Genomic DNA, 72,089 nt, shown 5'->3' on the forward strand with positions numbered 1-72,089 from the left:
AAATGCCGTGAGACTGGGTTGCTACCAAAGGTTGGCATGTTAAGCTGTACTTTGTGTGGCAGCTCGCTTAATACAAAGAGGGTGCATCATTGTAAACTTTTCTTACAAGTGTGTGTTAATCTATCTGAAATTGTAGGGACAGTTTTTTTCTACTCAATGATACAGACCATTGTTGAGGAGATGCAAAACATACTGTAAATAAGTTGGGTCCGACATATACTTTGAGTAATGTTACTTTGCTGCTAAAAAATTAAAAACATTATCAAATAAGGACATCACCAAAGTGTGTGAGTCTGTCAGGGGATTTGATCTGTTCTCTGCATGTCGTCTATGAACACACTGCTCTGGTATTAATCAGCGCCATAAAGAGAGAGAGTTACGACAGCGGAAGTCCAAAATGCTTGATCGTCACGTGGTTCATGGAGACTCCGATTATTCCCGGAAGTTCGTGGCGGGCCGTTTGAATGCATTAATAACAGGAGATAGAACTGCGATTTTTGGTAATTAGTAGTCAATAAAGGTTTTGATTTGCAATATTTATACAACATATTGATATGTGTATGGAGTTACATCAATATGTTTTTTTTAAAAAAAGTTAAAGCTCCCATGTCATGCTTTTCCGGTTATTACCCGTCCCCTTGTGTGTTATGAAGGTTTTTATGCATGTAAACGGTGTGCAGAGTCAAAACCCTCAAAGTACACCCTGTAGCGAGTAAAACTCTAACACAGAAAATACCTCCCCAAAACGCCTCGTTGGAGATACGTCACTGCCCATTTGAGTCTTCCATTTAGTTCCGGGTACCGCCTGATGTCATGCGGTACCCGGAACGAAATGGACCAATCCCGAAGAGCTATGGCCACACCAGCAGCGGCGTGTTCCTCCTCCAGAGGTTCGAAGAACCGGCATTTCACAGACGAAAGCTTCCAAAACATTGCCCAGTTTGAGGCCGGATATGCACAGCTTGTTTGGACCGTTTGGAGCAGGGGAAGATCTGGGTATACAACCTGTAAGTTTGCATTGTTATTTGTGTATTTATCAAACAAGACTGTTTAAATGTGTAAACTGTGTTGGACTGCTAAGCCATTGACACAGTGCTAACTGTGCTAACTAAGTTGCTAGAGTTTCCATATATCAACTCTAATATCAGCAGATGGCCTTGCATACATGTATCTCATAGCAGGAGAATGTCTGCATTCACACACAAAATACCTATTGACAGTATACTCCGGGTGATTTGCCGGTCAGTCGCGAAACGTAATTACATTATAGCTGGCGTAGCGATCTAACACACGGAGCTAGAGCTAGTTTTGGTCAGAAAAACATTTTTGTGATGCTACGTTGCTAGCGTTTAAATATATCAACTACAATGTCAGCAGATGGCCTTACATGTTTGTCATGGCAGGAGAATGTCTGCAGTCACACACACGGAATACTCATACAGTATACTGTACTGTGATTTACCGTACATTGTGACCGTACATATACTGCATGTAGCTAACGAGGCTAGCTGTATGCTAGCGCAAAACAATGTATTCATGCAAGTTACATTGTATGACCGAACGTAGCAGAATACCCGTATACGATTGCAATTATAAACACGTTATTGCTAGCCTAATATGAACCACTAGCTTTTGTTCATAGTAGTTTTATTACACTGCATTATAGTTGCCTTTCCTCCAAGCTAACGTTCATATCGTGTTAGCTACCAAGGTAAACAAAGCTAGGTTAGCATATTAGCAGGCAAGCTGTTCATTACACAACTACTACTAACGAGTCTAAAACAACTAAGTTTCTCTAATATTTTGTGATTTGCATTTGATTTCGTCCAGCCAGATCCTGGCGGACAATCCATGACGGGGAAGGGATTCTACTACTACTGAGGGTGCTAAAAGGCACCGCACCGACTGTGCGCAGGCAAGATGCGAGGAGGAGGAATGGATGATATACCGTGTATATATGTATATTTATGTTCATTTTGTACATTTCTAAAAATAAAGTTTAATGGAAATACTTAGTAGGCCTATCCTTTCTTCCCTGAATTCATATATAGCAAACCATGATTTGATTTCTCATCAAACAGTAGTAGTTTATAACGGGTAAAAATAACTTACTCTTTGTTATGAGAGTAGCTCGTAGGCCACAACGGAAAGACAAGGAGACATACACGAGTTTACAAAACCACGGCACATTTATTGTGGTAAATGCAGAGACAGGTGGTTGAGAGGATCGCAGAGTTAGTCTTCCTGCAGCCGCTTTGGAGAGAGACTGTGTCCGGAGGTGTCCGTGATCGTGCTGATTAGCCTCTTCAGCTCCACCCCATCGTAAGACAAAGGCCCTGGGGCCGTCACACTCTTCTATAACAACAGTTAAAATTATATATGTATATAAAATATACCGCTGTACCGACGCCATGATAAGACTGATGTTACGCTGAGAGCAGCCGGGAAAAGCACTGACATGGGCGCAGCCTCTCTGGTGGTTGACTAATCAGAACGAGTGGCCGAGCTGACCAATCGGAGCACACTAGGCTCACAGGGAGGGGGGGGCAAGAGCTCCAACGAGTCGTTTAGTGGAGAAAGTGAATACTGCTGAATACACATGCTTGACAGAGATGCTGTATGCGAAACCAATGTGAGTTTGGAAAATTGCACAGTATAAATCTATTTTAGTATACCTCAACAATGTAATTATGATCAGTGGAAATGGCCATGACATGGGCCCTTTAAATTCGCTAATATTTGAGGATTAAGATAACATAAGAAGTACTTTATTGATACCAATTTGAGGAATGTTTGCTTTGCAGCAGCAAAAGACAAGGCATTGTACATAAGACAGTTAAAAGACTAGAATTAAACAATCGAAAATGTAAACATCTTAAATAGAAATAAAATAGCAGAAAATATACATAGATAGTGTGAACAGCTATCACCTGCCTTGTTAACATATACATGTTAGGCTAGCGTTGCCTTGGTTAAAGAGCCTGTTGCTGTTGTTTATTGCTTTGAATTCTTTAAAACAAATATTATCTTCTTAAACTTGTATGGTAGTCAGAAGCATCACATCCTAATGTTTATTGATATATTTAGAGGGAGCGGATGGGAAGGAAGGTTTCAAATTTCTGATTAGATTAATTTCTACCATTTCTTTAATTCATGGTGGTTTCAGTAATCCCATGGTAATTGAGGACATACGTAATCTAAATGACTAATGTAATCTTTATGACTTTCAGAAAGGACAGGAGACCGACAGGTGACTATTAATGATTGTCAACTGACAACACAATGAGTCAAAGGACTAGCAGCAGCAGCATGATGATGATGTTAAATGTGTTGTTTTAGGAACATCCATGTAAATAAATGGAATTCAATAAACATTGAATAGTATGTCATGCAGTTTGTCTGTGCCTTTTCCTCCGTGTTGTCCTGGCATATAGTCTCCCCCATGGTTTGCTGTGCTGCCTGGGGATGCTCCAATCGCTCAGAGAAAGGAGTACAAATGTAAAGTTTCCCCACTGACACAGAGAGGAGGAAAGAATGTCTGGCTCAAGTCAGCAGGAGCAATTTAACTAAAAGACAACAACAGCAACAAAATATGTGAGGTAGGCCTAATCATATTTTTCACAAAACGAAGACCACACCATTGGGAAGCTTAATGTCTGTTTAATAAAAACAAGGAACAGGGAGAGGCTTGCAAAACTCTGGGAGTTGAGACTCAGGCTCAGGGTGAGGGTCTCATTGCAGGTCTTCAGGCTCCATTGAATCCCCCTGGGGTTCTTGTGCTGAAAGAGGGAGACAAAGACAGGAGAAAGGGTTAGATACATCTATATAGCAACCTATAGGGTGGGAAATTGCTGACCTATTTGAAACTTACCTTGTGTTTTCACTCTCACTTAAGTCCCTCTCCCTTTGCCATCAATCCAAAATCAGCTGAGCTGCAACATAATACAGAGAGGTAATAATCAACAGAATCACAAGGACTTTATATGGCTCTGCTAAAAACACTCACCCATAAGTAACATTTTTGTTTACTGTTTGGAAGTCTCAAATATGCACTCTAAATCCATATCAATAGCGATGTATCACAAACATAGCTCTCTTCCTTATTATTGTGTAACGTTAACTATATTATACTAGCTTGAACTCCAAAATGGATATCCTCATTTCACCACCTCCACCCACTACACGCCCCAATGTTATATTTAACTAATATTTAACTCCCTCCACCCCGGATAAAAGCACGTTAAGAAGCCCTTTTTCTCTAATTCCACAACGTTGGACGAAATAACATTAGGAGAACGGATTAATAGGCTGTTCATGGTTAACGTGTGTTGCTAACTTTATCCGGTATCCTAGCCTAATCTGTTATCTGTAAACGTTCCCTAAATCTACTGATTTAAGGGATAATCCACTAACATCCTTTAAAGGGCCCATGTCATGGCCATTTCCACTGATCATAATTACATTGTTGAGGTATACTAAAATAGATTTATACTGTGCAATTTTCCAAACTCACATTGGTTTCGCATACAGCATCTCTGTCAAGCATGTGTATTCAGCAGTATTCACTTTCTCCACTAAACGACTCGTTGGAGCTCTTGCCCCCCCCTCCCTGTGAGCCTAGTGTGCTCCGATTGGTCAGCTCGGCCACTCGTTCTGATTAGTCAACCACCAGAGAGGCTGCGCCCATGTCTAACAGTGCTTTTCCCGGCTGCTCTCAGCGTAACATCAGTCTTATCATGGCGTCGGTACAGCGGTATATTTTATATACATATATATTTTTAACTGTTGTTATAGAAGAGTGTGACGGCCCCAGGGCCTTTGTCTTACGATGGGGTGGAGCTGAAGAAGCTAATCAGCACGATCACGGACACCTCCGGACACTACGGCCCCAGTCTCTCTCCAAAGCGGCTGCAGGAAGACTAACTCTGCGATCCTCTCAACCACCTATCTTTGCATTTACCACAATAAATGTGCCGTGGTTTTGTAAACTCGTGTATGTCTCCTTGTCTTTCCGTTGTGGCCTACGAGCTACTCTCATAACAAAGAGTAAGTTATTTTTACCCGTTATAAACTACTACTGTTTGATGAGAAATCAAATCATGGTTTGCTATATATGAATTCAGGGAAGAAAGGATAGGCCTACTAAGTATTTCCATTAAACTTTATTTTTAGAAATGTACAAAATGAACATAAATATACATATATACACGGTATATCATCCATTCCTCCTCCTCTTGCCTGCGCACAGCCGGTGCGGTGCGGTGCCTTTTAGCACGAGGCCTCAGTAGTAGTAGAATCCCTTCCCCGTCATGGATTGTCCGCCAGGATCTGGCTGGACGAAATCAAATGCAAATCACAAAATATTAGAGAAACTTAGTTGTTTTAGATTCGTTAGTAGTAGTTGTGTAATGAACAGCTTGCCTGCTAATATGCTAACCTAGCTTTGTTTACCTTGGTAGCTAACACGATATGAACGTTAGCTTGGAGGAAAGGCAACTATAATGCAGTGTAATAAAACTACTATGAACAAAAGCTAGTGGTTCATATTAGGCTAGCAATAACGTGTTTATAATTGCAATCGTATACGGGTATTCTGCTACCATACAATGTAACTTGCATGAATACATTGTTTTGCGCTAGCATACAGCTAGCCTCGTTAGCTACATGCAGTATATGTACGGTAAACCGGAGTATACTGTATGAGTATTCCGTGTGTGTGACTGCAGACATTCTCCTGCCATGACAAACATGTAAGGCCATCTGCTGACATTGTAGTTGATATATTTAAACGCTAGCAACGTAGCATCACAAAAATGTTTTTCTGACCAAAACTAGCTCTAGCTCCGTGTGTTAGATCGCTACGCCAGCTATAATGTAATTACGTTTCGCGACTGACCGGCAAATCACCCGGAGTATACTGTCAATAGGTATTTTGTGTGTGAATGCAGACATTCTCCTGCTATGAGATACATGTATGCAAGGCCATCTGCTGATATTAGAGTTGATATATGGAAACTCTAGCAACTTAGTTAGCACAGTTAGCACTGTGTCAATGGCTTAGCAGTCCAACACAGTTTACACATTTAAACAGTCTTGTTTGATAAATACACAAATAACAATGCAAACTTACAGGTTGTATACCCAGATCTTCCCCTGCTCCAAACGGTCCAAACAAGCTGTGCATATCCGGCCTCAAACTGGGCAATGTTTTGGAAGCTTTCGTCTGTGAAATGCCGGTTCTTCGAACCTCTGGAGGAGGAACACGCCGCTGCTGGTGTGGCCATAGCTCTTCGGGATTGGTCCATTTCGTTCCGGGTACCGCATGACATCAGGCGGTACCCGGAACTAAATGGAAGACTCAAATGGGCAGTGACGTATCTCCAACGAGGCGTTTTGGGGAGGTATTTTCTGTGTTAGAGTTTTACTCGCTACAGGGTGTACTTTGAGGGTTTTGACTCTGCACACCGTTTACATGCATAAAAACCTTCATAACACACAAGGGGACGGGTAATAACCGGAAAAGCATGACATGGGAGCTTTAATACACGTATTAATTTGACTCAGATGTGCTGATAATATCCGCAATATAAATCTTTAAACGTCTTCTTACCTTTAAAAGTCCATCATGAACGGTCTATTATGCTGCAACTCTACTGCGCTGCTAGCTGCAAATTAGCGGCAAGCTAACTTCCGGGGAACTATTGAGAGGCTCCACGGTCCGCCATTGCTGTAAAAAAATGGTCCATTGGAATGAACGGAGATGTCGGAACTCTTCTATTATATGGCTCTGGTATTAATTAAAAATATAATTGTAAAATGTAAGTCTCCCGCTCTTGTCATCGTTCAGGCTTTGCATTTGAACTCCTATGACTGGTTGCGGACTTGAAGGGAACGACTTCCTGGCCTTCCTGACATCCAGGAAAAAGGTGAGATTCTAATCAATTTTAATGCCAAAAGCAAGATACTGTTTTTAATTTTTTTAATATGATTTTTTGGGAAATTTCCGATTTATTGGATAGTAGAGATCTACTGGAACCTAACACCAGAGCGAGGGAGGAGATGATATGCAGCAAAAGGCTCAGCCGGATGGTTGCTGCTCCGTGTGGAACGTGTTCTATCAGGTAAAGCACTTTGGTACCCAGTTATTTATGGTATTGAGTTTGAATTTAGCCTTTGCAATGTAATTTCCAACAGTGCATTGTAAAGACTGAAAGAGTTAAAGCTTGACATGATTTGGTATTTTACTTAAGAGGATGTTTGTCCTCCTGTGTTGTCTTATTTCCTTATCTTTCTTTCAGGTGTTACATCTACCAATGGTTGTACATGACAGAGACCTTCTCCACCTCTTCGCTGTCCTACTAGTCAACCCTTCTGATCAGAGCCTTTCCTAAATAGTGGTAAGTTGTTTTACAGTTCAGTGTACGTTAATTTAGCAACTTAATGCTTTACTGCTGTTGAATAAACCCTATATTGCTAGTGATTTTATTAAAACTATGATTTGCAATCTTTTTGATTCCAATTACAATAATCTTTTTGTTATAATTGTAAAACACATCTTAACATCCATCAGCAATCAATCAAACAAATCATCCAACACAAAATAGAAGAAATCTGGACCTATTTCTTTTTATACAACAGCATCTATTGGGACTGCTCATTGATGTCATCAAGAGCCATTGAGTCTACCTGTTGTAGTCGGCCTCTCAGTAGGTTTATTTTTTCTTTGTCTCTTAACATTCCTATAATAATTTGTTTTGTTGTTGTTGGTATTGTTTTGTTCTTTATTTTTGTTGTGAGAATCACTTTGCAATTGTGTAAGTGCTATATAAATAGTTATATTAATATTATTGTTGTTACCATCATTACTATTATTAAAAATGTTTTCTTTGTTTTCTTTATTTATCGCTGCAGAAAGGATCATGCCAGCCCACATTAAACACCTGATCAAAAATGTGTGAATCTTCAGGCAGAAAAGATTAAAACACCTGTTCAAAGTTCCAGTTTCCTGTACATCGAACCATGCCTGTATGGGACTCTGTTCCACATGTCTTCAGTCAGTTCTGGACACTATGACTCGGACACTAGTTCTACCAAGGCTTATTAGAGGTAAGAGTGGTAGGAGAGGAGTGGAGTTATCTTTGTAACAAAGGTGATCAAGTGCTGATGCTAATAACGATCCAATTAATTTGATATTGATTGTCTGCCAATACCGAATCCTGATCCGATTCTTCTATTTCCCAGATAATACAGCTGCACTGTGTACACTAGCTTTATTATTTTTGGCCATTGTAATTCACCATAAGAAATTGACTGAAACGTCTATGCCAACCGACTGTAATTTGTAATGTAGTTTACCATACTTTAACGGTCAAGTTCTGGCAACCACAGCAGCCCAAATGTTAACGTAAATGTCAAGTTTTCTTTTTACAGTGTACTTATATCTGTACATTTATTTTCAGTTTGCTTCAAGAAGTGGCTTCAACAGACAGAAATGCAGGCCAGATTGGGAAAGGCTGGACGCTACACAACGGGAAACATTATGGACATGAACATGAACAAGGACAAATTATAACTTTCTTTGTTGCCTTTTTCTTATCATACATAGTGTTACTGTTTTCTTCCCCATTTAAATATTGAATTATATTTATTACTTTTATTTTAAATCAAATGCACCTGTTTTAGATAATATATTTATTTTGATGTATAGGTTGATTTGCAGGTTGGTTGTTATTTGTATAATTATTGTATTGTTACTGTGTATTTCATTGTATTAACTAGCTATTTATTAAATTAAAATACTGTAATGAACACGATACAATGTCTTTATTTTGGTAGTTACCAGAATACATGACACAATGAATCTTTGTAATATATTTATGTTCTCTGGTTTAAATAATCATACCAGTATTTAAACAATGTATGCTGGTCACCTGGAATCCTGGTAAGCTTCCAGCATGGTATATTTAATACTATTATTAAACATAAGCTGGTGATAGATGGATAACCAGCTTATGTGTCCAAAACCCCTCTAAACCAGCCAACCATTCCAGCCTAATATCTACTGGCTGGTCAACCAGCCTGACCAGCTAAATTGACCTAAGCTGTTTTTTTCAGCAGGGTTATTATTATTTATTTACTATTTATTGAGAATCTCTATGAATTATAGTCAAATGTATATACCAGTCTGTGTTCTGTTGCCTGAGCCAAGTGTGCCTGCTACATTACGATTGATTATTATTTATTTACTATTTATTGAGAATCTCTATGAATTAAAGTCAAATGTATATACCAGTCTGTGTTCTGTTGCCGCACCGGATCTCCGCCAAATCCAGGATCATCATCCCCATGTTTGCTCCCGTCTGTATCTCTACCGCTACTTGAATACTGTGGCTCAAACTGGTATGGTTCCACCACGTTAGACTCGCCCGCATGATCTGATTAACCACACCGGCATCCTCTTCAATAAAATCCTCCTCTTCTTGAAAGTGCACCGAGTCTATTGATGACTCACTGTCACTCGATTCTGTCGAAATTTCCGAGCCAGAGTCCGACATCAGCCATATAGTTTGTGTATTATTCAACAAGTGTTCTACTCGTGACGTACCGTGACGTGCGTGACGTAACTAACCGGCGAAAGCTGTTTTGTCGTGTAACATCGGAAGCAAGCATGGAAATTTGAAAAAAATCACGATTTATAAATACAGCGGCCATATTGTCATTAATGACAAATGATTTCTCATTAATAATAGTATATATTATCGTAATAAGAACAGTATTGTCCTTCATTTCGTAAGCTCTTTAAGTACTTTGTCAGGCTTAATATTTATCTGTAGATACCCCCAAAGCTTTTTTCTTATTCAAAAGAAGACCTTAACTTAAAGTATTCTTTAATGTTTAAATAAAGCCTTATTAGTTTGTCTGTTTTTCACATCCTCCTATTAATATCTTTGGACGTCCTGCACTAGCTGTTTTATTGTAGAGATCACTTACAGTATCTTCTTGATATTTTCTATTCTATATTTCTATCATTGACCTTCTACTTTTCCCCTATTTTGTATGTAGGCTACTCTTAATATTTTAATTTTTTCATCAAATATAACATATTCAACAAAGAATTCAATAACGTGCTTTAACCACTAGGTGGTGCGGGTTAAAAAACTGTCAAGTTTACAGTGTTAACACAATAAATTATACTTTCCAGTATAATTTCCAGTTTAGTTTATGATGAACTTTTTTTGTTATCCACACATATATTGTTTTGATATTTGAAACACCAAACCGAGAGAAAAGATGGTGTTGACATGACCCAGTGGTCTAGTTAATAAAACATAATAATATCAAACATAATATTACTATTAACTTTATTGTGAAATGAAAACAGAACGGTAAAGAAAAATACAGTTTCAGTCTCTCGATTTGAAGCTTATGCATTGTGCCATGAACCTGTATACACCTGTAAAAGTCAACTGGTGAGGAGTTGGAAAGGTAGTTTCTGAAGATGTTACAAATAACACACAGCATATAATGCCATAATAACTTTGTATTGTTAGTGTAGGACACTTATGTATGCATAACATCTGAAGATGTGTCGTTTTATTCATGTTTTCACATAATTGTACAGGATATTGCTATATTATTTCACAGTTCTACACATTAATATCTGATTTGTAAAACATCATAGACAGAAAGGTATATCCGTCATTTAATGGTAAGCTATTGAAATTCTGATTCCATAGATGTGTCTCCCATCACCCAAAACCCCTGACTATTCTCTCAACTTAGTATTTACATTCTTTAATTCAAAGAAAATCAGTAATATCTTTAAAAACTACAAGTCCTTTTCTATAAGCTGTGCACCGTTATGGTGTAAATATAGCCTATCTACCAATTGGATCAAATATAAAAGTCAGTCGAATTACTATTGATACTGCAAGGAGACGTATTGTGTGAAGAGAAATTGAAGATGTTGTTTAATTGCTGATATATTTATGATCCACGTCACGTATTCAGTTTCGGCGGCAGTTCTTCCAGTTTGTCCAAAGGTCTTCTAATCAGGGCTCTATAAATAGAGAACTACGGCAGATGTGTAATATTTAATGCAGCCGAACCGTGTATTACAATGCCGTTATTTCAGTGGTTCTCAAACTTTTTCTGTCATTCCCCACTTTGAACAGGTGGGCCTTTTCAAGCCCCACCTGTCCCTCGTTGCTCCAATAAAATGGTAGGCCAAGCTTAAAACTGTCAAATGTATCGTTCTATAACAATATAACAATATATCTATAACATCAGTTCAAAAATAGAGAAAATCAATAACAAATAACAGTTCAGAAATAGAGAAAATAAAAGTGCAATGGTGTCAATCCTTGCCTCAAATGGGCTGAGTTCCAAAAAATATAGAAAAAGGGCCTACTATGCAATTGTGTTATATAGGCCAAGCTTAAAATTGTCAAATTTATTTAAATAACTTCAAGTTCTACATCTTATAACAAATAACATCAGTCAATAATAACAAATAAAATCAATAAGAAATAACATCAGTCAATAATAACAAATACAATCATATAAATAAAAGCATTAGTGTTTCGTGTGTGTGTGAGAGCATTTCATATATGTATATGAATGCATTTCATGTGTGTGTGTGAGTGTATTTCACATGTGTAGCCTATATGAGAGCGTTTCACAACTTTGGATTTCATATGTGTGTGTGAGTGCATTTCATATGTGTATATGAGAGATTTTTACATATGTTTGTAAATTATTTTGGTTTCAGTTGTGTGTGTGTGAGCCATGGATGTATAATAAGAACTGGATACAGCGCGGGAGGCGGGGCCTCATTCATTCCTATGAGAGTTGCTCATTCGCGCATGATGATAAAATGGCCCAACTTTTGAGAGAGCAATACGTCACAGATTACCCGGCATGCCTGAGAAGTACCCGTATGTGCGCTCATAGCGCATGCGCAACTTTAACCATGCCCCCCAAAATGCTCGTTCACATCAAGCACGTCAATTTACGTACACGTAACAGCACCGCACGTTCATGACAGCATCGTAATGGATTATTATTATGATAGATTTGATATTAACGAGGCAGCAGTTAGCAGCTAGCGGTTAGCTAGTAATTATGCTAATTTACACATCAATCGTTATGTACTTTTATATTACGCTGTAACAGGATCTAGTGATATCCAAGCAACAGAGCTTCATTTAGCATGAAATAATTATTGCACTGTATGTATATATATATATACATATATATACATATACATATATATACATATATATACATATATATACATATATATATATGTATATGTATATATATATATGTATATATATATATGTATATATATATATGTATATATATGTATATATATGTATATATGTATATATATACATATGTATATATATGTATATATATGTATATATATATATATATACAGTGCAATAAGCTTCTTAGTGCAATAAGAAGCTACAGGGACGTTAATCTACGTCGGTAATATTAACTTTATTTAATACAACATTTACGGTACAAAATTTAATCATACAGCCCATGTAGTATAATATTTTACAAATTATGAATTACAGCAAACATGTGCAATATATCCATTATTACAGCTCCGTGGGCTGGCAGTAAGGCGATATGGGTCCGTTCTTATTGTGCATCCATGGGTAAAGATAAACACATGTAGTGCTGAACACGTAACATGAACGTGCCGGGCAGCGCGGTCCCGTGGGTTAGATGCGCGTTCATAATGCAGAGGGAAATAACTCACAGAATAACGTTATTAGCACATTTGTACAACTTGAGGAACAAATGTTTTTAATAAGGGCTATACAAGTGTTCATACTGGGTAGTTTATTTAGTTTAAAAAAAATTATCCAACGATTTACAGACCACTCTTTCCCCATGTAAGTCAATGGGAAAAAGTGTTTCCGGGCCTGGCAACCAAAAGGAAGTGTAGTACCGCCGTTTGGCCACCACGAATATTTTCATCTGAGTCCGGCGCACTTCCTGGGGGCTTGGTGTGAGCAGGCTCGGATTGGCCATCGGGAGATTGGGGACTTTTCCCGGTGGGCCGCTGCCGTTGGTGGGCTGCTGCCTTCGGTGGGCCACTGGATCTGGCATAGGTGGGCCGTGGACTTTCACAGCACCGCTGCGCCGGTACCGCCGCCGCAAACACCCGCCGTTGTGAGGCTCCAGGCGCAGCGGCGCTGTGAAAGTCCACCGCCGTTGCGAGTCTCCGGCTGTAACAGTCCACTACCGCCCGCGAGGACCCAGGTTCGATTCCGGCCTGAGGTCCAAAAAATTTATAAAAAAATAATCTCCCGTTCATCGCGTCCATCCATTCGCGACCCACCTATCACATCTCTGCCCCACACTTGGAGAAACGCTGCGTTATGTGATGACTTTCAAAGAGAAAAGCAAGCAAACTCGGAATAAAGTATTCATTTCCTTTTTTTTTTATGTTTTCGGATTTCACATCGCATAAACACAATATCCCAACGTGCATCACGGCTAAAACATCCAATCACCGAGCTTCAACGATAGCTGAGGATTATGGGTAGTTCGATGTTTTAGCCTATCAAAACCTCTGAAAAAAGAAATGTGTCTCTCAGTATGGAAAGGGAAAAACATATGAGAAAAACACAAAAGCATTGTACACAATTTAAACCAATTAATGTAGTGTAATTAACAAGGATAAACTGATGTTTTTAGTGGATGAGTACGGCAGATATCACTGTAAAATCATTTGACAGTGAGGGGAATACGGTTTTATTATGAAAACTTCGAGACCAGAAATACTGTTTTCACCCTGTGAGGGTTGACGCTAACTTTACATGGACGCTGCCGTCAATAGAAATGAATAGGGGGAAATACGTATACACGTTCTCCTGACGAGACCTCAAATAATCTTCGTAATATCTATCAAACTATAGATCCTACACATCCACTGGACGTAGATTCTAAAAGTACAATATACACTTCTCGCTAGAAATCTAATCAAAAAGCATTTTAATGGCCAAACTATCCTACAATTTAGGATTTTCCAGAGAGGGTTATTTGTGAAAATACGACCCACCGGAGCGTTTGCAGTCAACGGGAACACTAGAGGTCGAAAACTTTAAAACGTGATTATAGGTCGTAATAAGCGCTTGAACAATCGACCTATTTGGTCGTATGAGTTGGAGGACTTGTTGTTACAGAAGGAAATGTGTTTATTAGGAACATTCTCTTGGTTGCAGAAAACAGTTTTATCTACTTTTTCACAGGTTGGTCAGAGATCATATTACAATCGGTGGTATGCACTTAGTCTCATGGCTGACGGCATTATATACCCAGGTGTCTGGTGGCCCACACAGAGCCTTGGGGCCGAGACAGCCTCTTAAACTACTCCACCTTCCTGCCTTCCTCCTACATGCTGCATCTCTTAAAAGCGTATTAATAAACAACTCATTGGATAATGTTATAATACTAATTATAATCTGAAGCATGTAATGGTCTAGATTGTTATCTGTTTGTAAGAGCCTGTTTAGCATATATGTTAAATTGTGTTGGATATGCTCTGATTTCATATTCACCCTTGAATAGAAAATTATAGCTGAACGATTTTAAAGAGTATTTTTTTCTGTGCTAGAATTGATACATTACATTATATTATATTTTCATATTATATTATAATTTAACTTGTGAAAAAAGAAAATGTTTGAATTTGCGTTTTGAAAAGGGCTCTCAAGATTGGCGATTTTTGTAATATTAGTGTATAAAATGTATATTTCGAATTTAATTACAATGTGTTTTGCAGACAAAATATTTACTGAGATAAAAAGTGGGGTGTAGGGTCATTTTCACATAGAACCTATCAAGTTTAGGGCATTAAAGCATTGGATTAACTCTTCAGACCCAAATTATGATACCTATATTAGCACCTCTAAAATAAAGTGTTTACAAACTGTATTGACAGACAACTTTTACGAGATCACTTCCCAGTATTCTGTTGCCTTAAAAGAAATGTAATGCATCCCTTGTAACTGCCCACATGACTGCATGCTTTCAACTCGAGCTTGTCTTGTTTACATTGCTCATTTGTACATAGTGCCTGCATCTAAGGCTGGAGCCACACGGAAACGAAAACTAACCGAATTCGATATCAAAAAAGTCTTCCATCCACACGCAATAGGCACCAGAAACGTGTCCTTCCACACGAGACCGCTCCACCCGCTGGAGACGCTGTAGTACATATGCCGGGCCTGTAAGTGGCGCTGTACTTCCACCACAAAATACATCAAAAGCAGCGAAGAAGACTTCCCTGAGCATGGTTGCCATGGTTGCCCTTCTGTTTATTCTCCGCGGTGGATTTAGCAGCAGAGGTAGGGAGAGGCAGGGCTCTGGCTGTTTCTCTTTTCCTCCCTCCCCGAGGCAAGCGTGTGCTCCTGCTGTAAATCTCCCTGGTAGTCCACCAGCAGATGAAAAACACCCACCTCTCCGCCTCTTCCAAGGGACGAGGGACCCGTGCGGCAGAGTTTCCGTTAGAATTTGTCCCTTAAAGTTTCAATCTTCCGGACAAAATTTGAAAAGTGCCAGTCAAAGGTCTTCTTTGTTATTTATTGAGCTTTAAAACAAATGAATAACGACTCTATATAATAATATAAGAATAATACACGGAGCCTCTATTTTCCTCCCCCTCTCCTGACAGCCCGTCAGTATTTTCGTTATCAGGAAATGATCTTATAGGGCGTAATCACAGAGCCGTTTGGCCCCCCAGAGCGTTGCGTCCGCAGATCTACCCACCTTGGGACCCGTTATCGTTATCGTTATCGTTATCATTATCGTTATTCGCATTTCCCTGTCGGCCTCGTGTGGCCGAACCGTCTATAAGATAGAGAACTGTAGCGGATACGACCCGTTTCGTCACTGTGTGGCTAGGGCCTAAGACTCTCTGACCACATCTATATCTGGCAGTTATGGGCATACAGCTTCTTAAGCCCAGGCTATACAAGTCTTGTCGTGTATCCAGACGCGTGTGTGTGGATAGGGTTGAGATGGATTTAGGCATGAAATTAAAATGTGTTGCCAGTATACAGACTGAAATCAGATTTCTCTTTCTTGTGAGGAAACAGACCATGTATGTGTGTTGGCTGTGTATTGACAGTAAACGCAGCACTGCTTGTGGCCCATCTGCAGGAATCCAGACAATCCATTATGACAGGTATGCTACTGCCCAAACTGCCTGCCAACTGTTTGAGTCGCATGCATTCTCAGATTGGATTTGCTCAGGAAAAAGATTATTCCATATGGATCTGACAAACATTACATTATCACTTTTTCATTAATGTGGTCCAATGCATCTCTCATGACATTTGGAGGACATTTTTTAATAAGGCCTCCTGTGCATGCAGTATGTGAGATTCATACAAATGTTTCTATTTAATCGCAACATGCACACACATAATTAAAGCGTGTTGATTGCATTTGCAAAGGTAGTCGCTATCAGCAAAATATATTTTTTTCCCCACGCCAATCAATTTTTTCTCTAATGATTTGAATTGTATGTCACATTTAAACTTGTATAATTTTAGGATATAATTAGCTCCAAAGATAATTTGAAATTCAGTGAATTAATGCTTAATAAGATGTCCCGCGATATATTAGAGTTGACCATGAACGGAGGCCTGAGTCTGAGTGAAGGCATAGATATGCACAGAGACATCCCTGCATGCTCTTGAGGCTCTGCCGCAGGATATTGCGACCACACTCTTTAAGAGAAGCAATAACAGCTTGCATGTCATCTGAGACTGTATTTTCTTAAAAGGCGTAGCGTCGAGATAACCAACCTTTCCTTCCTCCAGCAGTATCTGAAAGAGAAAGCGAAAGTAATGTACAGAACAACCTGAGGAAATAACGCTTTAGAAATAATTAAAACAAAGAAAAAATACTTTGGGAATGGAGAAACTCACAATGGGGATATATAACAGCTTAATTTGCCATGTCAGTTGGCATGTCTGTTTCAGAATGTGCGAATAGAGCGAATTGACCATGACTGAAAGCATAGAAATTAGAAATTATTCAAATGGGAAAGGGTTTCCAGGTTGCAATGCAAATGCTGGATCATTTGTATATGAACGTATTACCTTTCAGAAAAAAATATGGTGAATTTCATGTGTTTTCCCATTTGAGAAGGTTTTCAAACAAAAGAAAACAAAAATAAATGCAGTCTCTTTCTTTATTCGATTTCCCCTAGAATTAGAATTGGGAGGGATGAAACCCTCTTTAATGGTCACACATGCAGAGCACACAGCACACACAGGGTGTTTCTCAATCGCGAGTACACTTGCTTGGTAGCACATGTCTGCCGAGCATCTTGCTTCAGAAGCGAGTCAAGAATACTTCCTGGCATTCGGAAAACGAAGTGTGGAACACGCTAGCAAGTGTGCAGGTGTGCGTCATATGAGAGGCCCCGCCTTACATCTTCCGCCACAGATTTGGGGAAATTGGTCCGTGCGCAAAGCATTGTGGGGATTTTAAGACCGCGAAGTCTACTCATGTGCAGACTCGATATTTCTCCAAACGGAGTACGCCGGGCTCGGTAGATTTCCAAGTATACTGGAGATTGGAACAGTACTTCGGCGGCACTCGATGACGTAGTATGCTTGAAATAGTGGCTCTGAAGCAGCTTTACTCGCGATTGAGAAACACCCACAGTGAAATGTGTTCTCTGCTTTTAACCCATCCTAGTACTAGGAGCAGTGGGCAGCTATTGTACAGCGCCCGGGGAGCAATGGGAGTGAGGGGGGAAGGGGGATGTCCGGTGCCTTGCTCAAGGGCACCATGGCAGGGCAGGAGGTGAACTGGGTTCTCCAAGTAGAAGTCCACACTCCATATTTAGGTCTGGTCGGGGACTTGAACCGGCGACCCTACGGCTCACAGTCCAAGCCCCTACTGACTGAGCCACTGCCGGACAGCCACTGCCGGACGATCTCTGTATTTGACCCATCCTAGTGTTAGGAGCAGTGAGCAGCCATTAGGTCGGCGCTCGGGGAGCAGTGTAGGGACAGCACCTTGCTCAGGGGCACCTCGCCTCACCTAGCAGGCACATATTGCGAATAGCACCTCACTTCTTGCCAAAGCACAGACATGCTTTTATTGACTTTCACTTCAAGGCATGGCTGTTTGTATTTCATGAAATAAAAGGAGATCCCATTACAGAAGGTACAATCCTCTTTATAAAAACAAATTGCCAAGTCATCACATTTAAGAAAACATTGAAGAAGTTATAACGTATAAGTTTGTGTGCCTTGAGGTCTGAAAAAGTTAAGTCATTGTGGACGTTGCTTGAACTTACATACTTTCCAATAGATGGAATAAAGATTACAATATTTGCACAATGAAATCCGCTTGTATAGAAGTCTATTAAAAAATGATCCTTTTCCTCACTGAATTGATTCTCTAAACATTTTTCTTACATGTTTATAGTCTCAATTGCTAGTTTCAAGTCTTATTATCCCATTTTGGTTAAAATAGACAGTAACGTGTATGATTTAGAACATGGCTAGCTTGTGATTGAGAGGTCACTACGACACGCCATTCTTTGGTCATTCTTTGGTCGTTCTTTGGCCATTCTTTGGTCATTTTTTTTGTATCATTCTTTGATCGAATGAGTGATTCAGTTCATGAAAGACAATTGTCAATTTGTTTGCCACTTGAAAAGGTCTATGACTTTAATGTGTTGTAGTCCAAAAAGCAATGGTTGGCATCATGGTATTTACCTTCACTTCTGACATGCAGTCTATGGGGGAATGTTGCCTTTTGTCTACTGCACAGGAGGACATCCATGTACTGTGTTTGTACAGCAGACTTGGTTTCTCTGAGTAACAGCAGGAGAGGCAGACGTAGTGTTCCGAGATACTCCCCAAGCAGCAATTAATGATGACAATTTAGATTTTGATATGCTGGTCTTTGCAGAGGCAACTGGGCCAGACAAGTTGAGAAAGTCACCTATCTAATAGATGCCACCTGATATTAATGTACAGAGGCACGCTGCCTCTAACCTGGCAGCCTCAGGAAATCAATCATCACCCCGGCATTACTTTCTTTTGACAAATGCGCTCTCACTGGCCAGGTAGCAGAGCTAATAGCCTCCAAAGTATATCTGTCAAAGACACAGCTCCTATTAATTATTCAGTCACCTGTGCTCCTATGCTGTGGTGCTACCTTACAATATTTACAGTGCTGCACGGGGCTGCTCTCCCATCGGCTTACTTTCCCTGAAGTGAGCTGCTTTTGCATGAGCCATAATTCCATATGCTCCAATTCTTCTGAGAGAAGGAAAGAGACAAGCTGCTTTCATTGCTTATCGAGAAACACTGCGGTCTCTGGAGTTGCATTTGTGTAAACATGACTGAAGGCTGATGAAGGGTTCGCATTGTCTTTAAGTCCTTAATGAGACAGGTATAGTTTCATCATTATGCTGAAGACGAGGTAGAGAGTCAGTGCTGTCAAGGACCTGGAGTGTTTGTTTTTTGCAATCATTCTAGATATGAAAGCATGCTAAATATAGTTGGTATGAATGTGTGCATAATGATGCATTACTAATGTAACAAACAGGGCAAAAATGTGTTTTAAAATGGTCCTGTCCATGTGAGAAACATTGCAGCCAGGCAGGGTTAAACAAAGAGCACAATGGTAGCAAATCCAGCTGTTACCAGACAACCACTGGCCACCATGCTCTTACGGAGTTAAATCCCCTTTATTCCGCCCACAGAGGGGGAGCAGGGTGGCTGGCTTGAGAGGAGGGGGAGAGGAAAGAGAGATGCTGCATTCACGTGAATAAGGGAAATATGGGAAGAATTAGTTCATTCATATTAGCTCACACACTGCTTTGAAATTGTCTTATTTTCTATTTCTAGAAGAGATCCTCATAGCTACACTACTCTGCTGAATTCTGACAATATTATGTATAATCACTAATCTGCAATAGGATGTTAGGGATGAGTGACCGACCTGTCCTAAATAAGACATCAACTTGGGCATACATTTTTCTATGGAATACATTAAAAGAAGTGGCCAGAAGTATGTAAACACACCAAATTGCTTTTAAACATTTCATACCAAAACCATCTGCTGATGTAACACTCTCTCTTATGGCTTTTTTACTCCCTTTTAAGTAGACCTATGCAAGGTACGTTTTGGGTTAGTTTTTTTGCATACAAATTTGGAAGCGAAAAAAGTGGGAATTTATTTTCTTTCCACAAAATATAGTAAACAATGAAAAATATTGAAAATATAAAAAACACAATTGTATTTATCAAATGTTTACTGAGTATCTTCAAAATGTTTAAGTCCATTAATTTGATGTCTCAAGATCTTATGTTTGACAAAATTGCTCCTATAGTCCTAGTTTTAAACAAGAATATAATAGGATATCAGTATTTATACTGTGTTTGTTAGTGTGTCCGTGATTATGTTTCTTTTTGGAGAGTGTAAGCTTCACCCACACCCCTTGAACGCAGCATGAGCGTCTAACAGGGTCACGTGAGATGCTCCCCTAATATTGCAGTGACGTGGTAGAGTTCTGTCAGAGTAGAGCGGTGTCTGACAGCCTGCCTGCCCGGGCCAGCAGCTCCCTTGCCCGGCTAGGAAATACGACCAGGGTCGCTTCAGGACGGAGCGGAGTGAAGACTCTGGAAAAACAACACAAAGCAGCGGACTGGCAAAAACCCAAGCAGGGGGGTTAAAGTAAATGACTAGTTGTTTTTGTTTTTACCTTGAGTACATGAGGAACATGTTTTCTCTGTAGCTTTATTGGACTCACATGTGAGAGAGGATATTTTTTTCGCATTTTTCTCCATTGCTTTCACTGCGCTGATACTGTACATCAGCCTGCCGAGCATCGTGAAGGACCAGCCGCACTCCCGCTGCTCGTCTTCCGCTGCTCTCTCCTCCTTAGGGCTTGGGAATGTGTGGATGCTGTGGTGCTTTACTCTTACATGTTTACATTTAATAACCTATCCTGTGAGTGAGATAAACTAGAATGAGACCAGGAAACAACAGTGGGTAAACCAACATAACATATTAAGTACTGAGGTCGAGGGAAGCTGTGACGGACACAAGGAGCAGGAGACAGGGGAGAGGAGGAGTCGCAGCAGGAGGAGAACTAAAAGCCTGCAGGTTTGTTGCCTGTGGGGATGAGGACTAGCAGGGACGTAACACATCCAAGGTGTCACTGTGATTAGAAGAGAGGGAGCTGGACGAGGAGAGGCATTGGAGTCCACGCTGTACCCAATCCAAGGAGGCGGTGATGGCGGGTGAAGGCACCGGGGTTCACACACTCCGTCAGCCGACCGCAGCCCTGTCAGCAGCCGCAGCAGCATGAGGAGGAAGAGGTACGCAACATTGCACGTCTCATCAGTCCTCCATATCCTCATTATTCATTTAGCCTTCCCCACCCTCCTCTCCTCTCCATTACATCCAACCATCCACCCTTGCCAGCCTCCTTGACGAGTGAGTATTCACCCATCAATCAATACATTAATCCATCCATGCCTTTCCTCCATGTCCAAACATCTCCTTACCATAAGGCACTTTTTTGACCCCAAGAGGCTTCCTTAAATGTTGCAATGACAGTAAGTGGTCCCCCTTGGGCAGGTGTATTGCTGAAACATGAAGGAATACTTGTTTTTTAAATATAACTTTACCCCCTAAGGGTGAAGGTTGACTATAGCTTTAATTTATCCTTGCCCAGAGCAGATCAGAGATTCCTGAAGGGACAATCACTGACATCAAAAAGGGGTCAGTAGTCCATACTGTATTCCTTTACATAGGTTAAAGTTTAGGAAACTCCTCCTTGGCCAGGGAGATCCAATTGATCCAGTTCAATTAACAGGGCTTTTTATCCACTTCATCACGTCAAGCTGCCCAAAGTATTTGGCACTGAAAGCCTTTGCATCCTAAGTGCTGAGATGGACATAAAAAAAAAAAAAAACAGCAGCTAAGCTCACCATCTGGGTATTCACTCTGCCCACTAGACTATGAAACTTTAATAGGGTCTAATTTTCAAACCACCTTATAATTTTTTGCTGTGGCGTCTGAACGGACATCCCGACAAGACTTTTAGATTTTACTCTCACTGTGTGGAAGAAAATCACTGTCATATAATATTTACTACAGCTACAAGCTCAGAGCTGCCAAAGCTTTATTTCCCAGAGGGCTCTTGTATTTTTTAGTTTACTTTTAAGAGGCTGCTCGACTTTGTTACTGCCCTTTTTAAAGGACAAATGAATTTAAATGTTATCCATTACATCTATATTTTATTGCTTTGACTTGTGTGTTAAAGGGTCAGCAAAGAATGAAAAACAATTGCCTTAGTGTTGCTCTTTCTGGTTAAGCTTACATGGAAAAGTTGCATGTAAAATACGGTAGTGTGTCAAATAATGCTTATTTTATTGTTTATAATTAGCCGTGTTTGGTCTAAAAGAAATATGGAGGAATAAGTGTTCAATAATGGCAAGGACAGTTTCATACAACTGTTTAGTTGATATCTTAAAACAGCTTTTTCTTGTCCACAGTCAGCAACCAAAAGGTATTCAGTTTTTGTCACATTACATGAAAACAATTTTGCTTGGCATTTATGCTATAAAAATTACCTTATCTTATCCTAACCTTAAAGGTGGGGTAGGTAAGTTTGAGAAACCGGCTCGAGATATACTTTTTGTTATATTTCATGGAATGCTCTTAACATCCCGATAGCAATGAATATCTTAAGTGCTTTGACAAAAAATCCATTAAAAAATGTCATCTGTGGAAGCCGTAGTACTGTAAAAAGCACGACCAATCATTTTAGCCGGCCCGGCTAAAATAACTGGATGGCCTACCTGCCTGTCAGCCTTCCATCTGTGCCCTCATTGGTCATGTGCGCGTTCGTGTGTGTTGGAGGAGGGGCTCTATAAGGAAATGGCAGATTTTTTCCGGCTGTGTATTTTCAAATTCTAGCGATCTCGAGCCGGTTTCTCAAACTTACCTACCCCACCTTTAACTAATGAATTAATAAGTTGATTGAAAATGTAGCAACTCGTTGTCTCAGCTTTAAAAATATTCAACAGCTAAATGTCTTTAGAGAAAGAAAGCTCCTATTCTTTTGATAATACAGAAGATCTCAAAAGGAACATGTTTCACTGGAACTACTATCAAAACAAAGTAACTCTATTGCTTTGAGGTGGAGACAGAGATTGTCAGACCGGAGCCAAATAAACAGTTGGCACATCTCGATATCGAGATTAAGTGGAGAAGGCAGAAATGTTTAGTTTCTTTTGTCATTTCGGTGAACTGACCCTTTAAGGATTTTATGTTCATACTTTGTGACCGCCGCTCCAGTGGCCTGGCCCAGATCTGACCAGTCTCTAGTGATGCATGGCAAAAAAGCCGACCAAACTACATTCTCAAAGCATCAGGTCAATCAAATGCCCCAAAAACATCTCTATCTCTTTCTTTTAGTTAAACTTTAACTAAAAGAAAGAGATAGGGGTGCCCAACCTTTTTTGAACTGAGAGCTACTTTTAAAGTTGCCAGTCTGCCGAGATCTACCAGTCCAAATAGAGAAGCGTAGCCATTACTGACAACCTACTACCAGGTAAATACACACTTCTACTTGTATAAAACTGACCTTTGTACGATTAATACTTCATAAAATACTGCAGATCCTTTATCTTACCTATTTCTAATCTACAGATATACAAGTATTTAACTGAAGTTACACAACAGTGTTGTTGATACAGAGTTGGAGTTTATTCACATGTCACATACTACAGTGGGTAATGTTTTCAAGAAACATTGAACAGTGCTGCCACATATGACACAGGAAAAAAAGAAAATACTCTGAACCCTTTCTTCGCCATTATATACAAATAGTGTTGCTACAAAAGTATAAATTAGGCTTACTAATAAGACAACTCAGATCTGAAGCTACACAGGAATCTGCTGCCAAAGTGCAATAAAAAAGACAAAATTAATAGAATCAAACCCTTTTTTTGTTGCATTTTAGTAGAGTATAAAAATAAATGCCTTTAAAATAGGATGCAAGCAACACTAGTTTCTTAACTTGAATTGATAATAGACTATAATCAATTGAAGTTTGCATTCTTATACCATTTTGTACAATAATTATAATGAATAAGTTCAAACAAACTAAAAACTTACAGCTGATTAATAACGGTATCTAACTTGAGTTTTTATTATATCAAAAACCTGTTGAAATGCTACTGTTATTTTTACTGTCCCCAAAAAGCGCGTCGGCAGCCTTCAGGAATGCTTCTTTCACAACTTCGCCGTCTTTGAAAAACTACATGTGTTTCGCAAGAACGTGACTGACACGTTAAGATGCTCAGCCTTGCTCTTGTTGTTGGGCCTGGTGAAAATGGACTGCTGTGCATTTAGCTGTCCTTTCAGTTCCCTCACCTTTTGGGAGCGTAGGGCAGAATTAGGAGGGAATTCCGTATCGTAGCGTTTGTGCACTGTTTTGAAATGCCGCTCCTAAATTATCCTTCTTCGATAAAGCCACGCTCGCATTGCAGATGAGACAGATGGACTTTGAATTGGAATAGATACAAAAATAATCATCCTCCCACTCGGAGTCAAATTTATATATTTTGGGCTTTTTTGCTTCTGCCATAATTGCGGTCTTGTGTGTGTGCGGACTGTCACTCCTGTTGACACGGACAACGTCAGCGAAATAGTGCCCACTGCTCACCAGCCACGCCCCGACACATGGGGTCACGCCGGCCAATCACAAAGCTTTGATGCGTTCAAGTGCATTATTCTGGCACAGGAAGATTATGGTATAGGACATTAACGATAAAACAGAATATTGTTGTTCTATTTTTAGACACATCTCGCGATCGACTGGTTGGGCACCCCTGAGTTAAAGGAACAGACAGTGGCATCTTTATTTAGAAATGAATGCAATTTAAATGCTTTGACCACCAGATTCATTTCCATGATATTTCTCAGAACCATCTTTCGATGTCAGCAGATAAAACTGAAACGATTTTGATTATAAAAAACTCCACAAAAAGTGGACTCAAGCAGTTACGGACAAATTCAATGGAAAACTAAATGTAACCAATGCAGTTACATGTTGCCCAGTAGTTTAACTTTATTTAAAAAATGATGCAAATTAAAGATGTTTAATAAATAAGTATATTGCTAAATGGTTGATAGCGTACTTGGATGTATACATTTCTTTGTAGTTGCATACCTCTCATACCAGTATCATCCAGCCAGGGGTATGTGGGTATTTTGTAGTTGCCAGTAGATGTGTTAAGATTGTCGAGAAGCTTGACTTATTGCCTAAATAAATAAATTGTGTAAGCTGTAACAGCTGAACTTTTATTGAGACCTATTTAGAGTTTGAAAACTAATCAGCATGTGATAAGAGTTGACATTTAGTGTAATGACAGTTCCAGTAGATGCTGTTGGGTAGTAGTTAGCTGGATAGACCTAAATGCTTAGCTAAAAGTAATTGATAAACAAATGGAATTGTTAGCTAAGTGTAGTGAGTAGTGCTCCTGAAGGCAGCTCAGGGCCTGACTCCTCCCCCAAACACTCCCCTCATTAGAGCAGGGTATAAAATGCACCTGGTTCCCTATGTTCTTCCCCTTGGCTCTCCTTTCATGGTTTGTGGTACAGGTAGGCTGCAATACTAAAATGTAGGATACGTTGTCTCATTTCTTCTAGTATTGTATTACTTGCTGCTTCCTTGCAGATTACTGAAGCTCAGCAAGGTGCTAAAACCTCTTCCTGTGGTGAGTAGGGTAGTGATGGCGAGATGAAGCCTTATGAAGCTTTGAAGCTTTCCAGCCAATTGGTTCGCAAAAGGGTTCATCTCATGAGGCTTCATCATGGGCTTCATTTGAACACAAACCCCCCTGTTGGTCAAAGTGTGTAAAACAGGCAGATTTGACATCTCAATAGTGTACTCTATCTCATACCGAGTTCCCAATGAGTAAACCCTTAGAATAACTCTTAACAACGAACATAAAATCATATTTTCATGTTAACAATATTGTTTTTATTCCAGTTGAATGATTGTGATTGAAAAGCCTAAGGAGGCTGGTAAACATTGCAAAGAGGGATTTGTATTCCTTAATAATATTCATAAACGTAACTATGTTGTAGCCTGAGAAAGGCTAAACCATATCAAAGAATACATTTATTAACTACATTATCTCATTTAGCTGTAGCTTTTATAAACAACAAAAAAGACGTATTGTTCAGTCGTTGAACCAGGGACCCTGCGGTCGTGAGTCAATTGCTTTCCAGCTGAGCCACAGCACACACACTGAATCTCCCTGAAAACACTCCATCGTATTTATTCCTGTATTTATTCATGTTCCTACATTTATTTATGCTTGTATCTATTTATACTTATGACATGTTCCGACCTCTATATAAGTGAGGGTCTGAGCTCTTTTAATTCCATCGTGTCACCAGCGGGCCCGGGTACAGGAGGGGTAATATGGTTCTTATTATACATCCATGGGTATTATGAGCGTTGTGGTTCAACGGTTCAACCGATCTGAATCGCTTTCTGAAGCAGTCACGTGGTATCGACAGGCAGCGAGGCTTCGTTTGTCATCGATGACGTCACTGGCCCAAAACGATACAAGCCTCGATACATGCTTCACAAAAAGCTTCGGGGATTACTCGACACACGCTCCGAAGCCTCGGCGCAATACGTAACATCACTAGAGTAGGGCAGAACCTGAATTGTTTGGATGCTGCATGGAGAGCCATTTTTAATCTTTATTTAACTATTGCTTATAGGTTCACCTGCTGCTGTTTTGTTTTATTCTCATTGACTTAGTGCTGTTTTTGTATAAGTTTTGGTTGATTTTGTATTTTGATTAGTTTTGCATTTGTCTTACGCTTATACTTTACCTGTTTATCATTATTTAACCAACTGGGAACCTTTTTGTTTAACCTTGTTTCAGTTGTTTGTTTTTATTTTAGTAAAGCTGAGTGCCGGTCATTGGGGGGGCTAGTCACCCTCACTGTTTGTTGTGGTGAAGAGCACGTGTCAGTGACCCGTTTGCTGTGTGTGGTTTGCTGTGACTGCACCTATATTTGGTTGCACCCTAGTGTTACGTGAAGTAGCCTGCCACCCCATTAACTGGCCTCAGCCCACCTTAGTTTTGATTTGCTGTTCTTATATAGACTTTTTTAATGTTGGATTTTAGGTAAATATTTTTAACATTTAATAAAGATAATTTTAAACTGAATAGTTCTTGTTTTTATAACCCATGATTTTATCTTACAGCAACATTTCCTGAGTTTCCTTTTTCTTTTGATTACATTTAAATTAAAATGACTTTACGTTGAAACACGTCTCTGCCCCTGCCCCTCCTGAATTGTCTTTTTGTGTCTATATCCTTTGGTGCCATCCCCCAGGTGGCGGTGGCGGTCCTTTATCCCCTATTTTAGTATACTATTAATATTCACAAACGCACCAACGCATAAGCGTAGCCATACTGTATGGTTGAACATATAGGAAAAGTGAGCTAAAAATAATTGATAAACAACTGGAATAGTTAGCTAAAAGTAGCATGTTTAAATGGTTGAGAATAGTTAGCTAAAAGTAATGGATAAAAGGTTTAGTGAAGTTATACAGAACTAATTAATAAACCATGGAAATAGTTAGCTAAACGTAATAGAACAACTCTTCAGGAAAGGTTGCTAAATGCATGTAAGGAAAAAACAGTTGGAATAGTTAGCTTAATGTAGTGTAGCGGCTAAACTGTTGGGAATGTTAGGATTAAGATAATTAATAAACAGTTGGAAATATGTGGCTAAATGTAATTAATAAACGGTTAAGAACAGCTCGAAGTAATAAATAAACAGTTGAGAGTAGTAAAAATAAGCAATGGTTTTAAAAGTAGTCTAATGACAAACAATTGAAATAGCTAAATGGATAAACAGATTATCTCAAATTAGCTCATTGATAAACAGTTATATTATATTTGTATTGAGTTGAAATAATAAGCTATAAGTACCAAGAGTATCTAGGCTACGCAACTAGCACAAATGCAAACTTGATGGGGTCTATTAACTCGCACTGAAAGTTAGGAAGAGGAAGAGCAACAAAACCACCTCACCTCTATTTTACTTGTTTTCTTGGCAGTCTTGGTGAACCCGTCTCTACACTCAGATGGTAAACAACAGTGAGAAATTACAGATTGTTGAGGAAGAGAGCAGCTGAATAGGGGAGAAAAATGACCAGGGCAAGGAAGGATTAAGGGGAAGACCCAGAGGTGGGGGACTCGAGTCGCATATTTTTGGACTTAAGACTTGCTTGACTAACATTGATAAATTACTTGACTTGACTTTGACTTGGTATTCATGACTTAAGACTTGACTTGAGACAGATAACTCGAAAGGACTTTACTTTTTTAATTCAATATTTGCATTTGTTTTTGTATTGTACGGAGCCCCTAAAGGGCAATGGAAAAAAAAAAGAATACTGATCTTGTTCGCACAAGAAAGTTACCGGAGCGCCAAGTAGGAAGTGGAGCACACAGGAGACAACCGTTTCATTGCAGACTGTAATGTTTATGTTGGGAAATGGCAGTGCATACATTATTTTAGATATATTTCTAACTCGGACTCTCATTCACTTCATGAAATGGCTGCAGCATCAGGAGGCAGTGGGACGTGTAACTCCGCCTCTGAGAAGTGCAGCACCAGCGCGCAAAGAGCTGTGCCTTTTACGCAACGCCTTCACTGTGTTTACTTTCATTAGAACAGCTAAAGAGCGACTGCAGGCTGCTACGTTTTAACCACACACACCTCTACACACATCGAACTGCCCGATTAATCCTCCTATTACTCGTTTTACGAAGGAGATGTCCGGTCACTAAGGCGCATGATGTGTGTGTGTTTGTGCTCTGCTCAGCTCTGATCTGCTTGTGTGTGTCCGACAACGGCATTTGTTTTCAAATTACCATGAACAGTAATTTACACACATCTGGCCAACTCCATATGTATATGTGGGTGTTCCCAAATGAAAGAAATGTGTTTAATCTTAATGTCGCACTGTCTGCACACAAACACACACACACATCATGCGCCCTGGTACATACACTATTCCGTTGTATTGGCTTTGATGCAATATTTCTTTGTGCACAGACACAGTTAGGAAAACAATGAGACTGTCATATGGGAGCACCTTAGACAGGAGAAATACTGTGACCCTGCTGAAGGGGAGCCAGGGCAGGAGGCTTAACATGTTGATGTAAAATATTTGTGTTGTACTCCTGTTATCACTTTAGAGCCCTTTTAGAACTTGGGTTATCATTTCAGCGCCCCACTCTCCATTGCTGTTTATGTTGAAAATAAAACTAAACTTTTCATAACCACAATATTTTAACTGATTTAAATGCGGAAACTGGGGTTATTCATCAGAATTTCATATGACTTGACTTGTGACTTGCTTGACCTGAGCAATGACTTGACTTGACTTGCTTGACTCTCACCACAGTGACTTGGGACTTGCTTGAGAGTTGTAGGTTAAGACTTGAGACTTGCTCATGACTTGCACATGTATGACTTACTCCCACCTCTGGGAAGACCATTGCAGCACTGAAGGGAGAGGTGTGTACTTGATAGCATTCTCTTTACTTTCAAGTGACTGCTTTTGAATGAAGCCCAGCCTGAATTCCCTCGAAGATTCTTTAAAAATGAGACCGGCATGACCCTGAGAGAACAAAAGCAGATGTGAAATTCTTAAAAGTCATTTCCTTGCAAGCCAAGCCACAATGGCAGCGAAACAAGTTCATATGGTTATTGCCAACATAAGCAATACAGTCAGAAAGCAAGGGGAAGATCGGTCCCAAAGATAGAATTAGCGATCAAAGATAAAGTTGTTTCCATTGACAAAGGCATTTCTTGAGTTAGGATGGGTTTTTGGTTCTCCACTGGAATGCTAATAAAGAAGATTGAGAGCAAGGCCAGCGTCTCAAATTAAATGGGAACAATACTGGGAGTCGCCCTTGCTCAGTGTTGAACACAAACACACCAGAATACGATCACCAAATAGGCAAAAACTACATGACCAATTAGAGCTTGGTGAACGCCTTCTATGACCCAATCCCAAACCACGCCCTACACCCTACCCCTACACATTACCCCTCCGTGACGGAGTGAACTCTAGCCTCGTCTCAATACCCCTCCTCGACTCCTCTCTTCCCCTCCTCCGGGACTTGACCCGGAAATCGATCAAGACACGCCATTTTGAAGGACGTCCCAATAGCTGAAATGCACACGGAGGAGTCGAGGAGGGGTGAGGGAGGAGGGGTGCGGGAGGAGACGAAAGGGAGGATACACGAGAGCAGACTACGCGGAAGTGTTTTCACTACTCGCGTATAAAAGCCCCGCCCCCACCTTCACAGCTGGTCGATTTCAACACAGGAAAACGGAGAACTGGAAGAATGAGTGGAAAAGCGTCACATAAATGTATAAGTGCTCACAGCTCCGTGGGAATTATTATGTGCAATTCATTTCTTAAGGTTATACTAACAATTTAAGTCATGTCTAATGATCTTGAACGTCACTAAAACATAGCTATTAAGAAAGCTATTTCATAAATGGCTAGATCTTGATAAATACAAATTATTTGTTTTGTTTTGTGTTAAGATATTCAGGAGTTAAATTATTTAAAATTCACAGTCCTGAATGTGGGTTTGTGGTGAATGTGGGGATCTACAGGACACACATTTTCAGAGTAAAGGCTTTCACATTATTATAATTATAATTTTATTGAAATGTACATTTTACACCAAAACGGAACACAAAAGCAGGACCAACCATCATAAATGTAATTCCTTGACTAAAAAGAGAAAGATTCATCATTTAAATACATATTTAACAATAAATGGGCCGGTTCTAAGGGGTTATTCAGTTAAACCCAATGAGAGGGGATACAGCTGTGCACATGTCATCATTAACAGACGTCGTTTAAGAGTGACATTTGAGTGAACGAGGACATCCCAATTAATACCTGAGGACTCCTCTGTCCTCGCGTCACCTCCTCGTGTCTCTCGCTCGCATCTTACGGAGGCGGAGCTAAGACGCAAGGAAGGGACGCGAGTGAGGGAAAGGAGGAGTCGAGGAGGGGTATTGAGACGAGGCTTCTGTGGAGTGACACTCGCAGCTCAACGAGGCTCCCCCATGTCAGATGGAGGGAGTAAATACAGCGGCAAGCTTTGGGACAAACTCCCCTCTCTCCGGCAGAAACAGGAAATGCCGTAACTGTATGTAACAACGGTTTCAAATCAGCATCTCTTTGACAAAGAATTAAAATGAATAACAAAAATAAAACTCCAAACATCTTTAAAGGTGGGGTAGGTAATTTTGGAGAAACCAGCTCGAGATCGCTAGAATTTGAAAATACACAGCCGGAGAAAATCTGCCACTTCCTTACAGAGCCCCTCCTCCAACACACACGAACGCGCACATGACCAATGAGGGGACGAGATAAGTTTGTGCACAGATGGAAGGCTGACAGGCAGGTAGGCCATCCAGTTATTTTAGCCGGGCCGGCTAAAATGATTGGTCGTGCTTTTTACAGTACTACGGCTTCCACAGATGACATTTTTTATGGATTTTTTGTCAAAGCAAGATATTCATTGCTATCGGGATGTCAAGAGCATTCCATGGAATATAATAAAAAGTGTATCTCGAGCCGGTTTCTCAAACTTACCTACCCCACCTTTAATTGTGTTACTTTTTTGTAAAGCTCTTTTAGTTTTAAACCTGATTTTTATAAGCTTCTTAGTTTTTGCAACAGACTTTATACACAACTTTATAATAAAATGCACACTTTACCTTTTTCTAGACTAAACACAGTATGAAAAAAATATGAGGTTATCTAGAGGTTAACATCGCAATTTATCAGTGGATGTTTGCAGGAACTACTTGTAAACAGCGTGTTTCCTGACGGACACACACAGCGTTGAGTCCGGTCAGGTAGAGACCGGTCTCCAGTCAGCACCGATGAAGACTCGATGTTTGAGGGCTTGATAACCCACTCCCCCTCCACACTCGTTGGTTTGTAACAGCACTTAATATGGCGGACCCTCCGCGCGAACGTGCAAACGGAGGGGTAGTGTAGGGCGTGGTTTGGGATTGGGCCTATGAGTGCAATACTCAGTTGGCTACAGAATTAGGGCTGAATAGAACATGAAACCATCTAGTTTTCCCTTCCTAGCAAACATTTGGTTGTTGAATTGCCATTGACAATACAACCCTCGTATCACAAATTACAAACCTTGGTTATAGAGGAAAGAAATTGAAACAATCTATGAAGCTGTCAGCTGCATAGTTTTGATAAAATAGAAGTATTGATTGATGTTAATGTTAAGGATGAGAATACAGCCACTACATTCCAAAAGTGCTTGAGTGAAAAACAGTGGCGAAAGAAATTCTTTGATTCTTAAGTAAAAGTAATAATAATACAATGTCAGAATATTCCATTACTATTCCCAAAATTGTATAGCCAATTCATCTATGAATCAAGGTTGGTTGGTTTTGTCATGTGGCCTGGACTTTTCTTTAACCTGATTATGGCCATGCACCGTACTTAACACTAGAACCGCCAACGGGTACATTTTACCCGCAGCTGTTTTTTGATTGTATGTCACTTTTTTTCAATAAAATATTCAAGTCTCCCAGTCCGTGACTTTTCCTGAAAGTGTGTTATGTAGCACCCTCTGTTGTTAAAAATGGTCAATATGAAGTCAGATTGAAAAAATGGCCCAAAAAATGGCCATTTATACCCATTAGCGCCAGCGGGTAATATTTACCTTATAGAAAATGCAGTGATCTTCGCGCTATTGATCTTGTGCGAAAACATAAACATGACGTGTTGCTATAGCAATGCCTGTTGTTTACTGCGGTTCCTTATAGATAGATAGATAGATAGAGGGATAGAGAGAGAGAGATAGTTATAGATAGATCGATAGATAGTTATAGATAGATAGATAGAGAGAGAGATAGAGAGACACTTTGCACATAACTCACGGTAGCGATCTTTTATACTTCATGCAATCGGCATGAAGTATAAAATAAAAATATTGGTATAAGTTTCATCACTGTGCGATCAAAACTCACTCTTAACCCTGTGTTCTAGTATGATAAATAAAAGAACATTGTACCTTGAAAATCAATGCATTCTAATAGCGGGTACATTTTACCCGTTGGCAGTTTTAGGTATACAGCGACCCCTGGCGGTTCTAGTGTTAAACATTCAAATGAATCATAAATATAGTGGTTGTATTAAGGTTATGCTTCAAGGCGGGAAACCTCAGTCAGCCACATAATCAGTCATGCCTGTTTCAATAAAGCAGAATTTAACCCCTTACTCCAGAGAGCGGCCAGTCTAAACGGCTCCCAAATGGTAGCTGTATTTGTCTTGAGGAAAATGTGTCACTAAGTGCACCGCTTTACTAAATGAAGGTCACATCCCCTTCGACATCAGCCAAGCTCATTTTGCATTCATTACACACAATGTGGAGGCAAAAACAAGATAGGTTGTTAAAATGGGCGTGGAGACAAAGAAATCAAAGTGTGGAAAATGGCATTTATACCTCACAGTCCCCCCCCACCCTCCTTGTTTTCTTCCTCCAGCTTTAAAGCTGATGTGGTGACAGAGACAACACTATAATATATGCCTAGCATGTCACTCCCGCAGCCTTCGTTCTGATTATTGACCGCTGCAGAATCGCTGGGGCTTTAATTAGTGCTAGTGTAACTAATTGGCTTGCATAAAAGTGACATTGATGGGAGGCAGGAAAATGAATTAATGAGGAGAGGCATTGGCAGATTAAGTGGAACTGCTAAAAAGTAAAAATGGATGTCTGGTCTCTCAGTGAAATTGGCATTTTTGTTGAAAGCGAAAAACAAAAACAAAGTAATACACTCCACCATTCATGCTCTTCTCTATGTGAGTGTGTGGGTGGGTACGGATGTCCGTCGTGTGTGTTTAACTTTGTGTGCATGTGTATTTATGTGTATATGTGCCCCTCTGTGTGTGCACACTTCATCAGAGCTCACGTAACTAGATGTTAATTTAGTTGACGGGAGAAATCTCTCAAGCGCTGGATATGCTTCGATGTAAAGTATGTTAACCTTTAAAACAAAGCCGGCCCTGGCCCCTCTCATTCTCCTGTAATTGCTTGCGCTGGGTAGGCATAGTTTCCTGAAAAGGTTATCGTGTTCCTTGCAAGTTGTCATGATGAATGAGCAAACATAGCAGGAAATGAAAATGGGAAGTTTGGAAAATCTGCCTCACACCGAGTCGGCATGTAGCATTTGCACAAAAATAATGCTTTGTTGTTCAGTAGATGCAATTTATTAAAGTGCAAGCAAACAAATAAACAAAAACGCAAACGCAGGCAGTCAGTAAATTAACAAACTCAGGAAGAAAGGATTTTTCAGACTTGCAATGCTGCTATATAGAAATCAAGTACAACCTGCAAGATACTGCTGGCATTTTTTTTTTTTCCTGGCGTGCGTGTGTGTTCTCATGCACAGCAATAATGATGTATGTTTCTAGTGTGGATATAATTATGTTTGAGGAGCACATGCATCTTTTGTGTGGGTCTATAGACACAAGAGTGACTTGTGTGTGCAGTAGGCTTGTGTACATCATTAAGTCTGATCTACATTGTGTTAGTGTGTCTGTGAACACAAAAAATGATTATGCGTGCAGTATTTGGTGCGCATATGATTATTTGCGATGCACAGTAGATGTTTTGCTTGTGCAAACCGATTGCTCGCCTTTGTGCTTCCCCTGGCGCACAACTCCCTGACATCATTCATGTCACATTTCTTCAGCGTTGCATGTTTCTGTGTGTACATCTTTTATTTACGCCTGTGGTAGAGGGTCGAGCAGCCTGGGTGGTCTCATCTAGACGGTAGGCAGCGTTGATAAGCCGAAGGTGGAAGTTGAATGGCAGGTGAAGGCTGTCATCGCCAGAGGCTGGCTGAGGCTCTGGCACCACTGCCTGCCGGACCCTGAAAATCTCATTTTGCATCTCCTCCCCTAGCTGTCGACGCCCGGTGGGGGGCTGATGACACAGGCGGCTCAGTGTAGCGTTATCCGGCAACACGTTGAGCAAACCTGCAATTTATACTTCTGCCCCAGGCATTAAGCTGAATAATGACATGCAAGAGGCACTGTCTCCCCATGCTCAGCACCAGACAGCCAGCTCATAGTTTCCATGAGGAATTCTATTTTCTATTCTTCACTGTTTTTAGAGTCTTTGATGTGTTTATCTAAGACATTCTCTTGTTTTCACTCACTGTAAAAAAGTACTAGCATAATATGCTCATTTAGTATGTTGTATTTACTGTGAGAATGGTGCAAAAAACGTGTGTTATGTTGTATGATAGCAATAACGCACACATTAGGTGGCAGCCTATTTTCCACCATACAGGTGCACTGTATGCAAGGTAACATTTATAGCAGTAATCTTCCCTTCTGCCACTGCCCTGCTGGCAACAGTATTTTCTAAATCTCATATATATTTTTCCCATCACATCCCCAGAGCCTGCTGTGTTTCACGTCCCCGTCCAATCAAAGATGCTACAAACAAAGCTGTCATATTGATTCAGCTTCTCCCTTTCAAAATGTAAAGTCAGCTTATCAAAAGAGCCATTCACCATAGTGGCTGCTGCATTCACAGAAAAGCTCTAATTGGGGCTTTTGCATCTGGAAGACATTAATTCAGAATGTCTCTGTCAAAACAAACCATAAATAAAATGATTAAGAAATATGCTCGGTTCTCCCCGCAAGTAGAATAAATAACACATCTACAATCAGACATTGACATGTGGCTCAGTGCCAGCAATTTGAGGTTTCTTTCAGACCGATGCCAACATTTGTATCTGTTCCTTTTTTTCTCTTTTCAGATTAGAGACAGCAAACACAGAGGAGGTGACCCTTATCATATCCTGAAGGAGACGAGACATCGGGCATGACCTTGTGTTTGTCTACAGTTCCAAAGAAGAGCCAGGGAGAAGCCTTCATGGCCAGAGAAACATTGCTTTCCTTGCTCCATTTGGAGCTCTTTTAACCCTGCTGCAAGCTGCACTGGGGGGCTCAAACGTTCCCCTGACTCCACCAGGAGGCTCACTCCAACCCATCTGCCAGCTCAGATAACCCTCTGATAGTTGGCAACCACATGTTTGAGGTGACTGTGAGTGACTGCCGCCGCCGCCGCCCATTCTCGAGCAGCAGCAGCAGCAGCTTCCTGCGACCCCGATCTGCACCATGCAGTGGAGACGGCGGCACTGCTGTCCCATCAAGATGACCTGGACCGTCAAGCGGTCGCTCTTCAGGACCCATGTGGCCGGCCTCCTCTCGCTGGCTCTACTCTTCACCCTTTTCTTATTTTTCAGCCATCAGGATTGGCTTCCGGGACGCAGCGGGCCCCGGGAAAACCCGCTGGCCTACACTGTCAGGGGCTTACGCAGCCCCAAAGGCGAAGCCAACCAGAGCAGCTCCCTGCGGAGCCTGTGGAGGGACACGGGGTATGTGGCACCAAAGACTCTTCTCAACCTCAGCTCTCAGCAGGCAGATGGGGCTGCGGGGGAGGCAGCAGCAGGAGGCGGAGGGGTTTCCAGGATGGGGGTAATGGGACTTGGGGACTCCATGAGCACCAACAACAGTTTACAGAAGGAGATGGGTGTGGGAGGGAGGCTCAGTGCTCAGCCCTACCGCTACATCCTGAACGAGCCTTTCAAGTGCAGGGACAGGACGCCCTTCATCATCGTCCTGATCGCTGCAGAACCCGGACAGGCCGATGCCCGTAACGCCATCCGTCAGACATGGGGGAATGAGAGCAACTCAATGGGCTTAGGGTTTGTCCGTCTTTTCCTGCTCGGCACTGGAAAGAGCTCAGACACCTACCTGCAGAGCAGCATAGAGGAAGAGAGCCTTGTTCACCACGACATCATCCAACAGGACTATCAGGACACTTACTACAACCTGACCATCAAAACGCTGATGGGCATGAACTGGGTGGCCACCTATTGCTCACACGCCTCCTACGTGATGAAGACAGACAGCGACATGTTTGTCAATACCGAGTATCTCATCCAAAAGTTGCTTAAGCCCGAGCTGCCTCCCAAACAGAGGTACTTCACCGGCTACCTGATGAGGGGCTATGCACCAAACCGAAACAAGGACAGCAAGTGGTACATGCCGCCCGAGCTGTACCCAAGCGAGCGTTATCCGATATTCTGCTCGGGCACGGGGTATGTGTTCTCAGGGGACATGGCCGATCTGATCTACCAGGCGTCCCTGAGCATACGAAGGCTGCACCTGGAGGACGTTTACGTGGGGATCTGCCTGGCCAAGCTGCGCATCGACCCGGCCCCTCCTCCCAACGAGTTCCTCTTCAACCATTGGCGGGTGTCTTACTCCAGTTGTAAGTACAGCCACCTGATTACGTCCCATCAGTTCCACCCCAATGAACTCATCAAGTACTGGAATCACTTGCAGAGCAACAAGCACAATGCCTGTGTCAACGTGGCCAAGGAAAAGAACAGCAGGTACAGACACCGAAAGTTTCACGGAGAGAGGCCTCCTTGACGCATCCTGTGATTACAACCCCCGCTCAAGAGAAAAAGGGAGATGAGCACACTGTTACTACAGTCTTGGAGGGCATATGAACTCAGTAATATACACTATATGGGGAAAAGCACATTGTTTTTGGTATTGTGTACAGTCGATGATCCAAACTATTTTTTTAATTTGAGGAAAAAATGTTAAGTATTGTAAAACTGTTGAGCTATTTCTAAAACGGAAGATTGTCTGTGATGTGGAGCATAACGTGCTGCTGCTGTCTCAAGGGTGATGTTGAGGATAATTCAGGTGCCAAGAGAAAGGTGGTTATTCATGCTACAGTTAATGTGAAGGCTCGCCTCTAAAGGGTATTATAGTATGTCACACTTTACAAATCAAAAAAAAAAATAGACAGTGGTGTTTACACAGAAAAAGGGAAATGCACATGTATTTTGTCGAAAGTTACACTACCTAACTATGAATGAAAATATATTTGACGTTGACCAGTTATGCTGCCCGGTTTCTCAGTGTTTACTTTACAGATTTATCAAAGAACATGACTCTAAAGAGAAGGTTTATCCGTCATATACTGTATTTTATTTTTTTTAAATCTACATGGAAGCACTCACGTCCCGTCAGAGATGACTGAGATTGTATTTTTTAAAGCTTTACATTGAGTATGACTCTGCACTTGAGCAAATGTGCAATGAATTAATTAACAATTAAATGTACTGAACTCAAGCTTGCAGTTGTGAGTGTGTTTTATCTGTGAGTCTTTTATACATTTAGGCCTCTTCAATATCATTACTCTGTACAACCCATAATCAGCATGGGGCTGGGACATAATTCACTCACGATTGGTGTAGTTTCTACATTGTTATGATTTAAACATAGTGATATTTTAGTGAGATCTGTTCTAAAAAAATATATTATTTAAGATGATCAAAGTCAACTTTATTTTCAATCTTCTGTGTATGAGATACAGACAGGGAGAAATGCTGTTCCTCACAATCCAGAGGAATACACATATAAATATCTAATAAATATATATCTAGATACATATACGTATATATACACATACATAAACTCCTATACACCCTCTTATTTATTTATATATATATATATATATATATATATATATATATGCACATACATAATCAAACTTAGAGACATACGTATATACAAATACTGACATTAGGAGGAGAGGTGGGAGGGAGGGTAGAGAGTTAAGAGAGTTTAGAGCCGTGTGGAAAAATGATTATGATCACATTTATTAATCGCTGAGGGGAAATTCAGTGTTTCACTGGTGTTATTTTACAATTACACACATAGTCCCGAAATACACACACAGAACAAAAGGTCTGCCAGGTTGGAGGTCGGATGGGGACTTAAACCGGTGATCCTTCGCTTCCCAGGCCCAAGTCCCTACAGAACGAGCTACTGCCGCACTAAAAACTGAAGAAGTAGTATATGACCTGACACTTGAACATAAGAGAAACTTGTAGAATTTAAAATGTACATCTCATAAAAATTACTTAAATCACAAAACATTATGCCAGTTAAAAATGAACATGGATACCTCCAACTTTTTTTACCTGAACTCTGAAACACCTATTAACACATTTAAGCATATAAGCAAACCAAAGTACAGGTAACATTTACCAATGGCAATTACATTTAATATACAATTATTTTGGAAGTTATGTGACAGCTTGAGTTGCTACAGTGACATCTTTTCAGTTGACTGCTGCTGATTTGATGGTGCTAATTACGCTCCACAGCGATCACTTATCACATCAATACTAGCTAATTGTAGGTGATTCAGTGAGTCATGTGTGTGATAAATGTAATAACATCCAAAGGTGGGAGAAGTACTCGTAGAACCAGAGTGTAGGAAAACTCAGATACAAGTCAAAGTTCTGTATTTAAAATGTTACTCAAGTAAAAGTACAAAAGTATTAGCATCAAAATATACTTCAAATACCAAAATTATTCATTATGCAGATTGGTCTATTTCAGAATAATATATATTATATGTTTTGATCATTATTGATGCATTAGAGTGTTATCAAAGCAGGTAAAGGTGCAGCGAGTTTGAATGACTTTGTATACTGCAGGGTAGCTTGTGAATTTACTCCAGGTGTAACTAAAGTCTGATTTAAGTGTTGATTATATTTCACATCATTCATCCACATCTGTAACTAAAGGTACAAAATAAATGTAGTGGAGTAAAAGTACACAATGTACCTCTGAATTGTTGTGGAGTAAAAGTACAAAAAACTTGGAAATACTCAAGTTGAGTACAAGTATCTCCAAATTGTACCTAAGTACAGTACTTGAGTAAATATACTTAGTTACTTCCCACCTCTGTTAATATCTGGTGCAACCTGTCCAGGATCTTTTACATTCGTTTTGGTGATTATGAGTACCCTAAAATTCTCTCTTCAAGCTCTTTTTTCATTGCTTCCCCCTTTATGACCGCAGGTGATGGCATTGTTGAGGAATAATCATGTTATCTAAAAATCTAATTCTGAGCAAACCAGGTAAATAATGTGTATTTTCTACAAACATCACCAACGATCATTAATAAAGGTAATATTGTATTCGGTGGACCTTGGTGAAATGAATTAAATTCCAAATCGAAAAACATAACATTCAGAGAAGTTCTGCTAAGGTGGAAACAATGTGATGACAATCAGGCTTAGTCATGGGAAATGAATTAAACATTCTTCAGTCTCCCCGGGGAACATAAAATATTCAGCTGCAAAAACACCTAAGTTTAGATTTTTAATTAAAGATGAATGCATATGATGTTGAAAGGCAGCCGGTGTGAATCCAGACGGAACTGCCTGTGCAAAAGTGTGTGTTAAGGGAGGCAATAAATAAATACACACTCCAGTGCTCTGGGCCACCAATAAAGAAAGCATATATAATTGGTTGATGAGTTGAAATAGCCTGTATCAGATGTGGGTACTATTAATAAACTAATGAAAAGTGGGGGCTCTGCACTTCCTCCACTACACATCTGCCAGTATCTGCTTTAATATGTTGGAGCGATTCTGTTTAGGGAGCTGTAAAATGGGTAAAGTTCACACAATGGTATATTTTAAGCTGCTAATCACTGAGCAGACACTTCTTAAGGGAGGAGGAGGCTGAGAGGTAAAGACAGCTGAGGGAGAGAATATTAAGATGTTCATCTAAGATAAGCTATACTGCACAAAGATTTATTTGATACTGGAGCCACAAGCAAAGTAGCAGCTTTATTTGTTAGTTTGTGAGCAGTCATGTGAGAGAGAATGCCATCCTTTAAACCTAAGCTAACTGTTACGGTTTAGGACGTTTTTTGGGAAGACATCGTTATCTCAAAGCAGTTTTAAGATGCAATCTGTCAGCTGTATCTGGCTGATAAGTGAGGTATGCAAACATCTTTGTAAAAAGTCTGGGAATATCAGCATCGATAAGCAGGTCAGCAGCGTAGTCAAAACCTGCTTTTTTTAAATACGACTATTGGCCAAGACTAAGTCGCTTTTATCGTTTGAGGACCTGGAAAGGGTTATTAATGCCTTTGTTACCTCGAGGTTGGACTACTGCAACGCTCTGTACGTGGGTATGGACCAGGCGTCAATTAAACGCCTGCAGCTAGTCCAGAACGCAGCTGCACGTCTACTCACTGGCCACAAAAAGCGTGACCACATCACCCCAATTCTGGCCTCACTGCACTGGCTTCCAATTCGGTTCCGAATTGATTTTAAACTCCTTTTATTTGTTTCTTAAAGCACTAAATGGGCTGGCTCCGGCCTATATAGCTGAACTCCTCCAGCGCTACACCCCAACAAGAGCTTTAAGGTCTGCTGACCAGCTGTTGCTGATAGTGCCCAAGACCAGGCTCAAAATCCGAGGGCACCGAGCCTTCGCAGCAGCTGGCCCGAGGCTCTGGAACACTCTGCCCCTCCATGTGAGGTCGGCCCAGACCCTAGGGGTTTTTAAATCTACTCTTAAGACACACTTCTTCTCCCTGGCCTTTTAGTCAGAGCGGAGCACGACTCCTGACTTTAACCCTGTGTTTTCTTTTTAAATATCTGTTGTAATTTATTGTCTTTTATTGTGATTATAGAAATGTGTTTTTATGTGATTGTAGTTATTACATGTACAGCACTTTGGCCCGACCAAAAATCGCTTTTAAATGTGCTTTATAAATAAACCTTGATTTGATTTGATTTGATTTGATTTGATATCAATTATATTCAACAATAATACACCAAAATGATGATGGCCCTCACTAATTAAAAAATATATATATATTAAGAGAAGGTGAACATAATAAAACAGGTCATGATATAAAAGAAGGTCAACAATATAAAACGGGTCACAGTATAAAAGAAGGTCAACAACATAAAAGGCGGTCAAGTTGTCAAGTAGATCAAGGAGACTGTAGCATGGGCCATTGAAGCAACCAAACATATTTTGTGCTGGTCTGATTTGCAGGGATACACAAGCTTCCCTTTTTTAGGTAAAATTGAGAGATTCATGAGAGGGTTGAAATAATTGGAGAAATTAGTTCCGACTGGGAGAATTCATATGTACACCCCCCGAAGTCAGTACAACTCGATTGATGTCTAACATTTTGATACACCAAACATTCATGGTTCACCTGACTGAAAATACTGAAAACCTTCTGAGCAATCAAATAATAAAAGCTTATGTGTAGCATCGTTGTTTCCATGCTAAGGATAAACATACTAAAGTCGTACAAACGACAGTCAATTTGACCATCCAAAGAGCATGTGAATGCAACATTGGCCTGGATGTCTGTACTCTAGGAGTTCCATTGTAGCTTGGAATTTGGAAAGCGTGGAAGGGTGAAAACAGAGCCAGATCGTAAAAGAAAGCGGATTTTGCTAATGTCTTCAGGAAATATTTTATGCCACACCAACTTGTTTCAGGGAATCGTTCAACAAGCTGAACATGATGTCCTACAAAAGATTGACCAATTTTCTCAGTTGGACACTCAAATTAGGAGCTCTCTTCAGTACCAGGGAATTATTTCAATATGTAAAATATATGCCAGCGTTGCAGAGCAATTACTGGGTCAATAAAGGTTTGAATGCATTATAAGACTGAATGACCTTTTGAAGCAACACAAAGGAAATTATGATTTTACTGACACATGCCAAGACTGTCAATAACAAAAGTATTGATTGAATGATAACCCTAAACTTAAAGGTGGGGTAGGTAAGTTTGAGAAACCGGCTCGAGATACACTTGTTGTTATATTCCATGGAATGCTCTTAACATCCCGATAGCAATGAATATCTTAAGTGCTTTGACAAAAAATCCATAAAAAAATGTCATCTGTGGAAGCCGTAGTACTGTAAAAAGCACGACCAATCATCTGAGCCGGCCCGGCTAAAATAACTGGATGGCCTACCTGCCTGTCAGCCTTCCATCTGTGCACAAACTTATCTCGTGCCCTCTTTGGTCATGTGCGCGTTCGTGTGTGTTGGAGGAGGGGCTCTATAAGGAAGTGGCAGATTTTCTGCGGTTGTGTATTTTCAAATTCTAGCGATCTCGAGCCGGTTTCTCAAACTTACCTACCCTACCTTTAACATACAAATATGTTCCTATGCCATAACCATGTGGCTTCTCCAATCCTCTAACACATCCTTCCACCAAATCTATAAACTGATTACAGTTTGTATGAGGTGCCTCCATCTGCTGATTGAAATCAAGATACATTCTTTAAATATTCATGTGTCACAATGTGCTTACATGCTTTTAGGTCTTACATTAAACAAAACCTTGTGGTCACCACAAAGGAAAACGAGGACATCCAATTTCCTTCTCAAAGCTGTTCCAGCACAGTGCAATTTATGAAATCTGAACTGGTCCCAGGTATTCAGCAACCTCCATTAGTAATGATTAAAGTCATGACTCAAAGCGAGGGGATATTGGGAACAAGGTTTAGTATCATTCATGCATGTCCTATGCAATCAGAGCGCAAGATTACCAGCATCGGGCCGCAGTCAGCCCTTCCACAGATGATGAAAACGAGAGAGGGCGGGAGGGAGGAGGGAAGGTGGAAGGCTGTAAGAGGTGAGAGAAAAAACTGAGGCAGAGACAGATAGACTGCTCTGCCACTGGAGAAGTACAAGTAAAAGAGAAAAGGATGAGGAGAAAAAGAGAAAAATAGCAGGAAGGAGGGAGTGATGAATGAAGGGGAAAGGAGCAGTGACTGATCAGTATTGAAAACCTGTGCTGCTGTAAACGTGGTATAAAAGGCTAACAGTGGAAACGGATTGAGATGTCTGCCATGATGGAGTGGAGGCTCTGGCCTGGCTTAACATCACAGCTCACTGTTCCTCAGAAACTAGAGGAGAGAAAATACACTTGAGGAAGAGACACATCTCCTGACCTTTCCATAACAGCCAAGACTGGAACCTGACTAATACCTCTTTGTGGGCATGACTGATGAATCCCTTTTTTTGACGGATGAATCTGTTTCGGAGGTTTTAGGTGAGGAGTAACTGAATTTGACAAAGAGAAGGACAAATGTCACCTGGTGCAAGTGAAAAGCAATGATTGTATTGCTGCAACTGCATTGAAAAGCGCTGAACCTGTCCTAACAAAGCTAGAATGCAGCAACACCATGGGAAATTCTGATTCTACACCCTTTTAGATCTCTTTATATGTATACAACACAAATGCAATATAACGTTCATGGAATATAGCTTTCATAAAAATGAAATCTCCAAAAAGGTAGTAACTACAAATCAAACCACAGTAGCTGCATTGTAAATCAGGTTTAAGCTAGCTGCTAGCAGTAGCTAGCCTTTGCAAAAACTAAATTCACAACCCCACAGCTCTTACTTTTACTTTTTAATTGAAAGATTAGATTTGGATCTTGTTTATTTGGTTAAGGCTATTATCACATAGGCAATAAACTAAGTTAATAGTAGCTAAATCCAATTATTTTAGGGATTAGTAAAGCCTAATGCCTGCTAGTTTAAAGGAAAAATAGCCTCCCTTAACCTGTTTAGCCCTGCGCCTGTTTTTCAGGTCTCAGGCTCGAAAATGACATTCCCAGAACAAATGACCATATCTTCCCTTCTAAAAGGGTTAAATTAATAATATTTTTCCTCAAAGTAATGATAAACCTGTGAGTTGGATGTAGAAGAGTCAGAACAATATAGATGTTTTTTATTTTAAAGAAAATTCAGATTGAACATAGTAAAAAACTGTAAATTATAGTGTCTGTCCAAAAATTATTTTTTACTTATAGTGAAAACTACCCTTGGATGATAGTAAGGTAGACTAAAAGCTTTAGGAATCCAAAGTACAACATATAATAAGTACCCTGTATCAAGATTGATGGAAAACAAGTGACATTTGACCTTTTTAGATAGGTTTAGCAAAAATAACTCCACCTCTGAGGTGATTTGGGTGGAAATGGGGGTTTTACAGTTTCTCTGGAACCCATTGGTCGATTTTGGTGATTGACATCGAAGGGGAATCTCCCCTCTCACTATCATGGCACAACATAAAGGTGCGGGCTTCGCGCATATAGTTTTGCATCAGAGCAACCTACACTCTAGCTCTGACATCTAGAAACGGAAAAGCAGTTTTATTGCTCATGGATTATCAGAAATCATTTCAAAGGGACACAGACACATTGGATTAACCTATGGATTAACTTCAGCAGCGTTTTTATCGTTTTAATGCCATTGAAGACCACGTTTGACCAGACAAAGACACAGGTGAGCCATGTTAGCATTTTTAGCTACCTAGCGCCACATGTTTTGATGTCTGTTTTTGTTTATAAAGTCGCGATTTTGTATAATTGAGTGATAATGAGGGTACCCTTCGATTCTGTGTCACCTCACGATGTGAAACGATGTCATGGATGTGCATAAAAGATAAATAATAAGGTTTTGTGAGTGAATTTTGGTGCAGTAATCTGTTAGCATTTTTCGCTCGTTGCTAATTCAGAGGCTCAGCGTTAGCATTGTGGGTTTTATTTTGAAAAAAAAAAAAAATGATCAGTTAGATGAGTTTCTTCCCGTTACATGGATATAAAACATTCATAGTTTATTAAAGGGCCCATGTCATGGCCATTTCCACTGATCATAATTCCATTGTTGAGGTCTACTAGAATAGATTTATATTGTGCAATTTTCCAAACTCACATTGGTTTCTCAATCTCTGTAAACTACTTGTATTCACTGAATTTCACTCTCTGCCTTTAACGGCTCGTTGTAGCTCCAATAGCTCCAGCCCCCACCCTCCCTGTGAGCACAGTGTGCTCTGATTGGTCGGGACGTTGTGAATCGCGCTGAGCTCCGTGGAGGTGTTGTTTCCTTGTTAGCGATACACAGCCAAACACAGCCAAACTCATCCTGAGCACACACAAAGTCACATCCGAAGTAAAAACAATAAGTGTGGCTTGATATTGAGTAAGAAAAAGGTTGATAAACGCTGTGAGAATGGGTCTGCAGAGAGAATTTCGCCGCGATCCCAACTGTCTGTTATCAGCCTGCAGCCAGGGAGGAGAAATCAGCTGAGCTGCCTGGTCCCTGCCAACAGATGTGTGTGTGAGGAAGTCCGTGGATTGGTCAATTTGGACCAATCAGCGGGGGCTTAACTTAACGGCTCCGCGGACGTAACGTAACGGCTCCACGGATTGGTCCATTTCGTTCCGGGTACGGCTTGACATCATGCCGTACCCGGAACGAAATGGAAGAATCAAATGGACAATGACGTATCTCCAACGAGGCATTTTGGGGAGGTATTTTCTGTGTTAGAGTTTTACTCGCTACAGGGTGTACTTTGAGGGTTTGTGACTCTGCACACCGTTTACATGCATAAAAACCTTCATAACACACAAGGGGACGGGTAATAACCGAAAAAGCATGACATGGGCCCTTTAAATGAACATGCCCTCAGACACTGTTTCCTGCAAGACGTTGCGGCAGTGCCCCGGTACCGGGTTCTCTCGGGCTTAACAGGTTAATACCGTAATGCAATAGCCTTTAGAGAAACTTCCATGACTTGTCAAAGCTGCCTATAAAACTTGTTGAAATATATTAAATTATAGAATAAGTTATTATCTTTCAATATCGATATTAACCAATGGCAAGCTGATAAACAGGTTTGAATTGGCAGGCTAACACCTGGAAACTTACCCCTTGACATAAAAACATCTGAACTACCTTTCAAATGAAATCTATGAAATACAAATATTAGCAAATTATACTTGGTTGGGAGCTTCATCTAGACGGGCTAAAGAGGCTGCCTTGAAGGAGGCATGCCAGGAGGTTACTCGCAAGCCCTGGCTCAGGAGCTCGTTGCCTGAGTGGCTTAAGACTATTACAAGCAGCCCTGAAAGCTTGTCTCAAACCTCTAACCCTTTCCTGGGGTCTGGCCTGGCCTTGGGAGGTCCGCGGATCCTCCGGAAGATTTCTGGGAGATGCAAGGCCAGGATTCCAGCCCATGCTCCAGCAGCTACAGTTCCGGTCCCAGTAGCCATGGTTCCGGCCCCAGTCCCGGCTCCAGTTCCGGTCCCAGTAGCCATGGTTCGGACCACAATCCCAGCTCCAGTTCCAGTCCCAGCAGCCATGTTTTCGGCTCCAGTACTGGCTTCCCGGCCGACGCCAGCTCCCTGTGTCCTGTCGGTGTACCGGCTGACTCCAGCTCCCCGGCCGACTCCAGCTCCCCGGCTCCTGTTGGCGGTCCGGCTGACTCAAGTCCCTTCTTCATCGGGGTTCCCGCCGACTCAAGTTCTTTCACCGTCGGGGGTCCCGCCGACTCAAGTCCCTTCTCAAGTCCCCTCTCCATCGGTGGTCCCGCAGACTCATGTCCCTTCTTCATCGGAGGTCCCGCCAACTCAAGTCCCTTCTCAAGTTCCCTCTCTGTCGGTGGTCCCGCCGACTCATGTCCCTTCTTCATTGGAGGTCCCGCCAATGTCCCTTCTCCATTGGCGGTCCAGCCGACACCTGTTTCGTCGAGGGTCCTGCCAACTCCATGTCCTGTTCCATTGAGGGTCCAGCCAACACCTATTTCGTCGGGGGTCCTACCAACTCCATGTCCTGTTTCGTTGGGGGTTCCGCTGAGGGTCCTGCTAACTCTGTCCTGTCCTGTTGGGGGTCCCGCCGTCACCTGCTCCGCCGGGGTTCCTGCCAACACCATGTCCTGTCCTGTTGGGGGTCCCGCCGACATCTGCTCCGCCGGGTTTCCTGCCAGCACCATGTCTTTTCCTGTTGGGGGTCCCGCCGACTTCTGCTCCGCCGGGTTTCCTGCCAGCACCATGTCCTGTCCTGTTGGGGTCTTGCCGATACCTGCTACGCCTGGAGTCCCGTCGACAACAGCCCCTGCTCCGTCCGGGGTCCTACTGACACCCGGCCCCTGTTCCGTCCAGGGTCCCGTCTACACCTGTCCCGCCGGCTCCGGTTCCTGTCCGGCCGACACTGGTTCCTGTCCCGCCGTGGGTCCCACCAGCTCCTGCTTCCGATCCCAGGACTCCTGCTCCGGCGATCCAGCTGACACTGGAGGGTTCCCATTGCGGCGTACGCCGTCCTCCGGAGCTGTCCCGCCTCTGTCTTGCCCGTTCTCGAGCCCGGCCCCCTGAGTTCGCCGCTGCGGCCTTCGCCCCTCCTCGAACTTTGCCTTGCCCCCGGGCCGTCCACCCGATTCCCCCTCCTCGAAATTCGCCTTGCCCCCGGGCCGTCCGCCCGAGACCCCCTCCTTGAACTCTGCCATGCCCCCGGGCCGTCCGCCGAGACCCCCTCCTTGAACTCTGCCATGCCCCCGGGCCGTCCGCCCGAGACCCCTTCCGGGCCCTCTGCCATGCCCCCGGGCTGCCTCCCCTGCCCAGCTGTGTCTTGTCCTGTGATTACCCTTCTGTGTATTTAGTCTTGTCTTTCCCTGTGCTCCAGGTCGGTTCGTTGTCTTTCCTGTCACCCTCCATATTTGTCACTGTCGCTTTTTGTCTGGATGCTACCTCGTGCTACCTGTTTTTGGATTCATGGTTTTGTTTTGTTTTTTCATTGTCAACAGCTTTTTGTAAATAAAGCTCGCCTTTTGTTACACTTTGAAACCCGCTTCTCCTCATCCTGCATTTGGGTCCTGATTTTCCCCAACCCTGACAATAAAGAGAACAAAGAGAAAACACTTCAACTCCACTTTCTATATTTACTGCACTCTTCTGTTCTTGGCAACATAACCAGATCTACCTATTTAAAGCCACCTCCACAAAAATCCTTCCTACAGAAAACAGGCAACATCCGCTGTGTCCGATCAGCAGAGGAAGAACTCCCTAACGCTTTCAGACAGATGGCAGATTCCAGCCAGGACTCCAAGACTAAATGATGGGGTGGTGCCAGCATTGAGCCAAAATCTATTTATAAATGTAATTTGACAGTGACACTGCACATTGTAGGAGAACTGTTGGACATCTAACCTGCCAGGGCCCACATAAACAAATCCAACCCTGTTAGCACTTTGAAGGACCCTCTGAAGACGTGTGGGGCTGTTTGTATGGCACGCTGGCAGAGCAGTTACACAGGAAGCAAGCCATTGTTATATAATGGATAAAACTGCACACAGGCGGCAAGGGTCGAGGAGCAGAATAGGTAATGCCATGCAATATGGTCAGGTTTAATTTGGCCAATGTTGAGTGGATTATTTTTTTACGTGTGTTTTCAAGACCACTACAAATTGAGCATTATTTTGCATTAGATAAATAAAGCCAAAAGTCAGCATTTCCTTTCTAATCTAGTATATTACATTGCACGGGCCATCATAATAATACATGTATTTCTCTTCACTGTATAACACAGGCATTATCCACAAAACCTAAAAAGAGAAAGCAGTTAATCTAGTACTGTGAATAATTCCGTGTATGTGCATTGACAATTATCCAAATGTTTCAGAATAAACAGCAGCCAAAGCTTGCCAGCTGCGTAGAGAAACACTTCCTCAACAGATAGGAGACATTGCAGTAGCACCCACACTGATTGACAGGTGATCTCTGACTGCCAGGAGCCGTGTAGAAACAACACAGCAATGAGCGATTCACACCACAGATGGTGGCAAAAGAAGAAATGGAAGCTTAAGTGCTTTCATACCATGCAGACCCTCCCCCAGCTCAGAAAAACTTTATGACCATGTTCCTTATTAAATAAAAGCAACAAACCCTGTACATTGGAGAGTATATTTTACACTATTTGATGCCTGACATTCGTCCTTAAACAACTTGAAACCATGCACCATTACCGGCAAGCAGAAATAGAATCAAGGCTGTTTTAAAAAGAACATTAATCTGCACAAATCAATGAGGGGGGGTGGTAATTATCTCTCCTCAGGCCTGTCCGCCTTCTCCCTGATGGGAGGTTGTGGAGGGCAGCAGCCAATGCAGCTCCTCCACCTCCACCATGGCTCATGTGTCAGCACGGTGTTTACCCTTGCACTTTCTGCGATGACAAACGAGAACAAATCACAGGCCAAGAGTGCATTAGTAGGGTTATCGGGTTATGTGCTGGTAAAATATAAGCCTGACAAAATGCGTTTTCCCAGAGAATCTCTGAGGTGTCATCCAGCAAAGTGGAAAATAGACCTCCTGCTATGTAACAATCCTTCTTAGTGCTCCAGGCTAATGCCTGGTGATAAATGTTTGGGGCATGGTACCTATTTTATTTACGGCAATTTAACATTGTTCCTCCCTAAACTTTATCATTTTGAGACCACAACTCTGACCTGTGTCCTGAATCCAAATCAAAAGTAAAATGTAATAAACTTTCCCTTAGGTTACTGTTGTTAGGTTTGTCAAGCTTTTGCACCCGGCATGCCGATTTCGCACTTTCAACAATATCAGTGAACTATTTCAAAGAAAAACACAACAGTTCAGAAATATGTAACTCCTTCCAACCTGGTTGTACTGAAGGAAATCTGAACTGATTGACCAAACGCTATTGGCCATCCTGCGGTTAAGGGGCAGGGCTTAGCAAAGGTTCAGTTGTCCCATTTCACAATGCACCAAAAGTATGCAATTGTAGAGGGTTAGCAATGTCCTGTTAACATTTAAGGAGACAAACAAACTAAAATAAATATGATTATTAAATATCTGTAGATGCATGTCATTTTCTATGACAATGACAAAGTGCACTCACCTCTTGTAGAGGCTTTAAATTCCAGATCATACTATATGCGGATTAATACACAGTGCATTCAGTATGGGATGGAAATGGGGCACAGCTGCAGTTTCACCAGGGGATCTGATGTCAAAAACAGTATTAGGGCAGTAGTGGGTCAATTTGCCATTTGCAGTGACCTACACTCAGATAAACATTGTATTGTTTTGATTTCCTTGTTCTAGGCAAACAAAATAAAAGGCTGTCATTCATTATTGTAATTTAGTTCAACAACCATACCAGACAACCCCTTAGCATCCTGTCAATCACAATTGGGCAGCCACTTCATTATTTGCACACAACATCATGCAGTTTTGAAGGACTTAGCAATCATCAATTGAGAACATACACTCATCAGGAAAATGTTTACTGAGGTAATAAATCAACTGAAAGATAAGGTAATTTCTATACAATATGACTTTATTTTGCAACTACAGAAGTCGCCCGATGCTAGCCTTTTAAAATAATTTAACTTTCATGTCTGGATAGTTAAGGCACTTCCGCATTTTTCTCTTTTCAGACATTAAAGTTGCTGCATAATTTCAAAATGCATATTCTGGAGTCAATAATCTGTCAAATTTGTAAAATATATGACCCAATACACCATGTTATTATTTGTGTCAATAGATCCAGTGATTAGAAGGGTTGGTAGCCAACACTGCCAATACAGTTAGCTGCTAGATTAAGTCCTATAATGCTGACATCAGCATGACAGCTGTTCTCACATTTCTTTCAGCACACACAAACACACACACACGCCTCAATCTTCCCCTCTTTCTCACACTTTTCATCCACAAACCCTACTGTTGAAGTGCTCGTGGCTCGAGGAGACCTTCAGGGGACCTTGTTGGTGAATACCGGCGGCTGGATGTAACACAGAGGAGCATGCAGCCATTTGCCGGAGATATATGGCTGAGAGAAGAGATTGTGACAAGCCTTTTTTGCAGATGGCAGACGAGCCTGACAATCTCACATTGTGCACGTCCCTCCTATCTGCTGAAAGGCCTCAGTTAACGGTAGAAAAGAAAAAGAGGGGAAAAAATATAAAAGATGTGCGGAGAAAATATGACAATACAATGACAACATCCAGATGTAGACAACTCCAACATTTTCCAAAGCGTATAAACTACTGTATAAAGCAGCAAGTCTATATACAAAAATGTGAATGTAGGACACCGACATGTAGTACATCTTTTAGTCAACTTTATTGTAAGAAAAATCTCTTCGCAGCCGCCCTATCTCACGCACACAAACACAGACAGAGGAACAAAGGAGGCACACGCTATAACGAAGCTCCCTCTTGCCTAATTGAGGTGATTGATGCTGTGCTTGAAACTTGTAACATCCAGGGTTTCATTAAAACAAAATGCAAGAATCAAGATAACGGCACAGGGGGGGCTAAATAAAAGTGGCAGCCTTGAAATTGGAGCAGATATAAGTCCCAGTTCTCACTTAATTCCTAAAACAGACAATTTGAGACAAACGATAAATTCAAGGCTTTTCTTGCTTAGTTCTTTTAATTAGTTTAGTACTATCGGTGACAGTGGAAAGGTCACAGTCATGATTATGGCCGTGTGGTTTTGAGTGGGAGGGATTGTTCAATAAGTGAATGTTTGTATTGGATTAAACCGTGACTTTTGAAATAAAGTACAGCAGTTTTGTTGTGCTCGCAAATTGTAAAAAAGTCTATACTCTCTTATAGCACCCATGATGACCATATGCGCCAACCTACAACCAACGCATACCAATGTTTTCCCACCTGTGGTTCAAGGCAGCCTCGTAGCAACGGGTGTCCCCGGATATGCCTGTGCCATCTAAATCTCAATCACTCCCACTAAAATCATAAAATATTTATTGAAGCAGAGCACCAGCTGTCAGACATGCGGTTGACTACTCTTTTGAGTCCAGCTGGCTATGTTATTTTATTATTTTTTTATCCAAATAAAATACTTGATTAACAAGTTGCTATTCACTACAATTCTTCTACTGTATTTTACAACCATTACTGGAGACCTCGTATCAAAACAAAGAACGAATTATGATAGAAAAACGAATATCAACATCACCATCAAGTAATAAATAAGGCTTAATAAATGTGATTGCAAATACTCTGATCAGTCAGAAAGTAAAGGCTGAAAAACACAAAATATACGTATATATGTATATTTCCCAAATTGGCACTGAAAGTTGAATATTGTACTTAAAGTGCAAGCTGCATATATGTCCATTGTTAGTATAATTAATTGGTATACCGTTCTTGCACACAAGCCAGACGTTCTTCTCTGAGAGAGAAAAGGCTATACAATACAATTGAAGGTGAAATTACAAGACAAACACAGTGTCACACAAAGACAAAACACATGCACGCCCTTTAATATCCTCCTGTCATTCCGCTATAGATTTGTACAGGCATTTGTTATTGAGGAGTCATGTGAATCCCATGAAACAGGAGCAGCAGCATGCAGGTGTTTTTATGATCAGATCCATCTCTGATTCAAGGTGTTTATCTTATATGACTCCCATCATCTGAACAACAGCCATATTAACACATGTTTACAGATAGCAAATGTTGATGTATGGCTGAAAATTGTGTTTTTCAGGAAAGAACACTTTATGAACATTGTGTGCAGCATTTACAGTGGGACTAACAATACTTGTAGGATAATATATCATCTATAGCTTCACAATGGTCTAAATATGCCTTAACATGATAATACATTGTTATCGATGTTTTCAGGCAGTAGCGCTACCCTTGGCATGGCACACCGCTCAAAAATCACAACCTAGTTGCCACCAAAGTACAAATTATTTCAACTCGGACCTTGGTTGCACATTCATAATATGAACAAAGCAGTATTGGATGGAATAATTATTCATTTGCATTTTCTCTCACAGACTTTCTTTGGGTTATTTGTGCTACACCTGGGAGGAAACAGGGATGGTAAGGACTTGGTTTTTTAAATGGAACAGCACCATTGTCAACATTATAATCCCCATGTTTTGCCAAATCAAATGTAGGCAGTGAGAAAGGTCTGTTTGCATCTGAGTGAGTCCAAACAACAGTAAAGAGAAATTCTCAGGAGGTAATCAAGCTTGATTAGGCTCAGGATAGGGCAGATTGAGGTCAAAACCGACACACACAAACAAAAAGTGTCAAATTGTCTGGAGATTGCAGAATTTAAATGGATGTGAAACCTGATTTAGCCATTGGACCTTGGTGTATTGAGTAAATAAACACATATTTGAAAAGGCTGTTGGATTAGTCAATCTCCTTGGACCTTTTGGGGAAAGGGAAGAGGTACTTGTGCATTCAAAAGGTTTATATACATGGACAAACACTGATTGTACCATAAAGAACTACACTGAAAAACCAAGTGAAAATAGCTCGATAAATGTGAACCAGCCAATAAGCAAGTCATTTCTCAGCATTACTTTTGTGAAAGGCAACTCTGTTTGGTTTTCACCAACTCCAGTTTAGCTTTTATTGGATATAACTTGGATACAAAATAGACATTAAATATCCAAAGTATACAGAAACCAAACACGATGGCTCTAGAGAGGACCTTTAAGGTTCTTTGACACACTTAGAAAAGGAGTGGTAAATTAAGAAAACTGTATTAAATGCAGTGGCAAACTGTGTATATCACAACTGGACCTTCTGTAGACACAAACACACACCCCGCCACTGCCGCCGCCCCCCCACCCTGCCGTTATAATGTCCGTCATTTCACTGAATTGTCGTCTTGAAAAGGGTACTGACAAGAATTCTGCAACAACATCATCTTCACCTGTTGCACTTGCCATTTCAACGTTAAAAACAATAAAACGGCATATGAATTGCTTCGTCGCATTTATCTGGATCCTCTGTCTCGAGCCAGTGAACTAACGGGCCTTCTAGAATACCCTGGAACCGAGGGAAACTCTGAAAGAATACGCCCATTGGCTACAAATCAATATATGATTGGTTGATCAAACTGTCAATCCAAACGTACGCTCTCATTCAGTGCAACGGCCAGGGCATTCTATCAAGGATATAATACCTTGGTTGAAGGATATTCTACCCAGAGACCCAGAAAAATATCTCATTGGTTGCATTTTTTTTGTAACACAAAACCACTCAAATGCGTAGTGCATGGACCGAGAAAGACAAACCAATCAACGTAACACTGTAATATTACAGATCAACAACACAGATACGATTCTCATTTATTCATTTTATTTACATTTTATTTATTTAATTAAATCGATTTTTTGTTTGTTTTATCTGAGTGTTCCAGGGTATTCTCTGAATACCTTGAAGGCCCTGACGGTTCGCCACTGATTAAATGTTATTCTACCAATTGTGGTCGACAAAATGGCTGCTGCAAGTCCTGAGTCCAAGCCTCTGCCTCAGTTCTTTTCTGTACTGTGTAATTCCTTCCTCCACTCTTTGTGCCATCTCCCTGTGGCTGCTTATATCATATTCCAAACCCTGGTGCTAATGGAAGTGTAACCTTGTATTGTCGAGGTTTCTGTCCAGGCTGACAAACCAACCCTCTTCTCTATGTCATAACTGGCAGCTCTCCCTTCCCCACGGTGGCCTGAACATATTTCCACCGAGGCTCCAAACCTGTTCTACCTAGCTCTCCTAGAGAAACCTTCCTTCAGGTAGAACTGTAACTGTTTTCTCATATGAACAAAGGAGGCTGCATTTGAGAGAACTACTGTTTAAAGGTCTACTATCATGCTATTTTTAGGCAATAGCATAGGTCTCAGATATATACAAATATATAAAAAAACATGTCTATGAAGTGTTTTGCTCAAAATACAAAACAGATCACCTATTCTAGCCATGTATCATATCCCTCCGTTTCAGCCTTGTTACTTAAGTGCTGATTCGGGGTATAAAGCTTTAACCTGTTAAGCCCTGAGCCTGTTTTTCAGTCTCAGGCTCGAAAATGACATTCTCAGAACAAATGACTATATCTTCACTTCTAAAAGGGGTTAATTAATAATCTTTGTTCTCAAAGCAATGATAAACCTGTGAGTTGGATGTAGAAAAGTCAGAATCAATATAGATTTTTTTTATTTCAAAGTCAATTCAGATTGAACATAGTAAAAACATCTAAATTATAGTGTCCGTCCAAAAAGAAAAAATATTACTTATAGTGAAAATCACCCTTGAATGATGGGATAGTAGACTAAAAGCTTTAGGAATCCAAACTATAACATATATTAAGTACCCTGTATCAAGATTGATGCAAAACAAGTGACATTTAACCTTTTTAGAGAGGTTTAGAAAAAAAAAACACCTCTGGGGTCATTTGGGTGGATTTGCCATATCTCTGGCCCCCCTCTGTCGATTTTGATGATTGACACCTCTTTTGAACCGTTAGAGCCAATAGAATCGAGGGGAAGTTCCTAAAAAACATTACCATTGGTGAATGCATGCCAGCACGCCCAAAACCGGAAGCTGGGTTGTAGCTCTCACAAGCATGCATATGAAATCTCAGTTTTTTAGGGTTTTTGACAAAAATGTAAGGATGGATTATCAGTAATCATTTTAAAGTGACACAGAGACATTGGATTAACCTTGAGCAGCGTATTTATTCTCTTGAACACAACTTTTGATCACAAAACAGCAAAGGTAAGACGTAATTATTGTTATGGTTTTGAAAACTGATGTTGTTTTCTTGCTCTGTTCTGGCTGCTCGCTCAGTGAGTTCTGGCCGTGCAGTGATGAGATTTATACCAATGGAATCTGTGGAATCTCAGCTTTCAGATGATATGTCGTTTGTGCAGATAGTATGAAGTATAAAAGATCGTTTTTGTGAGTTATGAGCAGAAATAGCATGCCGGGCTTAACAGGTTAAAAAGATAAATATATAGAGGGGGCGGAACTTTTGCCTGCTCATGCGGGACCCGGCAGATACTGTCTAAATGCTGCGGTGATGAAACGCCATATCATACTCCAAACCACATCAAGGATTATTTCTGAAACAGTATGGAGCTCAAATGCTTTTTCTCTTGCTGGTTTACCACAAGGTGAGTTCTTTTTTTTATTTCCTGCTTTTGTTGTTAGTGATGTTTGCTAATGTAAACAAAGACCATAATACGTCCAAAACACGTCGGGCATTGATTCTGATAGGGCCGTGCGTCCACGTCATATCGGATGGCAAATCTGGATCAGCTCCGTTGTACCCCCGATTTTAGAGATGGAGGAAAAGAGAGAGGGTTTTATTTTCTGACACTTTGTGAGTTCCCTGACACACCGGGGACATATATTTATGTATAAAATATATCAAAAAGTGCGTTTTGCATGATAGGTCCCCTTTAAAAGTCCCATATCATGCTTTTCTGGTTATTACCCGTCCCCTTGTGTGTTATGTAGCTTTTTATGCATGTAAACGGTCTGCGGAGTCACAAACCCTCAAAGTACACCCTGTAGCGAGTAAAACTCTAACACAGAAAATACCTGTCTATGCTGTCCCAGAACACCTCGTTGGAGATTTCTCTTTTTCCATTGTTTACTTCTTGGGTATAGTGACGTATTTCGGGTATAGTGACGTAACGTAACGTAACGGCTCCGCAGATTGGTCCAAATGTACCAATCCGCGGAGCCGTTAAGTTACGTCCGCGGAGCCGTTACGTTTGGACCAATCCGCGGACTTCCTCACACACACACACTCGGCGGGACGTTGCGAGGCTCGCTGCTGCGAGGAGCAGGACACTGTGAGCTGGCTCACTGGTGTGGGGTCAGCGAGACAGCGAGACACCGCGGAACTCAGCCTGGGCACACACACAAACTCCCAGCCAGGCTGCGGGTGTGTGTGCCCAGGCTGAGTTCCGCGGTGTCTCGCAGACGGCCACTGGGCTCACAGGGAGGGGGGGGGCAGGAGCTCCAATAACCCGTTTAGGACAGAGAGTGAATACACATACTATACAGAGATGCTGTATGAGAAACCAATGTGAGTTTGGAAAATTGCACAATATAAACGTATTTTAGTATACCTCAACAATGGAATTATGATCAGTAGAAATGGCCATGACATGGGACCTTTAAGACAATGTATTAGCCAGTTGAGCAGTAATGGTAGGAAATTGTCTCCTTAGGCTGCTGGAGAATAACTCCTCAGCAGTGATGACAGACTGCTCCACTCCAAGCAAGGGAGCCACTGGATCTTTCCATAATCATGCTTATGTTCTCCTTTATCATGAAGCATCACAGACCAGCTGCGTTGGTAATTATCTGTTTTCTGCGTGCAGTTTACTGACATAACCTCACATCATTTCTGGGTAATGAGGATGGAAACTTTTCAACAGCTTCCTCTTAATGCTATTTTGCAATGCTAATTTCTTGGTTCGTCTGTTAGCTTTAAATTCATGAAATACTGCAGGCTACCGATGTTTATTGTGCAGCTTACTGGATTTAAGCTTGGTTGATAGTTGATGCAAGGGATTAATGGCAGCTTATATTTTCTGTTCAGTGTCAGATGTCATCCGTTGATACCATCATTGCAACACTGCTTTAATATATTCCCCATAGAAATAGTGTTTTCATTTATTATCCACTTTGTGACATAGAGCGACTGCCATCAACATTATTGATCCAGAATAGCATCGATTTTATGGAAGAGATGCCTTTGTTACCTCTGCGTTTCTGAAAGGAAAGACAATGACCTAACCAATCACAGTTGCCAAGTAGTGACTATGGCAAAGATGCATTTTAGCTATATGCATAGGCTCAATATGTACATTGTACTATAAATTCACCTTTACATCTATTGAAAGTAATTTAATTGAACCTTGTCACTGCTGGTGGTTTGACGCTGTAGATTTAAGACAGTGATAAATCATTCAACGCCCAACCATCATTGAGATACAGCTGCATAGATATAACCTGAAAAGTCAGATGTGCTTTTACACAGGGCCATCTGATAAACTGTCATTCAAAACTGTTTTCAAAGGCCAGAAAAGAGTTGAGTGAATGCACAATATGTCAATCAAACTCAAAAGAAATGCTCCCCAGTTATCATACAAGTGTTGCTATCACAACATCTACTCTAACCCCCTTTAGGAGCCACCATTGTTGTTTTGTTCACATACATTTTGGTTTAAAGTGTCTTTTAATAGGGCTCTTAAATGGACAGGCTAAAACGGAGACAGAATGAGAAAAATTAAGTTGTATGAACTTTAAAATAGTCATGATATGTCTCTCCCCTGTTAGTAACAAGTTTACTTTGCGAAACTAATAAAAACCCTCATTGTCTTGCAAGAAAGCACTGATTTATTATGTATAATTAATTCTGTCAACATTTGTCACCATTAGATACATTTTAAAAGCCTTTCTGTGATAATATTTACAGAAATATGACATGTAGCCTTTGGGAAAACCAACGCAACACTTTGTGTTCATTGGCTGAGAGTTTTGAGAGAATTTGATTTGGAGCAGAACAGCCTGTTAAACCTCTGAAGACTCTTTATTCAGTACATCCTTCACTGCCTTTCCATCCACTGTAACATTTTATGAAGTGCAACTGCAGCTGCTGCTGCTACACCAACAGCACAACTTTCAGGAGCGAAACAGGAATTCAAGGTTGGTTGGTTCCTGGTCTTGGCGATATTACCCTCTGGAGGAAAGGGGCATCAATCGCGCTTGTCTGGAGGAACAAAAGCCTTTGTCTGCAGCCGGGGAGTTTTTTGTTTTTCTATTCATAATTTCTCTCTGTTTTTCTCCCTTTCCCCAAACCTCCTCCTCTGGCTTCCATTAAGAACGCAGTAGGGTTCTGCTAAGTTCCAGATCGCTTCAAAATACTTCAAAAGTAAAGGAGAAATTATCTTCTGACAAAATGGGAAATCAAATCATGAGGTTCGCTTTGAAGGAGGACTTTATATGTGTATCTGTGTTTATTTTTGTAATTTAGTTTCTTGTTTTTTTTTATTTTAAGGGTGGGGGCTGTGTTATTTTTATTCCTCTTCTTGTAGTACTCTGTTGGGCACAAATTCTAAAAACTGCAGCAGATGATGAATACATTATCGCAGAGCCACGGGCATCAAGGAGAGAATTAATGTGATTTTAATCTCTGATTTATCGACCAACAAGATGCTTCACTTGGTTCATTTTCTCAAATTAAGTTGATTGACCCGAATATTTAGAGAGATTAAGTCAGGTCACGCTGCCAATGATGTCATTTCATTTCACTCTCAGCTTTCCACTTTGTTTACAGTCACATCAGTTCCTTGTGTAATTTTGTGCTCATATCTAATTTAGCCCTGTTTAGACATGATATTAACATTCACCTCTTTTAATCCGATAACAAGTGGACGAGTTTAAGAACAGGTGTGAATGCACCCAAAATTCAGCAAGGACGCATTGATATTCCAATGTTTGTGTGTAAGAGAATGAAAAGAGGTTTAGAAGAGAGTTGTAGTCCAGGCACAAAGAAAATAAAAGAGTGGAGGTAATGAAAAAAGGATCCCAACCCTAACCCTAACCCCATCACCACATTTGAAGGCACACGTAATAAGAGTTCTGTTGTTAGCATTGTCCATGATTGTTTATTTTTTAAGTAACTGGATTTTCAAAAAGTAGTATTTTGAAGTATTTCTTATGACTAACACCCGCCTGCATGCTATCAAAGGGAGGGACCGTTGGTAGACAATAGCTTTATGTTTTAAGGAATTAGAATCCGGGGAAATTACAAACAAACAACCCCTAAACTTAATCCTAACCCTAGCTGCTTTTTCATTTCATTGAACCGTGTTAATGCTGGTCCTTTGATGCTGTAGACAAAGTGATAAATCATTGAAAGCCCAACCATAATTGGAATGTACAAATAAAATGACGAGTCAAATGTTTGTTTTACTTTTTTTCACCCCTAAACCAAACCCTAGCTGCTTTTTCATTAGTCCTCACACTTTTCTGTAAACATTTCTAGTGAACATGATTTTTATTTTGCTTATAGAGCAGCACAATTCGTCTAATAACGTTGTTGCTAAAGACATATGTCAAGACAATGCCAGCTATGAAATTATGTGAACTGTCCACTTTTGATGGGATCACGTAGGAAGCATGTTAATATGAGGTATGCAACGGGCCTTCCTCCTCTTCTTCTTCCTCCTCTGACATCCTGCTGACCGCTCGATGACCAACTTCCTGCGGTGCTATTACAAAACATGATCAATTTATTTGGAATACGATGCAGTTTGTCTCTGGCAGCCCCCTTTCTTTCTCTCATTGTGCACACATTCTCATTACCATGCAAAGCAACCTTACCTCCACAAGGTCAACTTTTGCAATGGAGGTACAACAGTAACTATAGTTCCTCTGGGGAGATAATAAACCAAGTGTTTGCAAAAGAAAGCACCATCATTCTAAGTCTTCATCCAATGAATACAGTGGATCAGGCTTTGCTTGAGAAAGTAGAAAGGGGAAAGCAGGGAAATCAAGGAGCTAGGTAGAGCAGAAAGAGAAGTGGTGGGGGGGTTGCAGGAAGTGAGAAAGCAATCAGAGAAAAAAGCATGTGGAAGGGGAGAGATAAGTAAAGGTGTGAAATCTGTAGGAAGGCATGGCAAGGGGAGGAGAGCCGGTTGAGTGACTGGATGAAAGAAATGGAAAGGATGACGAAAACACGGAATGTTATGAGAGTCACATTTCCTTACACTTCATCAGTTCTGCTGAGAAATACATTTTCTCTGACCAAAACAACCAGGCGATGCAGATTTATAATCTCAAAGCTGCTTTTTTGTATTTTTCAACCTAAACTCTACATACTGATAAGCGCTTTTGGTGAGAAAACATTGTCTTATGGCGTCTGTGCTCCTCCACTGCACAGCTCCTTTTATTCCACTTACATTTAAGAGATTCAATAAATAGCCTTCGCACGAGGAGCGTCTTTAACTGGAAACAAAGCAAAATAAGCTTGACAGAGCTGTGTGTGTTTTTTCCTCTTTGAATTTGGTCATCATTCTGCACAGAGCTGAGAGGAAGCCAAGTGTGGCAGGTGAGAGCATCTAGACCAGACAGCTGTCAAAGCCACTCTGTAAGCAAGCAAGTTCAGTGCAGGAGAGCAGCATCACCAGCGGAGGCCTCACCGCTCCGACTGGTAAGAAGCAGGTACAGTCGGCGTACAGGCAAACACACAAACACGCTCCGGAGGAATCACACCAACGCATACACCTGCACGGGTGGTTTTATTGCCATGGCAACCGGTGATTGATCCCCTGAGTTATGCAGCGAGAGAGGGAATATTAATGACGGAGAACAAGCAGCAGCGGAGGATAGAGAGTGACGGCACAGTGGGTGAGAAAACAGGCTAATATACACATAGAGGCTCACACTAATATGCCGAGGGATGGATCAAAGGAAACAGCATGTAGAAAGATTTGTGTTTGGCCATGTCTGTGAGGCAACACTGTCACACTGGAGGCTTTCATGCTCCATTTCAAACTGCTGCTCACTGCTGATTGTATGGAGGAATTTGGGTACTGAAGGAACTGTTGGTTGTAACACACAGGCAAAATATTCCACAACTTAAATGTTATATTGTTTAAAGGGAACTGCACCAGTCTCTCAATGCAGATCAAAATCAGTTTACTTTCATGCAGAAGAGGAAGCAAAATAAGTATGTGGAGATTGGTCAAACCATTTATCAATCAAACTATTTCCGAAGCCAGTCCGGAAGAGGGAACATATCAATAATGGTGCCATTTTTGCTCATCTTTAATTTAAAGGGGACCTATCATGCAAAATGCACTTTTGTACGTCTTTTATACATGAATGTGTCCCCGGTGTGTCAGGGAACTCACCAAGTGTCAGAAAACACAACCCTCTCTCTTTTCCTCCATACCCAAATCTCTAAAAACGGGGCTGCAACGGATCTGATACAGACTGATCCAGATTTGAAATTGTTCTGACGTCAGAAACAGGGAGCTCCGCCTATATGGGCAACTCTTCACCTATCAGGGGAATGAGAGGTTGCCGTGGCATGGTAACAGCATGGTAACATGACGCTCGTGCCTCGCCCCCCTCCTTTGCAGGGGGGCGTGGTCAGCTGCAGCTCATTTGCCACAGAATCGGCCCTTGCAAAAACAGGGCTGGAATACAGCAAATAGAGTGAAATGAGGCATAGCTAAAATGCATGATCTGTTTGGTATTTCGAAAAAAAAACTTCCCAGACATGTTTTGTATAGGTATGGCCCTACAATATATTATTCAAATATAGCATGATAGGTCCACTTTAAGATACACTCTCCAGTTCTGAAATACCTAACGATACGGCAGCATCTACGCTAAGCGCTCAGGAGTCGTAGTTGTTGTGTTGAGCTAACGGTTGAAACTTATACCACAGAACTGCGTAGCTGCACGTAAATCCACATAGGACGCTGCTGGTCTTTTCACAAACACATTACTTGAAGTCTGATAACATGGATTTTGGTGTGGTGTTGTGATATCCCGACAATCTAGCTGCCTTGCGAGGGTAAGTACTACTCAGCCCATGGAAACAGATTTCATAATGCCTTCAGTTGCTCTCTGACAAGACTGAAATGATTAATTTAGTAATTACTGTTGTGTTTTACTGCCGCAGAAGAAGAATAAATCTGTCGCTCATGAACGACATTGTCTCTCCACGGCACATGTAAAGGCTTGCTAATGCTAACAGCGGCTAATGAGGAGGAGAGTCTGAAGTAGATCCAAGGAATAAATCTCACAATGTCTTGTTCTGTTGTTCCAATTTTCATTCTTTAAAAAAATAATGTATGTGTCATGCAAGACTCCTAACTTTAGAAATATATCTAAATTAGTGTGCGTTATAATCTTTCATCTTTATGAAATACATGTGGTGCTTATTCCATTGATTATTGGCCCATTTTAGAACCATTACAACAACTTAATTTGTCAGAGAAAGTGGCACAAAATCAAAGGTGAAATCTGTAGACAGTCATTAAACTTAAAGTAATGATTTTGTTCGAACATTAAGCAGTGGATGGTTGGCTGAGAATCATTACTATTTTTCTTACAATATCATCGAGGTACAGTGGTGTATAGTACTGATAGCCATGCATGCCTAAAACAATAATTGTATCATGCAGTCCATGCTCTTTAGACTTACTTCACATCCATTTTTGTTGAAGAATTTTCTTGTTTCCACCACATTTTGTAACTCAATTTGTCAATTTTAGATGTTAACCATAATATTGTGTGCAATCTCCAGTTTTTTCCCCCCACTATTGATTATTTAATCGAGCAATCCTCTACATGGTTTAACAGTAATGAGGAATGCACATATTTTACCAGAGAACTGAATAGATGAATCTGACAGGGTCACAGGGGCTGGAGACCATCCCAGACGGGCAGATCACCAGACCATCACATGTCTAACATGAATATTGTTGCGACTCCGAGACATTCGCTGTCACCGATTAACCTTTCTGGGAGGAACTGGAAGAAAACAGGATCACCCCTAACCTGCAATCTGTGGGAGGAAACTGGAAACAAGCCAACTCCATAATGCCACTGCCCATGTTGAGTGTTTAAAGCATATTCAAAATGAGTTGTAATTCAATAATTTTCTGAATAATGATAACAGCAGGACTCCCTGGTGTCTTCTACATCCACATATGCTTTTGGGAGGTAAAATAAAGTTATAGAAAGAAAGGAAGATGAAGGCAAGCCTTTCAATTATTGATTATTTTTCTGTTAAAAGGCTAATCAATGAATTGACTGATTGTTGTCTCCACTGTTTGTCTATTCATATCGATCCTTCCAGGCAAATTTTGGCCGTCCAGAGTCATTGCTTCATAATTTTCTCTCCTTGATTTTGCAGCCCATTCTGTATCCTTTTAGCCCTACAACATCAGACGTGTGACACCTGTGAATGTAAAATGCTACTGTTTTAGATGCAGTGCAAATGCAGTCAACACAATGGTGGAAATAGAAAAACAAGAAACGGAGCCTGCAGGTGTGAGAAGAAGAAGAAAATTATTGTCTGAGAGATGCTGTACAGATTGAATTTATAAAAAATGCTTAATCTTTTGTAGACAAAGAAAAACCTTTAAAAAATGAAAAACCTGTCAATCACCGGTGTTTATTGGAACATACACTGCAGACCATTCATTCTGATCAAACGTTTGTAATCCTGTTGAAGAAAATCAGCAACACCACATGTAAAAATAACACAGGCGCAATTCTGTGGCAACATGAAAGGATTCACTGTCAGTCACACTTGCTTTTCAAAGGAATAAATAATACGCATAATAATGACAACACTTTCTTACATATGGAAGACATTTATTATTTATGCATTTCTTCCCCTGTTAGCAATTATTTATGGTTAAAAATTGCTGCTATAAACAGCAGAATTTTTGTTTCCTTTCTTTGAGCACAATGAGGCTCAGCATGCTGAGAGCTCGCTGTGTCTGACTTGAGGCAAGCAGCACTTTAACCCCACAGCGCAAACCTGGAAACCTGCAGGCCTGCAACTCGTTTAATTTTTTTTCTCTGCTTTCCTGCCAAGAAGATTATTGTGCTTCTGATAAAGTGTTTAAGTTGCCGCAAGGTCAATGTAATTCCTGCTCCAGATAAAGCAACAGAGACCTGGCGCACTGCTTGTGGGCTCAGAAGCCAGCTGATAATACTACACTGGGGAAGGATTCTTTAAAAAGATAAGAAAGAGAGGAAAGGAGAAGAAGGAGAAAGGAGAGTTTGGGGGGGAAGATGGATTGCCAGCTTCTATAGCCAACAGGAAGTCATCTGTGATTGCTGCAGGCCACCCACGCAGGAACAGTGGCAGCGACAGGCCGTTTACTTATCTACCTTGGCCTACCGAGCCTCAGGGGTCGAGGATTATTAGAGATAAATGCTGCATTTCCTCCTGATGTGTGCTACCATTGTGCACTACAAACCCGTATTAGTACTGCTCCTGTGTATGCCTGTTTTGTGCACACAATGGTGATGTAGAAATAGACAAACGCATGTAAAACATATTGTTGACTGTAAGTATGAACAGAATAATAATTAAAAGGGTGTTAACAGTGCCAGTTATATCTGTTGCAAACTACGTTTTTTCTGCTCTTGAAAGGATGCTTCACATCTTCAGTGTCTGGCTTCCTCTCTGCATTCTGGCGGTTGAGCGTTACAACAAAGCAACTCTGCCCTCTTCAGTTTGAAAACAGAGTTGCACTTGACTTGTCAGGTTTGACAGAGTAAAAAAAAAAGTCCCCCACTTGATAATCCAATTAAAGCCACTCCTTCTCGCTTTCTTCAAATTTGAATTAAAATGTGTGCAAAATTCAAAGGAATTAATGAATCCGTCAAACATTCATCCAATCCAATTATTATAATCCATCTTGTGTTGAAAAGACAAAAGAAATCAAACATATTAATGGCTTGAGTCAACTTAAAACATGAAGGTATGGTTGAAATATTAATAATGTTAGAACTTCGATACCCGGCTGTTTCTCTGATTTAAATGACAATCAAGTAAAAATGCCACATATAGTGGGATATTTTTACCCTAGTTGTGGAGCACATAAGGCACCTTTGAACATTTAATGAATGTTTCCAGACGTTAGCATTTTAATGTGCAGCTTGAGTGGTTGTGTCATGAAACAAATGAATGCATTTAATCCAATCAGAGAAAAATAACACTGTATTGCAAGGTGTGGTTGACCTTATTTGTAGGGGACAAGTGCACTTCACGTTGTATAGTGATACAGAGCGGTGAAAGTAGGGTTCAGTGAGTGTTTCAGCATCGTTCAGGGGGCCGTTTTATTTGCCATCTTGTATCAAGAGCTCCAGGATTACTGTGCTCAAGGAGCTGTGAAATCTCTTCCGACACCCCGAGACACTGAAACAACTGGTGTCCGCCTCTCCTATTCAAGAAAGACACTGGCCGGTGTCCATCCTTGAATAACAAGGAGAGAACCCACACACATATACTACCTTTCTCTTACGCACACACATTGGAAACAAATTGGAACCTGTCCTTTTTAGACTTTTAAACACTAACCTAACATGCCACCAATCCAATTTGTGTCAAAAGCAGTCCCTCCACCCGTCAGTCCCCGTGACAACAACAACTAAAAAAAAAGCAATTGGAGTTGACAGCAGTCAGGAGAATACTTACTTGACACATTGTCGTAACCTTCCCTAAAACAAATGTCACCGTCAATAGCACGGCCCCTCTCTGCTGACACGAGCCATGTCCAATCTTTCAACGAAGACATTTAAAAAAACAAAGATGACACACGAGCCAGACAGGAGGACAGAATTCATTTAAATACCACAAATAGAATGGAGGATGCATGTTCAACATGTTGTTTTATACAAGCCTTCATCAAGATCACAATTTGGTAGATTTCTGTTAAATCAGAAAACTGTTTTTTTCTTTTCCTATTGAAAATGTCCAATTTAGTTTTTTGCCCAGTCTAGACATATTGGACCATGAAAATGATAATGTATAGAATAAAAAAATTCCGCCCGTATCTAGGCTACAGAAAATATTTCTTATAAAACATTTCTCAAAAATAAAGAAAAACAATACAATCCACTGTGTCCTTCCTCCCAAAAAAAGACACAAAACCAGCAGAAAGACACAAGTACACTATCCATAATGAAGTACTACGGAACCATGTGTACTAAAATCACATAGTATTAAGCTTACGAGGTGCTTTTAATTAAGTATTTTTAGAGTTAAAACAAAATTCCTCATACCCCGTTAGTTATGAAGTGTCTACATTAAGATTTATAATAATCCTATAAGAAAAGAAAAATGATATAAAATGGCAGTTATGGCTTTACCTTCAAAGCAGTTCACACCAAACAGACTGTCAGCAGGGATTAGGGTTGAGGAAATAAAACTGTGAGTGTGAAAAGGTGAACATACATTGGGAATTATTTCAAGCCTCTTCACACCGTTTGTCCACCCACACAGGTGTTTTCACTTATATTGATTGGATGGAGGTCTAATCAGGCAGCCTGATTAGAAACACCTGTGAGGGTGTTCAGGGCCTTTAACTATAGGGTAAGTTTGTCACAAGCGCTATACAGTATACGGTCGTGATCCATGCTCATAAGCAGATTCCCAGGTGTTAATACAAAAAAATCACTGGACTCAAATCCCTATGTTTATCTGAATTAACGGTGTGCATTGTAAGTATATATTCCCTACAGAGTGCTTAGTTTAAGACACTTAAAATGCAATATGAGAAAATTCAAATGTTGAGTATTAGTGCCAGTAGGCTGCCAGAAATTAGTATTTTTGTCGTGACCTCATTTTACATTGACCTTTTATATTGTACGCTCTTTTAATTATTTACCTTTTCTCTTCTGTTTAACATCAGGGGTGCCATTTGTATTCCATTTTATTGTAGTCTTGCACAGCAGTATGATAACAAAAAGTAGCGCGTTTTCTCTCAGGTAATTATCTTTCAATGGACTAATCAAGTGATGATCTCTGCTTTTGTCGTTTCTTTGACTAGACTCTGTCTTGATACTGCCTATTCCACTATTTACCAAAGACTTCGACCCACCGCCCCAAGTGAGACATTTTATCACAGGTATTATACTAAAGATCTTTTATGGCATGATTCAGGAGCTGACATGCACTATTCAGAGTCAGACTCAAACACTTGAGACGATATGATGCCATTCATTGTGAAGTTGACCTTAAAAACCATGACAACCATAATAAAGGGACTCAAAGGCCACGGGGAGAAAGGGAGCAACAAAAGCAACAAATAAGTGGGCTCCTTTGACTCAAAGTCGTATGGTTATTCAAACTGGACAGCCTGAAAGAACTTCTAACTAAATGGAGGAAAGGCTAAATGTTCAGAATCAGAAATCATGTATTAGTCCCATGGCGGGGAAATGGACAGTGTTGGAGCAAAAGTTGAATAGCAGGTACAAAAAAAGAGACACGAAATAATAAAAAAGTAAAAGCACCCATTAGTAATAAAAGATTAAATGAGTAGCAGTAATTTCAGTAAACTAAGTTAAAGTGCACCTATCATGCTATTTTTAGGCAATAGCATAGGTCTCAGATATATAAAAATATATAAAAAACCAACACAGTCTAACTCCCTGATAGTCCAATAGCGACGCTTGGTCAGGGTCCTTTGGCGTGCAGTTGTGACGCACCGAGTCTCCTTCAGCTTCATAAACGGACGCAAAGAGCTTTCAACTGATTGCAATGTATTCCCATCGGCGGGGGTATTTGACGCTCAGGGAAGCACCGCATCCGTCCATGTCACAGCAATTAAAGGCAATGTGAGCGTCCATTCCCATTGGATAACGGAGAATTTTACACCCGGAAGTAAGTATTCTCCTTACTGTCGATTGATTTTACAGTGATATCTCCACTACTCATCAACTCAAAAACACCAGATTATCCTTGTTAATTACACAACATTGATTGGTTTAAATTGTGTACAATGCTTTTGTGTTTTTCCCCTTCGATTCGGAGAAATAAATATTTTTTCGGAGTTTAGGATGGCAGAAGACACTACACTACCCAGAATCCTCAGCTATCGTTTGGGACTACACCATGTGCTTTGTTTGACAAACCCCGTGATTAGTTCTCAAGCTCTGTGATTGGATGTTGGAGTGGTAGTGCGCAAAGTTTACACCGCGTCAAACAGCACTTTGAAATGGAATGAAACCCATCGACGGCACACTATCCAAATCAAGACTCGAACGTGTCCTTGTTAACAATACCGGGGAAGGACACGTTCGAGTCTTGACCAACCCGGTATTACGGCAAGCCGTGAACATGTGACGATTTACCATGCTGGGAGACGTGAAGATGTCACGATTTCGTCCCTTCAAACGTGACAGTTACACGGTATTGTTAACATGGCCCAACCAGTGGAGATATACCCGGAAATGCCAAGCAATAAGCAAATGCTACCCCGACGGTCGGTTGTTATTGTCAATATTAATATAATACTGATTTATTTTTTAATAGTCACACTCGATTTCGCCGATTTTCTTGTTGCCCCACCTGGTCGACACCTCTTTTAGCAGAAACAAAGGCTACATTCATGTATTAAATCAATGTTAATCCATGTGTGTGGATGTGGAATTAACGGACGTGACGTTGTGCGATTGCGTTGCCAGGCAACAGCTTCGGTTCATGTTAATTTACAAACTCTTCAACTAGAACCGTAGTTATATTTAAAAACATTTTAGAAGGCCTCACGAAATACTTTAATGTAAATTAAAATGTAAATGTGAAGGAATATGTGTATAACAAAATACATCCGTCATAAAAAATACCGGAAACAGACGTAGGCATTAGCCGCGTTCACACCAAGTACTTTCCTGTACTTAGTTCCGGCACTAAGAGCCCCGGCGCTTTTAACCCCAGGGCACTTAGTACAGATCGTGTTCACACCGGAGTACTTTTCCCTGAGGGAAGATTACGCAAATGAGCCGCTGACGTCACTTCTTCTTCTTCTGCTTTGGCTTTACTGGCAGGCCACAAACCACTTCACGGTGAGTACAGTAGGTGGTGGTATGCACCTTAAAGTTGTTTGCAATCCGCTGCAAAACAAGAGAAGAAGAAGAAAAACTTCCCGCGTATACTGCGACGCCCACCCACTCGCTGTACATTAGGCGTCTGTTGTTTACCTTCCGACCTCAGACATGATGGAGATGGAGTCGACTGAAGTTGTGCTGTTTGTGCTCATGTTATACAGCTTTGTAACTGAGTTAATGCAGCCTGAGCAACTTGCGTACAATAACAAAACAAGCCGAGCACGAGTGGTGGTGGAGAACGCTTTTGGCAGACTGAAGGGCAGGTGGCGGTGCTTGATGAAAAGAAACGACTGCAAGATGGACAAGATCAAAATCCAGGTGGCAGCATGTTGCATATTACATAACCTTTGTGAAAGTAATGAGTACAGGGACGAATGGACTGCCTTACCGGCGACCCAGCTTTATGAGGCATCTGAACAGCGTGTAAATTGTAAACATTTTGACAATAAAGCTGATCTTTTGTACAGTGCTTTTGTTTTTCTTTTATTTTCCAGTCAAGACAGGCAACATTACAATAGTGTACAGTGTGGCAATATAATAACAATAAACTGTGCCAGGTGTGTTGTATGCACAGTAAATAGGCTCAGCAGCAAACCCACCGTTATTATTTATTATATATCTCCCTGAGACCCACTGCATCCGTCTGCCATAAACACTATGGAAACATATATGTTAGTTTCGGCCCATAGTGGACTCCATTTTGTGTTGTGTAAAATGGGGGGGGGGGAATTAAAGGTTTGCAAATCCCCATGTCCTCCTCAGAGGACAATCATAAAAACATTTAGTTTTAGGTCAAATAATATTTAAAATTATATAAATTATCATATTTGTGTATGTGCCCCTGCCATTCCTCCACAAGGTTGCAACATTGATGATAAATAAATGACAAATAAAGCTTTGCCAGTTTATAACCGATGAAACATGATGGTATCAGAATAATCACTTACATGTGATGTATAGGATGCTACGGTCACTAAAGATAAAGTGTCAGGAGAAATAAGCAAGCTACAGGATCTGTTTAACAGTAAATAGAAGTTCACAGTGTTAATGTAAATAAAATAGAAGTTGTACATGTAAATTAACATTATCAATATAAAATAAAGTGTCAGTTGTATCAAGACTATATAATAACAGTAATAACAATAATATAAAATGAACTGGTGAGCATCTTGTCCTCCGTTTCCTGGGCCTTGGTGAACAGCACCATCTGATCCCCGTGCATCGACTCTTTCACCACGGCACGCCGGTCCTCCAACGCCTGGACGGTGTCAAAGAAATTCGCATCCTGTGTCCGCTTTCCTAAGAGGGGAAAATAAGCAAGATACAAGATCTGTTTAGTCGCCATGTAGTTTTACAACATACTAGGAATGTGTTTTTTGTATTTTCACAAATAGAATTAAGGTTTCACAAATCTGAAACTGTGTTATAAAGAATCTTTTGACTCTCTGGGATAATCCAGTCCAGATTTGATGAGTCTAGGTATAGTGGTTTTAGATCAGGACCTGGTCTAATGTGGTCTACATGTAAAAAAAGCACTGAAATCTCCCTTTTTTGTATTTTCACAAATAGAATTAAGGTTTCACAAATCTGAAACTGTGTTATAAAGAATGTTTAGACCCTCTGGGATAATCCAGTCCAGATTTGATGAGTCTAGGTATAGTGGTTTTAGATCAGGACCTGGTCTAATGTGGCCAGGATGCGAAAAAGCACAGAAATCTCTCTTTTTTGTATTTTCACAAATAGAATTAAGGTTTCACAAATCTGAAACTGTGTTATA

At 40.8% G+C, this 72,089-nt stretch overlaps 1 protein-coding gene across 2 annotated transcripts; it reads left to right on the top strand.

Annotated features, from left to right (window-relative positions):
* The first annotated feature begins 20,594 nt into the window (after positions 1-20,594).
* On the top strand, positions 20,595-38,356 carry b3galt2 (UDP-Gal:betaGlcNAc beta 1,3-galactosyltransferase, polypeptide 2). 2 transcript variants are annotated; one of them, XM_034146261.1, is made up of 2 exons: positions 20,595-21,501; positions 35,959-38,356. In XM_034146261.1, the coding sequence occupies exon 2, from the start codon at positions 36,320-36,322 to the stop codon at positions 37,640-37,642; it is 1,323 nt and encodes a 440-aa protein (XP_034002152.1). In that variant the 5' UTR covers positions 20,595-21,501; positions 35,959-36,319; the 3' UTR covers positions 37,643-38,356. The 2 variants fall into 2 exon arrangements, with proteins under 2 accessions (XP_034002152.1, XP_034002153.1); XM_034146262.1 differs by having other exon boundaries at positions 20,595-21,383.
* The last annotated feature ends 33,733 nt before the right edge of the window (positions 38,357-72,089 follow it).

The sequence above is a fragment of the Trematomus bernacchii genome, unplaced genomic scaffold, assembly GCF_902827165.1.
Source record: "Trematomus bernacchii unplaced genomic scaffold, fTreBer1.1, whole genome shotgun sequence".
Taxonomy (NCBI): domain Eukaryota; kingdom Metazoa; phylum Chordata; class Actinopteri; order Perciformes; family Nototheniidae; genus Trematomus; species Trematomus bernacchii.

Coding starts and splice junctions, on each gene's coding strand:
- b3galt2 (XM_034146261.1), top strand. CDS start 36,320: ATGCAGTGGAGACGGCGGCACTGCTGTCCCATCAAGATGACCTGGACC.